General features: G+C 39.8%; 1 protein-coding gene across 1 annotated transcript; it reads right to left on the reverse strand.

Moving 5' to 3' along the window:
- Positions 1–11,080: 11,080 nt before the first annotated feature.
- LOC143997950 (serine/threonine-protein kinase SBK1-like) lies at positions 11,081–34,097 on the reverse strand. The gene is made up of 4 exons (XM_077493765.1): positions 34,038–34,097; positions 13,021–13,189; positions 12,135–12,337; positions 11,081–11,848 (listed from the first exon to the last, which is right to left on the reverse strand). The coding sequence occupies exons 1-4, from the start codon at positions 34,095–34,097 to the stop codon at positions 11,081–11,083; spliced, it is 1,200 nt and encodes a 399-aa protein (XP_077349891.1).
- Positions 34,098–72,089: the final 37,992 nt, after the last annotated feature.

The following is a 72,089-nucleotide window of genomic DNA, read 5'->3' on the forward strand; positions in this document are numbered from 1 at the left end:
ACTGCTGCGGGGGGAGAACCGGATGTGATTCGCACAGCAAATCACATCCGATCTCCGTAGCGCTGCGAGTTCAGCCATACAGATAGTATGGCTGAACTCGCAGCGGTCCCGCAGCAAACTCGCACTGGACCCTTTTTTGGGTCCGCAACAGAATCGGATCGCATGGGGGTTCACACCATGCGATCCGATTCCTGTGCGAGTCGGCAGATCGCACTGCGATATGCCGACGGATCTGGGGGTGTCATTAACATAACATTGACACCCCCAGCCGTCCGCATAGGGCAGTGTGAACTGCCGGCGGGAGGTGTGCGATGCGGGAAAACGCCGCGGATTTGCGGCGTTCCCGCATCGCAGCAATGTGAACCCAGCCTTACTGTAAGAACAATCATGGTGGCTAATTAGCTGCCTGAACATTCTTACTGACAATGGGAGGGGACGTCCCGCCTCCTGCTAAAAAAGAGGACCTGTCATGCACCATTCCTATTATAAGGGATGTTTACATTCCTTGTATTAGGAATAAAAGTCATCAAAAAAAAAAAGGGAAAAAAAGTATAAAAATAAAAAAAATAAAATGAAATAAACAAAAAAATCCAAGCGCCTCCGCCCCTGCGAGCTTGCATGCAGAAGCAAACGCATAAATAGGTCGCGTCCGCACATGTAAACAATGATCAAACCACACGTGAGAAGGTGTCACCGTGAATGTTAGAGCGAGAGCAATAATTCTAGCACCAGACTTCCTCTGTAATCTGTAAAAAAATAATAATTGTAAATTGTCGCCTATGGAGATTTTTAACCACTTGCTTACTGGGCACTTAAACCCCCCTCAGTCCCAGACCAATTTTCAGCTTTCAGCGCTGATGCACTTTGAGTGACAATTACGCGGGCATACAACACTGTACCCAAATGAAATTTTTATCATTTTTTTCCCACAAATAGAGCTTTCTTTTGGTGGTATTTAGTTACAGCTCGGAGTTTTATTTTTTGCTAAACAAACAAAAAAAGATGCAAAAAAAAAAAAAATCATGTTTTAATAGTTTGTTATAAAATTTTGCAAACGGGTCATTTTTCTCCTTCATTGAAGTGCACTGATAAGGCGGCACTGATAGGCTGCATTGGTGGGCACTGATGGGCTGCATTGGTGGGCACTGATAGGCTGCATTGGTGGGCACTGATAGGCTGCATTGGTGGGCACTGATAGGCTGCACTGGTGGGCACTGATAGGCATAGTTAAGGCGGCACTAATAGGCACAGATAAGGCGGCACCGATGGGCACAGATAAGGCGGCACTGATGGGCAAAGATGGGCACAGATAAGATGGCACGGATGGGTGGCACGGATAAGTGGCACGGATGGGTGGCACGGATGGGCACTGATAGGTACCACAGATAGATGGGACTGATGGGCACTGATAGGTGGCACTGATAGGTGGCTCTGATAGGTGGCACTGCTGGGCACTGATGGGCGGCACTGCTGGGCACTGATGGGCGGCACTGCTGGGCGGCACTGGGGTGCAGCACCTTTGAGGCAGATTGGGTGGCACTGTGGGTGGCACTGTGGGTGGCACTGTGGGTGGCACTGTGGGGTGGCACTGTGGGCACAGACGGGGGGCACTTTTACTTTTAGTTATACTTCAGGATGGCACTGCGGGAGGCAGGTGGGCACTGGCAGGTGGCATGTGGTGCCTTGCATTGCTGGCCGTGATCGGGACTGATGTCCCGATCACGGCCGCCGGTGATCGGCTTTTTTTTTTTTCTCCTCGCGCTGTCAGCGCGAGGAGGAATAATAGCCGATTACCGGCTCCGTTCTATCACATGATCAGCTGTCATTGGCTGACAGCTGATCACGTGATAAGGGGTCGGGATCGACCCCTTGCACGGATCGGTGATCAGGCGAGTCTCATAGACTCGCCGATCACAGAGCGCGCCGCGCGCGCCCCTCAGGGGGCGCGCAGGCCGCTCGTAACCGGGACGACGTCAATAGACGTAGTCCCGGAAATCTAGGTCCGCGCTAATGCCGTCATTCGGCAATAGCGCGGTACCCAAGTGGTTAAGTACTGAAGATCGGCGCCAAACCACGAGTGTGCACAATTTTAAAGTGTGACACATGATGTTACTCTGAGTAAATAGATACCTCACATGTCACATTATACAAAAAAAGTTATGATTTTGTTTTTTTTCTTATTCATGAAAATGTTTTTGTTTTTTTTTCTCTAATAAAATTGCGTTTGAAAAATGACTATGCAAATACCGTGTGACATAAAAAGCTCCAATAACCGCCATTTTATTCCCTAAGGTATCTGCTAAAAAAATATATATAATGTTTGGGGGTTCTGAGTAATTTTCTAGCAAAAAATTATGATTTTTATATGTAGGAGAGGAGTGCTAGAATTTGAGCGATATTAAAAATGATCATATGTACAAGAAGGGAGATGCAATTCCTCATTATAGGAGTGTCCCAATGCACAATGCAATTCAGCTTTTATTAAACATGACTAATGCAGCCACCACATTAGAAAGATTGGTATAATGATTTAAATTTTTTTTTTTACACTTTTGTTTTTGGGTTTAAAATCATGTTAACCACTTCACCCCCGGAAGGTTTTACCACCTTTAATGACCAGGCCATTGTTTGCGATACGGCACTGCGTTACTTTAACTGACAATTGCGCGCGTGCGACACTGTACCCAAATAACATTTATGTCCCTTTTTTTCCCCACAAAGTTTTGTTGTCTGAAAAATTTGAGAACCTGCTCTAAAGCATTTGTGTGCAGAAATTCCGACAGCAAATGTTCGATGGAGCATACACACCGTCGGATTTTCCAGCAACAAGCTCGCAGCGAACTTTTCCCATCGGAAAATCTGACCATTGTGTACGCGGCATAAGAAAGTAAACTGATTATACTAAATACATTTCATTAGCGTTGGTGGTGTATTGGGGGGTCTGCTTTATATTTTCCAAGAGTCCAACTTTATTCACAAAGTGGTCTATTTTTAAAGGATGTCATCCACACAGCCTTGCACCGGTCCATCTGTATTTTACTGCATTTATTTATTTTATTATATTATATTTCAATGTGAAGAAGGACACATTGGTTTGTTACTGAAATCGTATAAAAATGTAGAAGATGGATTTTTCCCCCTTTTTCCAACAAGATTCACTCATGTGGTAAATTTTCCAAGAGAGTGAATCCTCTGATAATGAATGCCATATAACAATACAGACGAATGAATGACCATCAAAACTTAACAAATCCTTTATAAATAGACACTTAAAAAGAAAAAGTTGATATTTTATCACAATTTATTTTGTTAGTAAAATTCTAAATAACTTAACAAAAAGTTAAACTGAAGAAAAAATATCTTAAACTCAATTAAATTTGTTTAATCGCTTGCCGACCAGAGCACGATGATGTACGTCGGCACAATGGCACGGCTGCGCAAATGGGTGTACAGGTACGTCCCCTTTAAGAAGTGGCATTGTGGGTGCGCGTGCTCCGTGACCATGCGACCCTTGGACTCGATGTCCGCCGGAGTCCTGCGATCATGTCACGGAGTGGCAGAACGGGTGGTGATGCCAATGTAAACAAGGCATTTCCCCGTTCTGCCTAGTGACATGACAGAGATCTACTTCTGCCTGTGATCGGGAGCAGTGATCGCTGTCATGTCCTAGGTAGCCCACCCCCCCACAGTTAGAATCACTCACTAGGACACACTTAACCCCTTTGTTCGCCCCTAATGTTTAACCCCCTTCCCTGCCAGTGTCGTTTACACAGTAATCCGTGCATTTTTATAGCACTGATCACACTGTATTTTACTGCATTTATTTTCAAAGAGGATTCCCCCATGTGTAATGTGGCAATTGGGTGAATCTTGTTGGAATTTAAATGTGATGGGTGAATCTTTTATGTTCCTGGAATCTCTCTATTATGTTGTACGCACAGCAGAGGAGTTAATCTTGATTGGAAATGATGGTGATGCCTTTTTGTTGGATGACGAAGGTAAATCCTACTTAAATTTCATTGTGAAGAAGGACACATTGGTTCGTTACTGAAATCTTAAAAAAATTGTATGTAGAATATTTTCCATTTTTCAAAACAAGATTCGCTCATGTGGTAAATTTTCCAAGAGCGTGAATCCTCTGAAAATGAATGCCATATAATACAGACAAATGAACGTCCGGCAAATAAACTTAACAACAAATCCTTTATAAATAGACACTTAAAAAGAAAAAAAAGTTCATATTTTATCAAATTTTATTTTTGTTAGTAAAATTCTAAATAACGTAACAAAAAGTTAAACTGAAGAAAAACAAAATATCTATTATCAATTAAACAAATTTAATTGTGTTTCAAAGTCTACATGGTGACATTGCATTGTAGGCATGCATACACAGTTTCCTTCAGTTTCCTTTAGAATTGTTGACAAAAATCTAAAAACTGGGAGGTATTTGATATATTCCGCTATATATAGCCAACATCCCAAAGTTAGAGATTATCCAAAGTTTTCAAGAGGGCGGGGCTTTATAGGCATGAACTGTTAGACTTACAAATAATTGTAAAAAAATATAAAGTATTTTTATTTTAACAATGTATCAAAAAAATAAATATTTAAAACAAAGTTTTTTTTTCTTTCATACATTCATATCTTTTTTAAATAGTATGTACATATTATCTTTCTGAAGGCATAGTGTTCTCGAACTGAATCGTAGTAAAGAAATGCATTCAAAAATACATATATGAAACAGATAGATAAATTTGCTTTGTGCATTCGATGTAGCCTACGCGTTATTGTACTCCTTCTTCAGGGATAATTTGTTATGCACATTTGTTTTTGAAAGCGCAATCTAAAATATAAGAAAGAGATACATGTATACACATTACCAATGCAGAAGAAAAAAAAAGGGGGGGGGGAGGAAGAGGAGCCATTCTTGCATTGAAAATATACTCACATGCACATCCGAAGCACCAGATTTGACCATGCAGAGAGCTGGCCGATGACAAACAAAATAAATAATTGTGTCAGCAAGTGCATGTCCATGTCGTTTCAACAATTTTAGAACATTACAGTGTTGGGGAATGTAGAAGAGCGCTAGTTAAGGTGTTGAGTGGACATGTGCAGGTGAAAGTGCTCCCCACCACCATTGCAAGGAAAGCTCATCTGCGCATACCTGAAATTGCTCCCCACCACCATTGCTAGGAAAATCAGAGTTACTTACCGGTAACGTCTTTTCCAAGAGTCTTTCAGGACAGCACCTTTGAGAGACCTTGGCTACTCCCTTCTCAGGAAACACAGACTTCACCAGAGCTTTAAACCACACCTTCCCCTCCAGCCAGAAGAACACATCATATTACCAACCTTCATTTTCCTGATGTTATTTTGGTGTGTCTTCACGGAAAAGATGGAGTCCATGCAAAATCTTCTGCAGTCGATTGAGACTCAGGATACAAAAAATAAAAAATAAAAGAAAACAAGATGTCCATGACTGTACAAATTCGAGACATCCCTTAGATCGGAGGGATATGGCATCTACACCTGTTGCGCCTATCTTTCTCCTTTTTCCAAATCACCCAGCCTCAAATACGACCAAAATATCTCACATACTGACAACTACATAAGTGACATTGGATCACTGTCTTCCAATACACATATGAATATAGTAAACTTATCTTCACACAATTTAACGGAATTCGAAACAGATGTTCTCATGAAGGGATTGGGCTTCTGTCCCAATGAAAATCTTAACAAATTCGACTTGGTGAGGGATCTCAATCTCTTTGCGAGAAAACTTATGTTGAAAAGTGTGTACAGTAAGACCTTTGACCCCCAGTACATGCCCAGCGGCTGAGCTTCTTGTTCCCCCTTGGTGATTGACATATGCCACAGCCGTGGCGTTGTCTGACTGGATCCTGATCGGACGCCCTTGCAGTCTCATCGACCATATGGAGAGGCACAGCCTGTTCACTCTCAATTCAAACAGATTGATATGCAACTATCATGTCCTATCAAACCGTGTAGGTTTAGGAGATATTTCTTGGACCTACAGGTAAGCCTTAAAGTGGTTGTAAACCCTTACAACCAACTTTGATCTACAGGTAAGCCTAGATTAAACCTGTAGGTCCAAGAAATATCTCCTAAACCTATACGGTTTAGATATTTACCCGTGCCATAGACAGCGTTGCGCAGGCGCACTGGGCAGGCCGCAGGTCGCGGCGATATGCCGCTCTGTGTGCATGCGCGAGAGTGACATCATCGCGGCTCCAGCGAATCGCGACGCGGGAGCAGCGAGACCCGGAAGTCGCTCCGGGATACATGGCAGCAGCGAAGAGGAAGATGGTGGACCGCTTCAGGGGCTTCGTTCTCAGGTAAGTTATTCATAATGCCTATGCCTTACAGGGTGTGCTTTTTAAAAAATAAAAAATAAATGTTGCCTTTACTTCCTCTTTAATCTAGGCTTACCTATAGGTCAAAGTGGTTTGTAAGGGTTTACAACCATTTTAAAGTCATCACAAACAATGAGATGTCCCTTCTGTATTTTTTTTTTTTTTTCTTAATCACCTTTCTGAATAAAGTGGTGAGGGATTTTGTTGGGGGCGTAGATATTGAAAATTGTGTATATTGCATTGTAATGAGGCTACCAAAATTATGAATTTTCCTTGGGCATCTGTTTTGATATAAATTTGTTGAAAATGGACGATATCTTTTATAGCTGTAATAACTCCTTTTTTTTGGTGTTGCTAGAGGTGAATATCTGTGTAAATTTATGGTGTTTAAATGTGGGTGGGTTATCCTTAGCAAAGTTAGATTTTTGGATACAAACAACGTCACTTCCAAATTTAATAGCGTCCGACCAGAGAGCTCTCTATTTAAATGCCCTTCACATTATCATTATGCTTTTTTAACACAATGAAGAGGTCAATGACATATCATTTGCTGGTTCGAGCAACAGTTTTCCTTAGTAGATGACAGCGCAGCTTCAGCACTTTCTGTATATCATAGAGACCGGATCTAAAGGGTCTGCTATGAATGGGGGAGACCCCATGTGTTTTTGTGGGGCTCCCCATTAACATCTCAATCCTCATAGGGTCTGGTATAGATGACTGGAATCCCCAGTTGTTTTATTACTTCACCTGGGTTTGCGTCATATGACTTGGGGACTTGAAGTGGCGATATCTGAATGATGGGTGTAGCTGCAGGCCTCATCCAGATATTCTTTTTAGCAGGTGATTCCCTGCACAATAGAAGCACCCATAGCAGCTGTTTGCCACTTTGTTTTTTTACAGGAGGCGGGAGGGGACAAACCCCGCCGCCTTCTGGTGCTTCTCTGTTTCACCTGTGTGATCGACGAACCAGAGAATGAACCCGCCAGCGGCGGAAGTTTACCATAGAGCTGACCAAGGACCACATGGTGCTCAGTCATCTCTATGACTCTCAGGGGCCAGAAGCGATGTCATGGCGCCGGCAGATGTAATCATTTCCTTTTTTGTTAAAAAAGCCTGGAGATTTTTTTTTTTTCCCCTATAGACCCCACATATCTCCATAAAGAGGACCAGTCGTGCACTATTCCTTACAAAGGATGTTTACTATCCTTGTAATAAAAATAAAAATGATCAAAAATTAGGGAAAGTGTAAAAAATATAAACAAAAAGAAAAAACACCCCCCCCCCCCCATCCCTGCATGCTCGCACACAGAAGCAAACAAATACATAGGTTGCACCCGTAAATGTAAACTACATTCAAACCTCACATACGAGATATCGCCACAAACATTAGAATGAGAGCGATATTTGTAGCTCTATACCTTCTCTGGAACCCTAGACTGGTAAGCTGTAAAATATATTAAAGCGTAACTGATGGAGATTTTTAAGTAACGCAGTTTGGTGCCATTCCAGGAGTGTGCACAATCTTAAATGTTGGCATGTTAGATAGTTAACATAACTAGATACCTATTTACTTGGCCTGGCATTATCTTTCACTTTATACAAAAAAAAAAAAAAACGGGCTAACTTTCGTTTTTTTTTTTAATTCATAAAACAGTTTTTTTTCCCACAAAACATGGGTTGAAAAATTGAAGCACAAATACAGTGTGACATAAAAAGTTGCAACAACTGCCATTTTATTCTCTAGGGTCTCTGCTAAAAAATTTTATATATATATATATATATATATATATATATATATATATATATATATATATATATAATAGTTTGGGGATCATGAGTAAGTTTGTAGCAACAAAAAAAATATGATTTTTAAATGTAGGAGAAGTGTTAGAATTGGCCCGGGTACAATGTGGTTGAAAACAGAACAAAGCTGCTGGGAGCGATCATTTTGCTGCAATTAAAATGAGCTTTCTTTGTGTAAATGTCGGTATTCCTGTAGTAGGTTGCATACATTGTACAGATACACCACTTCACAAGCAGGTTCAGGGTCAGGTCAGACATGATGTTTAATGGGGGTTTGCATTTTTAATGTTTAAATAAGCTTTTACTAAAGCTCTCCCCAACCAAATTAAATGTTTAGATTTTATTTCTTTGCTATATGTCCCTAAGGGCAGTGCCCAGTTCTGCAATAAATGGAATGTAAAGCGCCTGAAAAATGCCTCATCTGCAGTCCCAGTGTGAAAGCCCGAGTACTTTCACAATGGGGCACTGCGCTGGCAGGGCGTTAAAGTCCTGCTAGCAGCATCTTTGGGGCGCTTTGGGAGCGGCGTATACACCACTCCTAAAGCGCCCCTGCCCATTGAAATTCATGGGCAGTGCCGCTGCAACACTTTTAAACTTTTATTTGGCCACTAGCAGGGATTAAAAGCTCCCCGCTAGTGACCGAAAAGCTCCTCTAAAACTATGGTAAAGCGCCACTTTACCACTAATGAGCCCGCGCTGTCAGTGTGAAAGGGCGCTAAAGGAAAGAGAAAAGGGAGAAAAGAAACACAATACCTTCTCAATGTACTTTAAAAAAAATAATAATAATAATTACACCCACTCCTCCAGACTGACATCCACCCATCAAGACATTTTCCTAATTGCATAACCCCTCCAGTGTTGTCAGTTCAAACAGGAATTTGGGAGCTCACTGGATTTCTGACAGGATCAGCTGGTATTTTTCTGCATGGCGAAAATCCAAGAGCCCCACCCAGTGCACAGGAGGAGTAACTACTTATGTACAAGTTACAGTCCCCCATGTACCAGGCAGGGGTCTTGTTCAACCCCCTGGAAATAGTCCAGACTTGTCACCTAAAAGATATTGTTGGAGTAAAATAAAGAAAATTATCTGTCAACAGCAAACATGAATATAGAATTAGTAATAAAAAACTGCACATGGTCAGTTCTAAAAGATTTCTTCATTATAGATTGACTGAATATCCTGCAGTAAATAATGATATATGAAATGCTAAACATTTATAAGGTTACAGACACTGACTACATAGGTATTTTGTGTAAATTAGAAAACAGCCCTAGAATAGCTAATCTTAGTTAATAAGACAATAAACAACGGAATAAAGACCTAAATCATCCAAAAAGAAACCCTCCTTTACTGGTTCTACTCTTTTGATTTATACAAACCGAACTCAAGTTCCTATGAATTACTGCACCAAATATGTAAACATTGTTCTTGGCAATGTCATATTGAAATTAATCAGTAAATATTTTAAAATAATTAATCACAAAATGATAAGAAAATACCCAACAAGGGTCCTGCTATTACCATTGTAAGCTTGAAGACCTTTCATATCAACCTCCTTCATTTTAGTTTATATAGGAGAAACATACATTATTGGTAGTTTAATAGTACATTTCTTTGGAGATCTGTACAGCAGAAGAGGGACAACTGAGGAGTACAGAGGGATTTATTTCCAAAAAAAGAAGTAATCTCGCTATATGCTTTGGATGAAGATTCCATGCCTTTAGTAACAGGAATATTAGTGGTGGATATACAGTAGATAAGAAATCAAGATGAAGAACTGCTAGTGTGACATGGCCCTATAAAAGTTGGAGCGGACTACAACATACCGTATTTGCCGGCGTATAAGACGACTGGGCATATAAGACGACCCCCTATTTTTCAAGTGAAAACATAGGTTTTGGGCAATACTCGCGGTATAAGACTACCCCCCTTCTGAGGCAACACCATTTTAAAAAAACATTAGAACGATTAAAAAAAACAAAGCAAGAATGCCAACTACTCATCCGCCATGCTGTGTTATGTCATAAAGTAAATCAAACAATAATAACACAAACAGAGATCTATTGAATGCCACAACTCTGGAAAGTAGAATTTTTCACTAACCAAACCTATACCACTTTTGGGTTACATTCTATGGGAATTGTCCACCAAAATGCATTTAATAACCCCCCCTGTCATATGTCCCAGATTTACCTGTCCCTCTTGGGTGCCTGGGACCTCAAAGGCAAATAGCAGGATGTATAGTAGTAGGAGATCAGTGAATGGATTTACCCAGGGAAGTATGGTGAGCGGTGTATTATTTTAATGAATACAACGCCTGCTTGGATTGGCAGAGGCTGTAGCATCATCAGCCCTTGCCTCTCTCTCTCTCTCTCTCAAAGCCAATCCGAGCAGGCTACTCTATGTAGCCTGCTCGGATTGGCAGAGGTTGTTACTCCAATCCAAGCAGGCTCTGTATTCATTTATAGAATACATCGCTCGCCGGGATTGAATGAATGAATGAATTAAATATTTGTATAGCGCACAATGCGAACTGAATCGCCTCTAGGCACTGTGGCGAGCTTTGATCATCTGCTAAAAGAGGAAGGTCTTGAGTTTTTTCCTAAAAGCCAGGCTCAACGGCATATACTGTTTGCAGCTGAAGCCACATACAGTATTAGCTGACATTTGTGGGCTGACATCCATCGGGCAGCATTGTATACCTGTATACCCGGCGTAAAAGAGGACCCCCGATTTTTGTGCATTTTTTTTAAGTGTAAAAGGTAGTCTTATACGCCAGCAAATACAGTACATATAGAATGTTATGATCAAATTATTTCCCCAAGAAATTCACATACCTGAGAAAAGTAGAACATATGTGATGATGTTTCAGACGAGCCATCACCAATATTCCTCATCAAACATAAATCGGTGACTCTGACATGTGGTCCTTCTGTGGCTCTGGAATCATCTCAGACTGAGATACATGAGGGTCGGTGGTCAGAAGGTAAGACAAGGTGCCGATACTTGATAAGATGGAGACAGTGCTCTGTGATGTGTTCACGTGGGAAGCCAATGTTACTTCGGACTGGACTGAAGAAATCCTTTCAATGGAATCATCTTCCTCTTGTATTAAAGTCGACTCTGGAGTTTCTTCTTTCCAGCTTTCACTCAGGTATTTCAAGACTTCCGAAGTTTTACTTCTTTTGGTGTGGTCAATTGCCAAAAGAGCAATAAACATTCTTTGTATCCCAGCAGGAACCTTTTCCCATGCTTCCGGAGGATTAACCTCCTGGAAATCATTTTGCCAGTCAACATACTGTTTATATGCTTCATCTTCAAGCATGGCCATCCGCCATGGAAACTCTCCTGTGATTAGGCAGTAAATGACGACACCAAACGCCCACACATCAAGGCCGCCATCTACAGCCAGTCCATCTGAAATAGCCAGGTTAAACATCTCTGGGGCCATGTACGATTTGCTTCCACATCTTGCTCTAATAACTGTCCCTGTTACCTTAGTGAGTCCAAAGTCTGTGATCTTAACACAATGGCAGTCCTGGTCAAACACCAGAACATTTCCTGGCTTGAAGTCCATGTGTACAAGACCTTTCTCAGATATGAATTCCAGAGCACTGGACATCTGTACAGCACACCTCTTTGCTGCGTCTTCTGGAATTCCCACCTAGAAAAAGTTCAAAAACATAATAGATGTTAAATACAGTAGGGGAGAATAGGGATAAAGAGTCAGTTAAAAGCATACATGTATGGCCACAGTTTTTTATTTATTTTAGGCTAGGGATGGATTTTATAGTTGAACGTGTCACCCCCCAGGGAAATTTGCTTTGTCTTAATTACAGTGGTCACCAAGACATTTAGAAAAAAGTGATGGGAATCTCAAATTATTTGTTTTAACCTTTTTTTAATGATTTAATAAAGAATCGGCCATTCCTACAACTTAATGTACTTACATGTGGAAAGATCATGGAGAACAGATCTCCAACAGGTGCCAGTTCCTGGGCAAAGACGAAGTAGTCAATGGTGGAGAAGAAGAAGCCAAAACATCCGATGATATTTTGATGAGAAGACAGTAAGAATGAAATACTGAATTCATGGAGGAAAGACCGCTGACTGATTTTGTCCTTATCCATAACCTTCATTGCCATTCTTTGACCTGTGAAAAAATGAAATAACTTGGATCAAGAACTAGAAATGTTCAATTGGTAATTTCTATATGTTTAATTTTAAAATATTTAATATTTTAAGAAGATCTGCTCCTGCCAGATTGAGACTGTATTATGCTTTACTGGAAGCTAAACTACAGCTTTACCAGCACTCATCTGTACAGGAACCTCTCCAGATAGAGCCCACCTCAATTCTTGACTAGAGAACATCCAACATCATATCATCTCCAGCCTGACTGTTCCTAACCCCTTATTTTAATTCATTGGACTCCACATCACATGTGATCATAATCTATGGTGTTCTACATACAAATATAGTTCATCTAGGGAAGCCCACTCTTCCAGACAGATATGTACCCATCAATACATTTTGATATTTGCATAACTCCTCCCAAGAAACAGCCCAATAATCAGGTCTCTAAATCATTTTTTCCAACATGAATATTTGCAAAAAATTCTATTCATAACGATGTAATAAATTCACGTAATGGGCCATATTTGCTCTACCTGCTATTCTTTATTACAAGCTTTGCACAGTGATTATACTTTACTGTCCCTTTTATTTTAGACGAAGTCTACAACTAGTGACCTCTTGGAAAAAGCCTGTATCTTGCAGAATGAATTTGCATCCCTATACATAGAGGATACTGAAATAGCAGCTAGATTCACTAACCTGTTTGCTCGTCCTTCACCAAGAATACATTTCCATATCCGCCTTTTCCAAGCTCCTCCTCAATGAGGAAGTACTTTTCAAAGTCGATCTGCTGTAGTCCTTGTGCATAGAAGGAGACCATTCTATCCAAAAGACCTTCCACATTATGGTCAACAGAGGCCATAGTTTCCTGCGGAGCAAAACATTAAAACTTGTTACATTAATAAGCAAAAAAAGTACATTTGAAAAGAAACTTTAGAAATGTGCCAAATATAAATACTGTTACCTGCCGTTATAAACCTATAAAAACAAAATGCCTAATAGACCCCCATATCTACATGTACAGGGTGGACATTAAATATGGAGATTGAACACAACCAAAATATATTTAGTACAGCTAAAGGACATTGAGCAAGTACCAAAAACAAAAGGAATCCCCAAGACATATAATACACAAATAGCAGGATATAGCCAATAGTTTCCAATAGTTTCCAGTTTGCGCGCGCGCGTGTGAGAGTGGGGGAAGGGGCTCTCTAGAACTGGGTCAAAAGACTCATTTTATCTTGAAGTGTCCTTCAGGAAAGGAACGTAACAAACCTGATGTATCTGCTGCCAGAAGCAGCTTGGTGACCCTCATATTTCTGGCAGATCCCGTCATTAAAAGACTAAACATTCCATAAGGATGACCTACAAAAGATATTCTGCTTTCTTGTTGCCAACCAGCTATGCCGAGTTTCAGTTTCATTACATAAAGTCGGGAGGATGAACACCGAGCTTAGCCAGATAAGAAGCGTAATTTTAATCAGAACTATCATGTAAAATATGGAATTGGTTTCTGCACCGTTTGTAATCAATAGACAGCAGAGACCATGCTAAAGGCCATCAGAAGATATTACTGAAACTTCCTTAAATCATTCTCCCCAAAATGTCAAAGTCCTAGAATGACCCACGATAACCAAACACTCAATTTCCACATCCCTTTTCAGCCACCCTTAATCATTTTCAAGGTATTTTTTGTACAGATTGGAATATACTTGTAAGAAGAGCCTTAGATAAATTATACATGACTTGGCCACCAAAACTCATCTATTTCCCTTTGTATTACATCACACAAATTACAGCCTCAATTTTTTTTACACATCCCGTATTACTAAAACCTTTTTCATCAGGGTGATCATGGCAAGCCTCCAATGTCTATCCTGTCTTCTGTATACATTGTATTACATGTTATCCTGTCCTGAACCTCAACCCATTGCCCAATTTCTCAGTTATTCATATATACATTTTTATATATTTATTACATACACCTCATACATCTCTGGAGAATTACTATCAAAATGTTCATTAAATAATAAAGATCTAATGATTGGTTCGATTAAAGTTCCTTACCTTAATGTGGTGAGTTTTCAGCGGTGATGAAGTCAGATTAGTTTTCCTGAATATTCCTGTTCCTCTGCAGTTCAACACTGGACAACGTCACCAAATCTCCAGCTAGGCTGTAATAGATGAGTATACCGGGATCTCTGGAAGTAGAATCACTGATCAGAGGAGGGAAAGTTCCACTTTATACAAGGGAGATGGGCGGGGAAAGCAGAGAATGAAGTGTTCCATTGGCTGACTTCTAATGAAAATGTTGTGTAAATAACCCTGTACTGTTCTTGCCAATTTGCATATAAACAGGTTTTCTACAGAACAGGCTATGAGATTAAACACTCTAAAACCCACATTTTTTAAAACTTTACTGAGTTTTAAATTTAAACTTTCTACCATATTAACTAAAAAATGGCAATTTTTGTATATATATATATATATATATATATATATATTTTTTTTTTAACTCTAATTCTAGTTTGAGTAACTAATACATGATGGAGTACTAACCAGATAATTAATGAGAAAAAAAAGTGTAACATTGGCTGTAGGTTCTTGTGGGTTATTTTATACCATTATGTTTTATTTCTTAATATTGAACACCAAAGGGTTTAGTTAAAAGGGGACTTTATTGAAAAAAATAAAATGACTATGACATGAAATTCATATAAAAATATCTTTATGAAGATTAAAAGGACCTGTCAGGATTGGACTATTGGAGCTGCCATGTCTGTTTTTTTCTAGAGATTCATCTCGAAACACCCTGATCATGTCTTCATTACTTTGGTGAGTCATTGACCAAAAACAATCATGTGTATATCAAGTAATAGAAAATATCATACCGACATGATATTCTGGGTGAAGGACAAATTAAGTATTGAGACAAGGATAACAAAAATCGGTAGCTATCACTTTCAAAAGCGACAACCTTTTAAAAATGCTGCTGCTTCTGAATACCCATTAAAAAAAGAAAGTGGTTTATACATAACTATTCTAACCATTAACACAACAGTAGAGTTTGCCATGGCATTAAGGAGGCCTTAAATCATAGTTTCACTACAGAATGGACTCATTGGCAAAAACGATTAATTTCTTTAACTGCTGGAAATTCAGTTCCCGTGATTAGAGAAATAGTCTAGATCATCTTTTCACGTCCAGGGTTCCATGTATCTATAAGGTTCCTCCAGAGGTTGCTAAGGGTTCCTTGACCAAAAAGTAATTTCTACCTTGTCTATAAGTAGCAACCAACACCATTGATCTTTGTAGATATCTGTAAGGAAGATTCTTCTGACTGACCACAAATTTAGGAAACATTCTTTCCACTGACCATCACACTAATGTACACAGAGCTTTGGATATAATAGTCATTAGAAGGGGATCTCTGAGATTTGAAAAGTAATTGCAGTGGTTCCTCCATTTTGAAGAGTTTGAGAAAGGATGGTTTGGACAATCCAAAAAATTAGATTTATATAGGAGAAACATACATTATATGTGATCAGTTTAAAATAAAGCTAAACATAAGGGACCACAGGGCTCTTGCTATAATGTAACACATCACGTGAGCACGTTCGTTATTTTTGCGCATTATAGCAAAAATATGTCCATGCTTCACCTAGTCACTCTATTGCCACCTTCTTCCAGTCTTTTGGGTCCAGAGACTTTAGCTTTATTTATTTGGCAGCCAGGTTTGATGTAACTTTGTTTTGGCACCTATTCCTGCTATGCAGAGATCTCATGTTGAGTTGTTCTGTATGACAGTCAATGTACAATTCAGAAAATAAATCTAGTAGACATGAAAAGAGCTTCCATGACACAAGAGCCATATGGTGTCTCTTCTGCCATTAAAATCTACCTGCTAGCATTTATTTTCAACAAAGGTGTTGAGCTTTGCTTCAAGTAGAAAAAATAATGTTTATGTTTACAAAAAAGGGAAACATTTTTTGTTTTACTTCCCCTCATCTCAAAGTTTTATCAGGCTGAATAGAATGTATAAAAGCAATACACATGCTATGTAGCTTCCCCTTTATGTCATCTGTTGTGCATCAGAAATGTCTACTGCATGGAGATGACCACTAAAAGAAGAACCTAAAAATTTAAAATTTAGTGAAAATATAATTATCCAAATGTTTAACTGGTCACTGGTTTATAACAAATACAACTGAGATCGTGTTATTCACTTAAAATGTACTTTTAGTTTTGCTAAAAATATTTGACAACTATCTACAGAATACAGAGGGAACTTTCACACCCAGGACATAACTGAACTCATTGGCGATGGGCATGTGAATTGATATGTTAAAGAGGAGGTAGAATGCCTGGGTGAGGTGTGACTGTTGATACTGTTTCCATCACAATGACCATGCTTATGGAAGCCAACCTCCATTGTTGGGACTTCATTGTTGGGACTGGTGGGGTCCAACTGTGATCCTCAGGGAATGCCAAATTTGCATGATAATCTCAGGATAGGAAGGGGCCTCCATAGTCCATATCTTTTTTTTTTTAATCTCATTATATAGCCCATCACTTGCTCTGAATATAAGAAGTCTATAATAAGAATTAATGGATCTTTATTCAGAACAGTACAATATTAAAATTCATAATTCTGATAGGATAATGCTGTGCCATCTTCATGAACATCTTTCCATGGTGATTTTATTATAGTAAAGCAAATTCAGTAGAGGCCTTTGAACAAGATTTCTTGCCTTTCTGAAATTATACTTCAAAAGGGTGATCACAGATTTCCTAAGAAGTATGTTTAAGACATAGGAATTTAAAGATATGCATCACTTTGAATGCAGAGCATTGTGAATGTTTGATGAAAAGATTGATAAGGAATTGTAGACACCGAGTTTTTTTAAAACATTTAGATTTATAAATTTGAAAATGCTCAGCTGAAAGTGGAACTAAATATAAGGGCCTCCAGTCCATAATGGGAAAGTATGCACATCATATTAGCACATTATGGTGGACTTACCTCGCACAATGCCCATTTTCTACCTAGTTGTTCCAAAGTCAGGAGGATGAACACCGAGCTCAGCCAGATAGGAAGTGTAATTTTAATCAATCATGTAAAATATGGAAATAGTTTCTGCACCGTTTGTAATCAATACAAGACAGCAGAGACCATGCTAAAGGCCATCAGAAGATAATACTGACACTTCTTTAAATCATTCTCCTTAAAACATAAGTCCTAGAATGACCCACGATAACCAAACACTTAATTTCCACATCCCTTTTCAGGCACCCTTAATCATTTTCAAGGTATTTTTTGTACAGATTGGAATATACTTGTAAGAAGAGCCTTAGATAAATTATACACGACTTGGCCACCAAAACTCATCTGTTTCCCTTTGTATTACATCACACAAATTACAGCCTCATTTTTTTTTTTATTTTTTTACATATCCCATATTACTAACAACTTTTTCATCGGGGTGATCATGGCAAGCCTTCCATGTCTATCCTATCTTCTGTATACATTGTATTACATGTTATCCTGTCCTGAACTTCAACCCATTGCCCATTTTCTCAGTTATTTATATATAGTTTTTTAGATATTACATACACCTCATACATCTCTGCAGAATTACTATACAAATGTTCATTAAATAATAAAGATCCAATGATTGGTTAGATGAAAGTTCCTTACCTTAATGTGGTGTGGATTCAGCGGTGATGAAGTCAGATTAGTTTTTTGGAATATTCCTGTTCCTCTGCAGTTCAACTCCGGACAACGTCACCAAATCTCCAGCTAGGCTGTAATAGATGAGTATACCGGGATCTCTGGAAGTAGAATCACTGATCAGAGGAGGGAAAGTTCCACTTTATACAAGGGAGATGGGCAGGGAAGGCAGAGAATGAAAGAGTTCCATTGGCTGACTTCTAATGGAAATGTTGTGTAAATAGCCCCACATTGTTCTTGCCAATTTGCAAATAAACAGGTTTTCTACAGAACAGGTGATGAGATTAAACACTCTGAAACCCACATTTTTTTAAACTTTACTGAGTTTTAAATTTAAACTTGCCACCATATTAACTAGAAATTATATATATATAACCAAAAATTGCCATTTTCTAGTTAATATGGTGGCAAGTTTAAATTTAAAACTCAGTAAAATATATATATATATATATATATATATATATATATATATATATATATATATATATATATATATATATATATTTTTTTTTTTTTAACTCTAATTCTAGTTTGAGTAACTAATACATGATGGAGTACTAACCAGATAATTGAGAAAAAAATGTAACATTGGCTGTAGGTTCTTGTGGGTTATTTTATACCATTATGTTTTATTTCTTAATATTGAACACCAAAGGGTTTAGTTAAAAGGGGACTTTATTGAAAAAAAGAAAATTACTATAACATGAAATCCATATAAAAATATCTTTATGAAGATTAAAAGGACCTGTCAGGATTGGACTATTGGAGCTGCCATGTCTGGGCTTTTTTCTAGAGATTCATCTCCAAACACCCTGATCATGTCTTCATTACTTTGGTGAGTCATTGACCAAAAACAATCATGTGTATATCAAGTAATAGAAAATATCATACCGACATAATATTCTGGGTGAATGACATATTAAGTATTGAGACAAGGATAACAAAAATCGGTAGCTATCGCTTTCAAAAGCGACAAACTTTTTAAAATGCTGCTGCTTCTGAATACCCATTAAAAAAAAGAAAGAAAGTGGTTTATACATAACTATTCTAACCATTAACACAACAGTAGAGTTTTCCATGGCATTAAGGGAGCCTTAAATCATAGTTTCACTACACAATAGACTCTTTGGCAAAAACTATTAATTTCTTTAACTGCTGGAAATTCAGTTCCCGTGATTAGAGAAATGGTCTAGCTCAGCTTTTCACGTCCAGGGTTCCATGTATCTATAAGGTTCGTCCAGAGGTTGCTAAGGGTTCCGTGACCAAAAAGTAATTTCTACCTTGTCGATAAGTAGCAACCAACACCATTGATCTATCTAAATATCTGTAAGGAAGATTCTTCTCACTGACCACAAATTTAGGGAACATTCTTTCCACTGACCATCACACTAATGTACACAGAGCTTTGGATATAATAGTCATTAGAAGGGGATCTCTGAGATTTGAAAAGTAATTGCCGTGGTTCCTCCATTTTGAAGAGTTTGAGAAAGGATGGTTTGGACAATCCAAAAAAAAGGAGATTTATATAGGAGAAACATACATTATATGTGATCAGTTTAAAATAAAGCTAAACATAAGGGATCACAGGGCTCTTGCTATAATGTAACACATCACGTGAGCACGTTCGTTATTTTTGCGCATTATAGCAAAAATATGTCAATGATTCACCTAGTCACTCTATTGCCACCTTCTTCCAGTCTTTTGGGTCCAGAGACTTTAGCTTTATTTATTTGGCAGCCAGGTTTGGTGTAACTTTGTTTTGGCACCTATTCCTGCTATGCAGAGATCTCATGTTGAGTTGTTCTGTATGACAAAAGGAAAAAAGAGGATAAAACTGCGCTACGGGAAAAGCAAATAGTATTGAACGGAAGCTGCAATTCAAATGTACACCAAAAATACACCAAACAGAAATAGAAAGAAAAAAGAACTGCGCTAACCACAAATACCCAATACGATTAGGGTATATAGAAGTGCCAGACCCACACTGTGGGTCTTAGTATCTGATGTCTCTAAGGCCACCTCCAAAGTGTAGTGTAAACCATATACGGATAAATGCAATTGAATACAAAAACAAACCATAAATACGTGTCAAATAATGTGAATTCCCCAAACACAGTATAAGTATATCAAACTCTGTGTATGGACCCCTAAACCATAAAAATGAGAATATGAAAAAAATATTTGCTATTAAGCATAAATGGGCTAACAAAAGAATATATATTTGTGTTTAGAGACACTCTATATAATGTCCATATAGTCATGTGTCAAAAATAATAATAATGGAATGTCCATATAGTGAACAAACACCAGTGAAGCAAAAATTCAAATGAAGTACGGCAGTGAAGAAAAGTTCCAAACAGCTGAATTACAGATACACGAATTGAAAATCTTCTCCAAAGATGTGGTGTGCTTATCCCATCACCGAATAAATGAATTGGCTCCTTACCAGATCCAAGCGACCCCCCGTTACAGAGGGTCACCACAAGCAGCAGCAGTCAAAGGGTATCCGGATAACACTTCCTCCTCAGGTGATCACGAATCTTCCACGCGATAGGGTTATGGCTGTCACTCACTCCCAACTCGACGTGGTATCACATAAGGAAAAACATAGGCATCTGATTGGCTGGAGGGAGCGGGCGGTTAGCGCGCCCAGGCCGAGCGGCGCCATTTTGTAGGTGGTTCCTGGAGGAGGGAGTGCGACCCGACATAGCGCTCTCCAGTGGTAAAATCGGAGACTACACCCCCAGCTTCTTCCACACCTCTATCGGAGAACTAGAGCCTATGTTTTTCCTTATGTGATACCACGTCGAGTTGGGAGTGAGTGACAGCCATAACCCTATCGCGTGGAAGATTCGTGATCACCTGAGGAGGAAGTGTTATCCGGATACCCTTTGACTGCTGCTGCTTGTGGTGACCCTCTGTAACGGGGGGTCGCTTGGATCTGGTAAGGAGCCAATTCATTTATTCGGTGATGGGATAAGCACACCACATCTTTGGAGAAGATTTTCAATTCGTGTATCTGTAATTCAGCTGTTTGGAACTTTTCTTCACTGCCGTACTTCATTTGAATTTTTGCTTCACTGGTGTTTGTTCACTATATGGACATTCCATTATTATTATTTTTGACACATGACTATATGGACATTATATAGAGTGTCTCTAAACACAAATATATATTCTTTTGTTAGCCCATTTATGCTTAATAGCAAATATTTTTTTCATATTCTCATTTTTATGGTTTAGGGGTCCATACACAGAGTTTGATATACTTATACTGTGTTTGGGGAATTCACATTATTTGACACGTATTTATGGTTTGTTTTTGTATTCAATTGCATTTATCCGTATATGGTTTACACTACACTTTGGAGGTGGCCTTAGAGACATCAGATACTAAGACCCACAGTGTGGGTCTGGCACTTCTATATACCCTAATCGTATTGGGTATTTGTGGTTAGCGCAGTTCTTTTTTCTTTCTGTTCTGTATGACAGTCAATGTACAATTCAGAAAATAAATCTAGTAGACATGAAAAGAGCTTCCATGACACAAGAGCCATATGGTGTCTCTTCTGCCATTAAAATCTACCTGCTAGCATTTATTTTTCAAACAAAGGTGTTGAGCTTTGCTTCAAGTAGAAAAATGCTTATATTTACAAAAAAGGGAAACATTTTTTTTGTTTTACTTCCCCTCATCTCAATAAAGTTTTATCAGTCTGAATAGAATGTATAAAAGCAATTCACGTGCTATGTAGCTTCCTCTTTATGTCATCTGTTGTTCATCAGAAATGTCTACTGCATGGAGATGACCACTAAAAAGAGAACCTAAAAATCTAAAATTTAGAGAAAATATAATTATCCAAATGTTTAACTGGTCACTGGTTTATAAGAAATACAAATGAGATTGTGTTATTCACTTAAAATGTACTTTTAGTTTTGCTAAAAATATTTGACAACTATCTACAGAATACAGAGGGAACTTTCACACCCAGGACATAACTGAACTCATTGGCGATGGGCATTTGAATTGATATGTTAAAGAGGATGTAGAATGCCTGGCTGAGGTGTGACTGTTGATACTGTTTCCATCACAATGACCATGCTTATGGAAGCCAACCTCCATTGTTGGGACTTCATTGTTGGGACTGGTGGGGTCCAACTGGGATCCTCAGGGAATGCCAAATTTGCATGATAATCTCAGGATAGGAAGGGGCCTCCATAGTCCATATCTTTTTTTTATCTCATTATATAGCCCATCACTTGCTCTGGATATAAGAAGTCTATAATAAGAATTCATGGATCTTGATTCAAAACAGTACAATATTAAAATTCATAATTCTGATAGGTTAATGCTGTGCCATCTTCATGAACATCTTTCCATGGTGATTTTATTATAGTAAAGCAAATTCAGTAGAGGCCTTTGAACAAGATTTCTTGCCTTTCTGAAATTATACTTTAGAAGGGTGATCACAGATTTCCTAAGAAGTATGTTTAAGACATAAGAATTTAAAGATATGCATCACTTTGAATGCAGAGCATTGTGAATGTTTGATGAAAAGATTGATAAGGAATTGTAGACACCGAGTTTTTTTAAAACATTTAGATTTATAAATTTGAAAATGCTCAGCTGAAAGTGGAACTAAATATAAGGGTCTCCAGTCCATAATGGGAAAGTATGCACATCATATTAGCCCATTATGGTGGACTTATCTCACACAATGCCCATTTTCCACCTAGTTGTTCCATTGGCACCTTCTTTTGGTTTTCTGGGTCCAGAGGCTTAAGCTCTCTCTATTGGCTGGCCAGGTATGATATAACGTTGTTCCAGCACTTACTCATGTCATGTAGAGTTTGCATGTGAAGTTGCTTTGTGTGACTGTCTGTGTACAATTCAGAAATAAAGAAAATAGTAGGCATGGAAAGAGCTTCCACCATATGGAGTCTCTCCTGCCATAACAAACTACCAAAAAAAAATGTTGTTATGCTTTAACTACTTCCATACTGCAGGCCGTCATATCCCTTCCTGGGCTTTCAGTGGGGATATCTGAATAGCGCCTGCAGCTGCAGGCATCGTCCAGATATCGTTTTTTTTCAGCCGGTGATTCCCTTTACTGTAAGTACAATCATGGTGGCTAATTAGCTGCTTGAATATTCTTACTGACAATGGGAGGGGACGTCCCGCCTCCTGCTTAAAGAGGACCTGTCATGCACCATTCCTATTATAAGGGATGTTTATATTCCTTGTATTAGGAATAAAAGTCATCAAAAACAAAAAAAAAAAAAAGGGAAAAAGTGTAAAAATAAAAAAAATTAAATTAAATTAACAAAAAAATTCAAGTGCCTCTGCCCCTGCGAGCTCACATGCAGAAGCAAACGCATAAATAGGTCGCGTCCGCACATGTAAACAACGATCAAACCACACATGTGAGGAGGTGTCATCATGAATGTTAGAGTGAGAGCAATAATTCTAGCACCAGACTTCCTCTGTAACTCTAAACATGTAACCTGTAAAAAAATATAATAAAATTGAAAGTGTCGCCTATGGAGATTTTTAAGTACTGAAGATCGGCGCCAAACCACGAGTGTGCGCAATTTTAAAAGTGTGACACATGATGTTACGCTGAGTAAATAGATACCTCACATGTCACATTATACAAAAAAAAGTTATGATTTTGTTTTTTTTCTTATTCATGAAAATGCTTTTGTTTTTTCTCAAATAAAATTGCGTTTGAAAAATTACTGTGCAAATACTGTGTGACATAAAAAGCTCAAATGACCACCATTTTATTCCCTAAGGTATCTGATAAAAAAATATATATATAATATTTGGGGGTTCTCAGTAATTTTCTAGCAAAAAAATTATGATTTTTATATGTAGGAGAGGAGTGCTGGAATTTGAGCGATATAAAAAATGATCATATGTACAAGAAGGGAGATGCAATTCCTCATTATAATATTATATATATAAAGTTTGAGGCAAAACCAAAATGTATTTTTAGTAATTAATCCAATCCCAGTTGGATTGAGGTGAACTAAAGCAACATCGATAAGATGGAATACAAAAATATTCTATATAAATAATCAGATTCCATCTAATCGATGTTGCTTTAGCTGACCTCAACTGGGATTAGATTAATTACTAAAAATATATTTTGGTTTTGACTCAAACTTTGACAATGACTCTATATTCTGCAACTAGATGCAAATGTTATGCCCAGGACAGAACTGATCATCTTTATGGTGATTGGATTGTGAATTGATATGGTAAAGAAGAAGTAGAATACCTGGCTGAGGTGTGACGGCCGATACAGTTTCCATCACAATGGCCATGTTTATGGAAGCCAACCTCCATTGTTGGGACTGGTGGTGTCAAGCTGTGGCCCTCAGGTGATGCCAAATTTACATGATTATCTCAGTATTGGAAGGGACACGGCTACTTATTGCATCTTTTAGCATTAAAGGGAAAAACCTTCCCAATTGATTGTAGTCTTGTGGGGGGAGGGGTTTTAGTTCATTATAAAATATTTGCTTTTGGGGTGTAGGGTGTCTCAATGCACAATGAAATTCAGCTTTTATTAAACATGACTAATGCAGCCACCACATTAGAAAGATTGGTATAATCATTTTTTTTTTTACACTTTTTCAGCCCCGGAAGGTTTTACCACCTTTAATGACCAGGCCACTGTTTGCGATACGGCACTGTGTTACTTTAACTGACAATTGCACGCGTGAGACATTGTACCCGAATAACATTTATGTTCCCTTTTTTTCCCCCACAAATAGAGCTTTCTTTTGGTGGTATTTGATCACCTCTGCAGTTTTTATGTTTTGTGCTATAAACAAAAAAAGGAGCAACAAATTTTGAAAAAAAATAAGTTTTTTTTTTTTTGGATATGTATTATAGCAAAAAGTAAGTCCAGTTTAGTCCAATATGTATTTTCCTATATACTTTTTATATATATTTTTTAAGTGTATATTGATTGGTTTGCACAAAAAGTTATAGTGTATACAAAATAGGGGATACATTTATGGCATTTTTATTATTATTTTGTACTAGTAATGGCGGTGATCAGTGCTTTTTAGTGGGGCTGCGACATTGCAGCAGACAGATCGGACACTGTTTAGGGACCAGTGACAGTTTTACAGCAATCAGTGCTAAAAAATATGCACTGATCACTGTATAAATGACATTGGCAGGGAAGGTATAAACACCAGGGGTGATCAAAGGTTTATGTGTGTCCTGGGAGGTGTTTCTTACTGTGGGGGGGGGGGGACTGACTGTACAGAAAGAGCGCTGTTCCCGATCACTATGAACAGACAATGTCTCTGTACTCCCTTGTCAGAAAGGGGATCTGCTTTGATTACATAGGCAAATCCCCGTTCTACCTCTCTGTGGAGCGATCGCAGGTGGCCAGCGGATATTGTGGCCGCCGGACCAGTGCATCGGCTCCCTCCGCCACGCACCGCGCATGCACGGCCTGCAGTGTGTCAAGCATGAAACAATGTACAGGTATGTTGTTTCATGCAAAAAACGCCGCCCTGCCGCAGGGCAGTCCTTAAGTGGTTAAAGAAAATCAAATTCGGCACAAATTGTAGGATTTCATATAACTAGCAGACCAAGTCTGTCCATCTATATTTTTAGTAATAGTAATTGTCTTATTAGTTAGAATTAATAACATTAATCTCAATCAACCCATGAATGTTTTATAAAAAAAAACAAAAAAAAAAAACGTCATTGATGTACTGGCAACAGGGAACCTGGAAGAGGAAGCCGTCCACCAATGATATATATATTTTTAAAAGGCGGTGTGGGAGAAGTCCCATGGGCAGATGAACCAGTGGTAGAGTGTTAGACCAATACAGAAGAAGCGGTTACTATAATGCCGTGTACAAATAATCCGATTTTCTGACAACAAAACAGTGGATTTTTTTTCCGAAGGATGTTGGCTCAGACTTGTCTTGCATACACACGGTCACACAAATGTTAGCCCAAAATTCAGAGAGAACGCGGTGTGTACAACACGTACGACGAGCCGAAAAGAAGGAAGTTCAATAGCCAGTACGGCTCCTTCTTCTTGATTCAGAGCATGCGTGGAATTTTCTGCGTCAAACTTGTGTACACGCGGTCAGACTTTCCGACAACAAGTTTTGTTGTCTGAAAAATTTGAGAACCTGCTCTCAAACATTTGTGTGCAGAAATTCCGACAGCAAATGTTCGATGGAGCATACACACCGTCGGACTTCCCAGCAACAAGCTCGCAGCGAACTTTTCCCATTGGAAAATCTGACCATTGTGTACGCGACATAAGAAAGTAAAATGAATATACTAAATACATTTCATTAGCGTTGGTGGTGTATTGGGGGGTCTGCTTTATATTTTCCAAGAGTCCAACTTTATTCACAAAGTGGTCTATTTATAAAGGATGTCATCCACACAGCAAATGTTTCCAGGGCACCGGTCCATCTGTATTTTACTGCATTTATTTATTTTATTGTATTTCAATGTGAAGAAGGACACACTGGTTTGTTACTGAAATCGTATAAAAATGTAAAAGATGGATTTTTCCCCTTTTTCCAACAAGATTCGCTCATGTGGTAAATTTTCCAAGAGAGTGAATCCTCTGATAATGAATGCCATATAATAATACAGACGAATGAATGACCATCAAAACTTAACAAATCCTTTATAAATAAACACTTAAAAAGAAAAAGTTGATATTTTATCACAATTTATTTTGTTAGTAAAATTCTAAATAACTTAACAAAAAGTTAAAGTGAAGAAAAAATATCTGAAACTCAATTAAAATTTGTTTAATCGCTTGCTGACCAGCGCACGATGATGTACGTCTGCACAATGGCACGGCTACGCAAACGGGTGTACAGGTACGTTCCCTTTAAGAAGTGACATTGTGGGCATGCACGCTCCGTGACCATGAGACTCTTGGACTCGATGTCCGCCGGAGTCCCGCGATCATGTCACGGAGTGGCAGAACGGGTGGTGATGCCAATGTAAACAAGGCATTTCCCCATTCTGCCTAGTGACATGACACAGATCTACTGCTCCCTGTGATCGGGAGCATTGATCACTGTCATGTCCTAGGTAGCCCTCCCCCCCACAGTTAGAATCACTCCCTAGGACACACTTAACCTCTTTGTTCGCCCCTAACGTTTAACCCCCTTCCCTGCCAGTGTCATTTACACAGTAATCCTTGCATTTTTATAGCACTGATCACACTGTATTTTACTGCATTTATTTTCAAAGAGGATTCCCCCATGTGTAATGTGGCAATTGGGTGAATCTTGTTGGAATTTAAATATGATGGATGAATCTTGTATGTTCCTGGAATCTCTCTATTATGTTGTACGCACTGCAGAGGAGTTAATCTTGATTGGAAATGATGGTGATGCCTTTTTTTTTTGATGACGAAGGTAAATCCTACTTAAATTTCAATGTGAAGGAGGACACATTGGTTCGTTACTGAAATCTTATAAATTGTATGTAGAAGATTTTCCCTTTTTCAAAACAAGATTCGTTATTGTGGTAAATTTTCCAAGAGCGTGAATCCTCTGAAAATGAATGCCATATAATACAGACAAATGAATGCCATATAATACAGACAAATGAACGTCCGGCAAATAAACTTAACAACAAATCCTTCATAAATAGACACTTAAAAAGAAAAAAAAGTTCATATTTTATCAAATTTGATTTTTGTTAGTAAAATTCTAAATAACTTAAAAAGTTAAAATGAAGAAAAAAAAATATCTATTATTAATTAAACTAATTTAATTGTATTTCAAAGTCTACATGGTGACATTGCATTGTAGGCATGCATACAGTTTCCTTCAGTTTCCTTTAGAATTGTTGACAAAAATCTAAAAACTGGAGGTATTTGATATATACCTCTATATATAGCCAACATCCCAAAGTTAGAGATTATCCAAAGTTTTCAAGAGGACGGGGCTTTATAGGCATGGCCTGTTATGCCGCGTACACACGAGCAGACTGTATGACGTACTTAGTCTGGTGGAAAAGTACGCCAGACTGTCCGTCAGACTTTCCGAACGGGCTACTTGCCCACACACACCACTTTTTCAGCGGACTAATACGGCGTACTAAGTCCGCCATACTATCCGCCCTACTTTTGAAATGAACAGACTCGCCCACACACGCGGAGGAAAGTCCGCTCATTTCGAGCGCGTCTTCAGGTAGGCGGGGCCCGCGAAGGAGACGTCGCTGACCCCGCCGCCTGGTATGGACTTAAAGGGGAACCCCAACACCAAAATCGGCGTGGGGGTCCCCCCCAAGTTCACAACAGACCCTTGTCCGAGCACGCTACCCGGCCGGCCAGGAAAGGGGGGCGAGCGAGCGCCCCCCCCTCCTGAGCCGTACCAGGCCACGTGCCCTCAACATGGGGTGGGTGCCTTGAGGAAGGGGGGGCTGCGCAGCCCCCCCACCCCAAAAGCACCTTGTCCCCATGTTGATGAGGACAAGGGCCTCTTCCCGACAACCCTGGCCGTTGGTTGTCGGGGTCTGCGGGCGGGGGGGCTTATTGGAATCCGGGAGCCCCCTTTAATAAGGGGGCCCCCAGATACCGGCCCCCCACCCTATGTGAATGAGTATGGGGTACAATGTACCCCTACCCATTCACCTGTAAAATAAAAGTACAAAAAAAAAAAACACAACACACGAGATAAAATACTTTATTGCACAGCTCCGGGGGTCTTCCGTCTTCGGGGGTCTTCTCGCCGGACTCCTATGTTGAAAAGTATGTAGAGGTAAGACCTTTGACACCCAGTACATGCTCAGCGGCTGAGCTTCTTGTTCCCCCTTGGTGATTGACATATGCCACAGCCGTGGCGTTGTCTGACTGGATCCTGATCGGACGCCCTTGCAGTCTCATCGACCATATGGAGAGGCACAGCCTGTTCACTCTCAATTCAAATAGATTGATATGCAACTATCATGTCCTATCAAACCGTATAGGTTTAGAAGATATTTCTTGGACCTACGGGTAAGCCTTAAAGTGGTTGTAAACCCTTACAACCAACTTTGACCTACAGGTAAGCCTAGATTAAACCTGTAGGTCCAAGAAATAACTCCTAAACATATATGGTTTAGATATTTACCCATAGACAGCCACCCCTGTCTATGGTGCATGTGCAAAAAAATTGCCTTTACTTCCTCTTTAATCTAGGCTTACCTGTAGGTCAAAGTGGTTGTAAGGGTTTACAACCACTTTAAGGCTTACCCATGATCACCTTTCTGAATAAAGTGGTGGGGGATTTTGTTGGGGGCATAGATATTCACAATTGTGTATATTGCATTGTCTAATGAGGCTACCAAAATTATGAATTTTCCTTGGGCATCTGTTTTTATATAAATTTGTTGAAAATAGACGATATCTTTTATAGCCGTAATAACTCCTTTTTTTATTTGGTGTTGCTAGAGGTGAATATCTGTGTAAATTGATGGTGTTTAAATGTGGGTGGGTTATCCTTAGCAAAGTTAGATTTTTGGATACAAACAACGTCACTTCCAAATTTAATAGCGTCCGACTGGAGAGCTCTCGATTTAAATGCCCTTCACGTTATCATTATGCTTTTTTAACACAATGAAGAGGTCAATGACATGTCATTTGCTGGTTCGAGCAACAGTTTTCCTTAGTAGATGACAGCGCCGCTTCAGCACTTTCTGTATATCATAGAGACCGGATCTAAAGGGTCTGCTATGAATGGGGGAGACCCCATGTGTTTTTTGTGGGGCTCCCCATTAACATCTCAATCCTCATATGGTCTGGTACAGATGAATGGAATCTCCAGTTGTTTAATTACCTCACCTGGGTTTGCGTCATATGACTTGGGGACTTGAAGTGGCGATATCTGAATGATGGGTGTAGCTGCAGGCCTCATCCAGATATTATTTTCAGCTGGTGATTCCCTGCACAATAGAAGCACCCATAGCAGCTGTTTGCCACTTGTTTTTTTTTTTTGTATTTTTTTTTTACAGGAGACGGGAGGGGACATCCCCTCCCCCTCCCACCGCCTTCTGGTGCTTCTCCGTCTCGCCTGTGTGATCGACGAACCAGAGAATGAACCAGCCAGCGGCGGAAGTTTACCATAGAGCTGACCAAGGACCACATGGTGCCCGGGTCATCTCTATGACTCTCAGGGGCCAGAAGCGATGTCATGATGTCACTTCCGGTGCCGGCAGATGTAAGCACTTGCTTTTTTGTTAAAAGAGCCTGGAGATCTTTTTTTTTTCCCTATAAACCCCACATCTCTCCATAAAGAGGACCAGTCATGCACTATTCCTTACAAAGGATGTTTACTATCCTTGTAATAAAAATAAATGTGATCAAAAATTAAAGGGAAAGTGTAAAAATATAAACAAAAAGAAACCCCCCCCCCCCCCATCCCTGCATGCTCGCACACAGAAGCAAACAAATACATAGGTTGCACCCATAAATATAAACTACATTCAAACTTCACATCTGAGATATCGCCACAAACATTAGAATGAGAGAAATATTTGTAGTTCTAGACCTTCTCTGGAACCCTAGACTGGTAAGCTGTAAAATATATTAAAGCGTAGCTGATGGAGATTTTTAAGTAACACTGTTTGGTGCCATTCAAGGTGTGTGCACAATCTTAAATGTTGACATGTTAGGTATCTAGCTAGGTATCTTTTTATACAAAAAAAAAAAACAGGCTAACTTTTTTTTTTTAAATTCATAAAATTGTTTCCCCCCCCCCAAAAAAAAATGGGTTGAAAAATTGAAGCACAAATACAATGTGACATACAAAGTTGCAACAACTGCCATTTTATTCTCTAGGGTCTCTGCTAAAAAAAAAAAAAAACAAAAAAAAAAAAAATATATATATATATATATATATATATACCGTATATACTCGAGTATAAGCCGAGATTTTCAGCCTCTTTTTTGAGGCTGAAAGTGCCCCCCTCGGCTTATACTCGAGTCATCGCCGTCTGACTGCTCGATCAGCGTATCGAGCAGACAGACGGCGGACATACTACAATTTGAAAGCCGCGCCTCCTTCTCCGCCTCCGCCTGTGATAGGCGGAACACTGAATTTCCCAGCAGCCTGTGTTCCGCCTATCACGGACATCGTCTCATCCTCGTCCGTAGTACGAGGATGAGACGATATCGGTGATAGGCGGAACACAGGCTGCTGGGAAATTCAGTGTTCCGCCTATCACAGGCGGAGGCGGGGCTTTTGAATTTTAGAATGGCCGCCGAGGCGATCCTGGCAAGGCACGGGACGGAGGCAAGGCAAGGCACGGCACGGGACGGGACGGAGGCAAGGCACGACACGACGCGGGACGGAGGCAAGGAGGCAAGGCACGGCACGGGACGGAGGCAAGGAGGCAAGGCACGGCACGGGACGGAGGCAAGGAGGCAAGGCACGGGACGGAGGCTCGGGACACAGGTAGGCTGGACACACACACACACACACACACACACATGGACACACACACACAGGGATGGATGGATGGAGACACACACACACAGGGATGGATGGATGGATGGAGACACACACACACAGGGATGGATGGATGGATGGAGACACACACACACAGGGATGGATGGATGGATGGACACACACACACAGGGATGGATGGATGGATGGACACACACACACACAGGGATGGATGGATGGATGGACACACACACACACAGGGATGGATGGATGGATGGACACACACACACACAGGGATGGATGGATGGATGGACACACACACACACAGGGATGGACGGACACACAGGGACGGACACACACACAGGGATGGACAGGCATATCTCACCCTCGGCTTATACACGAGTCAATAAGTTTGCCAGTTTTTTTGGGGGTAAATTGGGGGCCTCGGCTTATATTCGGTCGGCCTATACTCGAGTATATACGGTATATATATATATATATAGAGAGAGAGAGAGAGAGAGAGAGAGAGATAGATATATAGTTTGGGGATCTTGAGTAATTTTGTAGCAACAAAAAATTATGCTTTTTAAATGTAGGAGAAGTGTTAGATTTGGCCCGGGTACAACGTGGTTGAAAACAGAACAAAGCTGCTGGGAGCGATCATTTTGCTGCAATTTAAATGAGCTTTCTTTGTGGAAATGTCGGTGTTCCTGTAGTAGGTTGCATACATTGTACAGATACACCACTTCACAAGCAGGGTCAGGTCAGACATGATGTTTAATGGGGGTTTGCATTTTTGATGTTTAAATAAGCTTTTACTAAAGCTCAAATTAAATTTTTTGATTTTTTTCTTTGCTATATGTCCCTAAGGGCAGTGCCCAGTTCTGCAATAAATGGAATGTAAAGTGCCTGAAAAATGCCTCATCTGCAGTCCCAGTGTGAAAGCAATTCACACTGGGGCGCTGCGCTGGCAGGACGTCAAAAAAGTCCTGCTAGCAGCATCTTTGGGGCACTTTTGGAGCAGTGTATACATGGCTCCTAGAGTGTCTCTGCCCATTGAAATCCATGGGCAGTGCCGCTGCAACGCTTTTAAACCTTTATTCGGGCACTAGCGGGGATTAAAAGCGCCTCGCTAGTGGCCGAAAAGCTCCTCTAAAACTATGGTAAAGCGCCACTTTACCACTAATGAGCCCGCGCTGTCAGTGTGAAAGGGCTCTAGAGAAAAGGGAGAAAAGAAACACAATACCTTCTCAATGTACTTTAAAAAAAATAAAAATAATAATTACACCCACTCTTCCAGACTGACATCCACCCATCAAGACATTTTCCTAATTGCATAACCCCTCCAGTGTTGTCAGTTCAAACAGGAATTTGGGAGCTAACTGGATTTCTGGCAGGATCAGCGGATATTTTTCTGCATGGCGAAAATCCAAGAGCCCCACCCAGTGCACAGGAGGAGTAACTACTTATGTACAAGTTACATTCCCCCATGTACCAGGCAGGGGTCTTGTTCAACCCCTGGAAATAATCCAGACTTGTCATCTAAAAGATATTGTTGGAGTAAAATAAAGAAAATTATCTGTCAACAGCAAACATGAATATCGAATTAGTAATAAAAAACTCCACATAGTCAGTTCTAAATTTCTTCATTATAGATTGACTGAATATCCTGCAGTAAATAATAATATATGAGATGCTAAACATTGATAAGGTTACAGACACTGACTACATAGGTGTTTTATGTAAATTAGAAAACAGCCTTAGAATAGCTAATCTTAGTTAATAAGACAGTAGACAATAAACAACGGAATAAAGACCTAAATCATCCAAAAAGAAACCCTCCTTTACTGGTTCTACTCTTTTGATTTATACAAACCAAACTCAAGTTCTTATGAATTACTGCACCAAATATGTAAACATTTTTCTTGGCAATGTCATATTGAAATTAATCAGTAAATATTTTAAAATAATTAATCACAAAATGATAAGAAAATACCCAACAAGGGTCCTGCTATTACCATTGTAAGCTTGAAGACCTTTCATATCAACCTTCATTTTAGTTTTGCTTTAATAATCATAACTGCAAGGCCGAGCCCCACCACTCTGAGAATGGCTAACAAAAGTTATATGTGCCATTGGCATACATCCCAACTTCCTCAGATGAAAGGGAAGGACACATAACACAAAGTATGTACACATAAAATGTGCCAGTCCCGCGTTCGCATTAGTTTAATCGCTGGATGAAAGATTTACTCCACCACAACATTATTGGTAGTGAAATAGTACATTTCTTTGGAGATCTGTACAGCAGAAGAGGGACAACTGAGGAGTACGGAGGGATTTATTTCCAAAAAAAGAAGTAATCTCGCTATATGCTTTGGATGAAGATTCCATGCCTTTAGTAACACAGGAATATTAGTGGTGGATATAGATAAGAAATCAAGATGAAGAACTGCAAGTGTGACATGGCCCTAAAAGTTGGAGTGGCCTACAACATACATATAGAATGTTATGATCAAATTATTTCCCCAAGAAATTCACATACCTGAGAAAAGTAGAACATATGTGATGATGTTTCAGACGACTCATCACCAATATTCCTCATCAAACATAAATCGGTGACTCTGACATGTGGTCCTTCTGTGGCTCTGGAATCATCTCAGACTGAGATCTAGAAGGGTCTGTGGTCAGAAGGTAAGACAAGGTGCAGATACTTGATGAGATGGAGACAGTGCTCTGTGATGTGTTCACGTGGGAAGCCAATGTTACCTCGGACTGGACTGAAGAAATCCTTTCAATGGAATCATCTTCCTTTTGTATTAATGTTGACTCTGGAGTTTCTTCTTTCCAGCTTTCACTCAGGTATTTCAAGACTTCCGAAGTTTTACTTCTTTTGGTGTGGTCAATTGCCAAAAGAGCAATAAACATTCTTTGTATCCCAGCAGGAACCTTTTCCCATGCTTCTGGAGGATTAACCTCCTGGAAATCATTTTGCCAGTCAACATACTGTTTATATGCTTCATCTTCAAGCATGGCCACCCGCCATGGAAACTCTCCTGTGATTAGGCAGTAAATGACGACACCAAACGCCCACACATCAAGGCTGCCATCTACAGCCAGTCCATCTGAAATAGCCAGGTTAAACATCTCTGGGGCCATGTACGATTTGCTTCCACATCTTGCTCTAATAACTGTCCCTGTTACCTTAGTGAGTCCAAAGTCTGTGATCTTAACACAATGGCAGTCCTGGTCAAACACCAGAACATTTCCTGGCTTGAAGTCCATGTGTACAAGACCTTTCTCAGATATGAATTCCAGAGCACTGGACATCTGCACAGCACACCTCTTTGCTGCGTCTTCTGGAATTCCCATCTAGAAAAAGTTCAAAAATATAATAGATGTTAAATACAGTAGGGGAGAATATGAGGATAAATGAAGAGTCAGTTAAAAGCATACATGTATGGCCACAGTTTTTTATTTATTTTAGGCTAGGGATGGATTTTATAGTTGAACGTGTCACCCCCCAGGGAAATTTGCTTTGTCTTAATTACAGTGGTCACCAAGACATTTAGAAAAAAGTGATGGGAATCTCAAATTATTTGTTTTAACCTTTTTTTAATGATTTAATAAAGAATTGTCCATTCCTACAACTTAATGTACTTACATGTGGAAAGATCATGGAGAACAGATCTCCAACAGGTGCCAGTTCCTGGGCAAAGACGAAGTAGTCAATGGTGGAGAAGAAGAAGCCAAAACATCTGATGATATTTTGATGAGAAGACAGTAAGAATGAAATACTGAATTCATGGAGGAAAGACCGCTGACTGATTTTGTCCTTATCCATAACCTTCATTGCCATTCTTTGACCTATGAAAAAATGAAATAACTTGGATCAAGAACTAGAAATGTTCAATTGGTAATTTCTATATGTTTAATTTGAAAATATTCAATATTTTAAGAAAATTTGCTCCTGCCAGATTGAAACTGTATTATGCTTCACTGGAAGCTAAACTACAGCTTTACCAGCACTCAGCTTTACAGGAACCTCTCCAGATAGAGCCCATCTCAATTCTGGACTAGAGAACATCCAGTATCATATCATCTCCAGCCTGACTGTTCCTAACCCCTTTATTTTATTCATTGGACTCCACATCACATGTGATCATAATCTATGGTGTTCTACATACAAATATAGTTCATCTAGGAAAGCCCACTCTTCCAGACAGATATGTACCCATCAATACATTTTGATATTTGCATAACTCCTCCCAAGAAACAGCCCAATAATCGGGTCTCTAAATAATTTTTTCCAACATGAATATTTGAAAAAAATTCTATTCATAGAGATGTAATAAATTCACGTAATGGGACATATTTGCTCTACCTGCTATTCTTTATTACGAGTTTTGCACAGTGATTATACTTTACTGTCCCTTTTATTTTAGACTAAGTCTACAACTAGTGACCTCTTGGAAAAAGCCTGTATCTTGCAGATTGAATTTACATCCCTATACATAGAGGATACTGAAATAGTGTCTAGATTAATTCTCTCACCTGTTTGCTCGTCCTTCACCAAGAATACATTTCCATATCCGCCTTTTCCAAGCTCCTCCTCAATGAGGAAGTACTGTTCAAAGTCGATCTGCTGTAGTTCTTGTGAATAGAAAGAGACCATTCTATCCAAAAGACCTTCCACATTATGGTCAACGGAGGCCATAGTGTCCTGCAGAGTAAAACATTAAAACTTTTACATTAATAAGCAAAAAACGTACCTTTGAAAATAAACTTTAGAAATTTGCCAAAATATAAATATTATTACCTGCCATTATAAACCTATAAAAACAAAATGCCTAAGGGCCGGTTCACACTGCGGGCGATGCGAGGCGACACGACTTGCCTCGCCGGGATCTGACAAGTCGCCCCCGTTCTGTACAATGGAACCGTTCTGAGAGGAGCGACTCGAGTCGCTCCGACTCAGAAAAAAGGTTCCTGTACTACTTTTGGGCGACCTCGGGGCGACTTGCATTGACTTCTATACAGAAGTCATTTGCAAGTCGCCGCTGAGGTCGCGGCAGGTCGCGGCGAGGCAAGTCGGTGTCGCCTCGCATCGCCCGCAGTGTGAACCGGCCCTAATAGTCCTCCATATCTACATGTACAATATTTGGGAATAAAAGGTGGACATTAAAGATAGAGATTGAACACAACCAAAATATATTTAGTACAGCTAAAGGACATTGAGCAAGTACCAAAAACAAAAGGAAGCCCCAAGACATATAATACACAAATAGCAGGATATATCCAATAGTTTCCAGTTCAAGTGTGTGTGTGTGTGTGTGTGTGGGGGGGGAGGGGCTCTCTAGAACTGGGTCAAAAGACTAATTTTATCTTGAAGTGTCCTTCAGGAAAGGAATGTAACAAATTTGATGTATCTGCTGCCGGAAGCAGCTTGGTGACCCTCATATTTCTGGCAGATCCTGTCATTAAAAGACTAAACATACCATAAGGATGACCTACAAAAGATACTAGGCTTTCTTGTTGCTAACCAGCTATGCCGAGTTTCAGTTTCATTACATAAAGTCAGGAGGATGAACACCGAGCTCAGCCAGATAAGGCCGCTTACACACGGGCGGACTGTTCGCCCAACCTTGTCCGCTGAACAGTGTTTGGGCGGACAGTCCGCTCGTGTGTGGGCTTTCAGCGGACAGTTTCAGCGAATTTCCGGTCGGGACCCCCGTGAGTCTGGTCGCGGGTCCCGCGGACTCGATCACCGCGGGCATACCCGCGATCGTCTCGCGGGACGGCTGAATGGAGGAAATGCCGTGTAAACAGCATTTCTCCATTCTGCCTAGCAACTAGTGACGCTGATCTCTGCTCCATGTGATTGGAGCAGAGATCACTGTTCACTAAATGAAAGCCCAATCCCCCCACAGTTAGTAACACACCCCTAGGAACACTTAACCCCTACACTGCCACCCACTAGTTAACCCCTTCACTGCCAGTGTCATTTACACAGGAATCACTGCATTTATATAGCAGTGATTACTTTCCGAAAGACCTTGTCCGTCCAACTGTCCGCTGAAACCTTGTTTGAGCGAACAGTCCGCCCGTGTGTAGGCCACTTTCGAAATGAGCAAACTGTTCCCGCTCGGAGGAAAGTCCGCCCATTTCGAGCGCGTGTGAAGGTAGGCGGGGCCCGCGAAGGAGACGTCGCGGGCTCCGCCACCTGGAATGGACTTAAAGGGGAACCCCAACGCCGAAAAAAATCGGCGTGGGGGTCCCCCCCAAGTCCACAACAGACCCTTGTCCGAGCACGCTACCCGGCCGGCCAGGAAAGGGGGGCGAGCGAGCGCGCCCCCCCTCCTGAGCCGTACCAGGCCGCGTGCCCTCAACATGGGGGGTGCCTTGGGGAAGGGGGGGCCGCGCGGCCCCCCCACCCCAAAGCACCTTGTCCCCATGTTGATGAGGACAAGGGCCTCTTCCCGACAACCCTGGCCGTTGGTTGTCGGGGTCTGCGGGCGGGGGGCTTATCGGAATCCGGGAGCCCCCTTTAAGAAGGGGGCCCCCGGATACCGGCCCCCCACCCTATGTGAATGAGTATGGGGTACAATGTACCCCTACCCATTCACCTGTAAAATAAAAGTACCCAAAAAAAAAACACAACACACGAGAAAAAATATTTTATTGCACAGCTCCGGGGGTCTTCCGTCTTCGGGGGTCTTGTCCCCCTCTTCGGTTCTTCTGCCGGGCCACCGCGCCTTCTTATAGCTCTTTTACAGGCGGTGGCCCGGTCTTCTGTCGCCGCTGCCTTCCGTTCTTCTGTCGCCGCCTTCGGTTCTTCTGCCGGGCCACCGCGCCTTCTTGTAGCTCTTTTACAGGCGGTGGCCCGGTCTTCTGTCGCCGCTGTCGCTGTCGCCGTCGCCGCCTTCCGTTCTTGTTCTTCTTCTTCTCCAGGAGATGTTGACACGTCGCTCTCTCCGGCCGGAATGCCAGAGCCGCGCTGTGCGGTCACTTATGTAGTGACAATGGGGCGGTGTCACATGGTATATGTCACATAGGTTGGTCACATGGTGACCCCGCCCCCTTACGATATCATAGTCCCCATGTGACCAACCCATGTGACATATACCATGTGACACCGCCCCATTGTCACTATATAAGTGGCAGCGCAGGGCGGCTCTGGCATTCCGGCCAGAGGGAGCGACGTGTCAACATCTCCTGGAGAAGAAGAAGAACAACAAGAAGAAGAACAAGAACGGAAGGCGGCGACGGCGACAGCGACAGCGGCGACAGAAGACCGGGCCACCGCCTGTAAAAGAGCTACAAGAAGGCGCGGTGGCCCAGCAGAAGAACCGAAGGCGGCGACAGAAGAACGGAAGGCAGCGGCGACAGAAGACCGGGCCACCGCCTGTAAAAGAGCTATAAGAAGGCGCGGTGGCCCGGCAGAAGAACCGAAGGGGGGGACAAGACCCCCGAAGACGGAAGACCCCCGGAGCTGTGCAATAAAATATTTTTTCTCGTGTGTTGTGTTTTTTTTTTTGGGTACTTTTATTTTACAGGTGAATGGGTAGGGGTACATTGTACCCCATACTCATTCACATAGGGTGGGGGGCCGGTATCCGGGGGCCCCCTTCTTAAAGGGGGCTCCCGGATTCCAATAAGCCCCCCGCCCGCAGACCCCGACAACCAACGGCCAGGGTTGTCGGGAAGAGGCCCTTGTCCTCATCAACATGGGGACAAGGTGCTTTGGGGTGGGGGGGCCGCGCGGCCCCCCCTTCCCCAAGGCACCCCCCATGTTGAGGGCACGCGGCCTGGTACGGCTCAGGAGGGGGGGCGCGCTCGCTCGCCCCCCTTTCCTGGCCGGCCGGGTAGCGTGCTCGGACAAGGGTCTGTTGTGGACTTGGGGGGGACCCCCACGCCGATTTTTTTCGGCGTTGGGGTTCCCCTTTAAGTCCATTCCAGGCGGCGGAGCCCGCGACGTCTCCTTCGCGGGCCCCGCCTACCTGTACACGCGCTCGAAATGGGCGGACTTGCCTCCGCCTTACGTGGGCGAGTCCGTTCATTTCAAAAGTTGAGCGAACTGTTTGGCAAACAGTTCGCTGAAACAGTCCGCTCAAAAAGTGCCGTGTGTGGCCATGTCCGTCCATGCTAATTTTGAGCAGACTGTTTGCCGAAACTGTTTGACGAACAAAGTTGGGCGAACAGTCCGCCCGTGTGTACGCGGCCTAAGAAGTGTAATTTTAATCAGAACTATCATGTAAAATATGGAAATGGTTTCTGCACCGTTTGTAATCAATAGAAGACAGCAGAGACCATGCTAAAGGCCATCAGAATATATTACTGACACTTCCTTAAATCATTCTCCCCAAACCGTAAGTCCTAGAATGACCCACGATAACTAAACACTCAATTTCCACATCCCTTTTAAGGCACCCTTAATCATTTTCAAGGCATTTTTTGTACAGATTGGAATATACTTGTAAGACAAGCCTTAGATAAATTATACATGACTTTGCCACCAAAACTCATCACACAAATTACAGCCTCATTTTTTTTTACATATCCCGTATTACTAACAACTTTTTCATCGGGGTGATCATGGCAATCCTCCCATGTCTATCCTGTCTTCTTTATACATTGTATTACATATTATCTTGTCCTGAACCTTAACCCATTGCCCATTTTCTCAGTTATTTATATATAGTTTTTTAGATATTATATACACCTCATACATCTCTGGAGAATTACTATCAAAATGTTCATTAAATAATAAAGATCTAATGATTGGTTAGATGAAAGTTCCTTACTTTAATGTGGTGAGTATTCAGCGGTGATGAAGTCGGATTAGTTTTTCTAAATATTCCTGTTCCTCTGCAGTTCAACACCAAATCTCCAGCTAGGCTGTAATAGATGAGTATACCGGGATCTCTGGAAGTAGAATCACTGATCAGAGGAGGGAAAGTTCCACTTTATACAAGGGAGATGGGCGGGGAAGGCAGAGAATGAAGGTGTTCCATTGGCTGACTTCTAATGGAAATGTTGTGTAAATAGCCCCACATTGTTCTTGCCAATTTGCATATAAACAGGTTTTCTACAGAACAGGTGATGAGATTAAACACTCTGAAACCCACATTTTTTAAAACTTTACTGAGTTTTAAATTTAAACTTGCCCCCATATTAACTAGAAAATGGCAATTTTTGGTCATATATATATATATATATATATATATATATATATATATATATATATATATATATATATATTTGTTTTAACTCTAATTCTAGTTTGAGTAACTAATACATGATGGAGTACTAACCAGATAATTATTGAGAAAAAAAATGTAACATTGGCTGTAGGTTCTTGTGGGTTATTTTATACCATTATGTTTTATTTCTTAATATTGAACACCAAAGGGTTTAGTTAAAAGGGGACTTTATTGAAAAAAAGAAAATTACTATGACATGAAATTCATATAAAAATATCTTTATGAAGATTAAAAGGACCTGTCAGGATTGGACTATTGGAGCTGCCATGTCTGGGCTTTTTTCTAAAGATTTATAATCAAAACACCCAGATCATGTCTTCATTACTTTGGCGAGTCATTGACCGAAAACAATCATGTGTATATCAAGTAATAGAAAATATCATGCTGACATAATATTCTGGGTGAATTACAAATTAAGTATTGAGACAAGGATAACAAAAATCAGTAGCTATCGCTTTCAGAAGCGACAACCTTTTAAAAATGCTGCTGCTTCTGAATACCCATAAAAAAAAAAAGAAGGTGGTTTATACATAACTATTCTAACCATTAACACAACAGTAGAGTTTGCCATGGCATTAAGGAAGCCTTAAATCATAGTTTCACTACAGAATGGACTCATTGGCAAAAACTATTAATTTATTTAACTGCTGGAAATTCAGTTCCCGTGATTAGAGAAATAGTCTAGATCAGCTTTTCACGTCCAGGGTTCCATGTATCTATAAGGTTCCTCCAGAGGTTGCTAAGGGTTCCGTGACCAAAAGGTAATTTCTACCTTGTCGATAAGTAGCAACCAACACCATTGATCTATCTAGATATCTGTAAGGAAGATTCTTCTCACTGAGCACAAATTTAGGGAACATTCTTTCCACTGACCATCACACTAATGTACACAGAGCTTTGGATATAATAGTCATTAGAAGGGGATCTCTGAGATTTGAGAAGTAATTGCAGGGGTTCCTCCATTTTGAAGAGTTTGAGAAAGGATGGTTTGGACAATCCAAAAAATGAGATTTATATAGGAGAAACATACATTATATGTGCTCAGTTTAAAATAAAGCTAAACATAAGGGACCACAGGGCTCTTGCTATAATGTAACACATCACGTGAGCACGTTCGTTATTTTTGCGCATTATAGCAAAAATATGTCCATGCTTCACCTAGTCACTCTATTGCCACCTTCTTCCAGTCTTTTGGGTCCAGAGACTTTAGCTTTATTTATTTGGTGGCCAGGTTTGATGTAACTTTGTTTTGGCACCTATTCCTGCTATGCAGAGATTGCATGTTGAGTTGTTCTGTATGACAGTCAATGTACAATTCAGAAAATAAATCTGGTAGACATGAAAAGAGCTTCCATGACACAAGAGCCATATGGTGTCTCTTCTGCCATTAAAATCTACCTGCTAGCATTTATTTTTCAAACAAAGGTGTTGAGCTTTGCTTAAAGTAGAAAAAAAATGCTTATATTTACAAAAAAGGGAAACTTTTTTTGTTTTACTTCCCCTCATCTCAATAAAGTTTTATCAGTCTGAATCGAATGTATAAAAGCAATACACTTGCTATGTAGCTTCCTCTTTATGTCATCTGTTGTGCATCAGAAATGTCTACTGCATGGAGATGACCACTAAAAGGAGAACCTAAAATCTAAAATTTAGAGAAAATATAATTATCCAAATGTTTAGCTGGTCACTGGTTTATAACAAATACAACTGAGATCATGTTATTCACTTAAAATGTACTTTTAGTTTTGCTAAAAATATTTGACAACTATCTACAGAGAGAACTTTCACACCCAGGAGACATAACTGATCAATCAATTGGTGATTGGATTGTGAATTGATATGGTAAAGAGGAGGCAGAATTCCTGGCTGAGGTGTGACTGCCGCTATTGTTTCCATCACAATGACCATGTTTGTGGAAGCCAACCTCCATTGTTGGGACTGGTGGTGTGAAGGCCAAATTTACATGATTATCTCAGTATTGGAAGGGGCACAGCTACTTATTGCACCTTTTAGCATTAAGGGAAAACCCTTCCCAATCGATTGTAGCCTTGTGGGGGGAGGGGTTTAGTTCATTATAAAAATATTTGTTTTTGTGGTGTAGGTTGTCTCAATGCACAATGAAATTCAGCTTTTATTAAACATTACTAACGCAGCCAACATATTAGAAAGATTGGTATAATATATATATATATTTTTTTACACGTTTGTGTTTAAAATCATTTTAACCACTTGAGCCCCGGAAGGTTTTACCCCCTCAATGACCAGGCCATTGTTTGCAATACGGCACTGCGTTACTTTAACTGATAATTGTGTGGGCAATACACTTGCTATGCAGCTTCCTCTTTGTGCCATCTGTTGTGCATCAGAAATGTCTACTGCATGGAGATGACCACTAAAAGAAGAATCAAAAAATCAAAAATTTTGAGAAAATATAATTATCCAAAATGTTTAGCTGGTCACTGGTTTATAACAAATACAAATGAGATTGTGTTATTCACTTAAAATGTACTTTTAGTTTTGCTAAAAATATTTGACAATTATCTACAGAGAGAACTTTCACACCCAGGACATAACTGAACTCATTGGTGATAGATTTGTGAATTGATATGTAAGACCCCCTTCACACCAGGGCGTTTTGCAGGCGCTATAGCGTTAGAAATAGCGCCTGCAAAACGCCCTAAAGAAGTTGCACCATTGTGTGTAGTGTGAAAGCCCCGAGGGCTTTCAAACTACAGCGGTGCGCTGGCAGGACGTCAGAAAAAAGTCCTGCCAGCAGCTTCTTTGGAGCGGTGAAGGAGCGGTGTGTTTACCGTTCCTCCACCGCTGCTGCCCATTGACATCAATGGGGCAGCGCTGTAATGCCGTCGGCAAAACGCCGCTATTGCAGCGTATTGCCGGCGGTTTTAACCCTTTCGCGGCCGCTAGCGGGGGGTAAAAGCGCCCCGCTAGCGTCCGAAATGCGCCGCAAATCCGACGGTAAAACGCCGCTAAATATAGCTGCGTTTTACCGCCAACGCAAGGTGCGGTGTGGTGTAAAGAGGAGGTAGAATGCCTGGCTGAGGTGTGACTGTTGATACTGTTTCCATCACAATGACCATGTTTATGGAAGCCAACCTCCATTGTTGGGACTTCATTGTTGGGACTGGTGGGGTCCAACTGTGATCCTCAGGGAATGCCAAATTTGCATTATAATCTCAGGATAGGAAGGAGCCTCCATAGTCCATATCTTTATTTTTTATCTCATTATATAGCCCATCACTTGCCATGGATATAAGAAGTCTATTATAAGAATTAATGGATCTTGATTCAGAACAGTACAATATTACAATTCATAATTCTGATATGATAATGCTGTGCCATCTTCATGAACATCTTTCCATGGTGATTTTATTATAGTAAAGCAAATTCAGTAGAGGCCTTTAAACAAGATTGCCCGGCTTTCTGAAATTATACTTTAGAAGGGTGATCACAGATTTCCTAAGAAGTATGTATTTATGTATTCTGTATGTATTCTTTATGTAAGATGTATTTATGTATTCTGTTTATTCTGTTGAACTTTGAAGTGTTTTTTACTCACGCCCCAGAAGAAGCGTTTTCCCTAACAACGCGAAACATGTCGGGCAAGTTCTGTGGATCCTACATCAGCTCTTCACCATAGCACCCATATACATCAATCTATATGCTCTACTGTTGGGTGACTAGTTCTCCTGTATAGATCTTGAATTTTTGTATTTTCTGGATTGCAATGTGTATCTGATGTAGATCTTCATATGTGTGGACATATCCCTTGTGTCAAAAAATCTTTTTAACCCTTCCTATCATGTATGTTTTTCTATTTTTGAATACATTTATATATAAAGAATACTAACTGATTACATTTCTAATCTTTTGAACCTATACTGGTGCCTCTAAAATCCCAAAGTCCCTACCTACTTTTGTTGTAATCTCTATTTATTAAGGATGATGGCACCTTTTTTATATCGATGCACTTGAGATATCCACTATTTAGCCACAAAGTGTTTTCTGATATCTCGTATCTTTTTTCCCCCCCTTTTTAGTGATTTAGGGTGGTAGCACCCGGGCAATTTTTGGGTACTCCCTTTGGAGATCTCCCAACGATTTTCTCTAGTGGCTGTTAATACATACTGATTTCATTTTTTATTCTTTGTTACAATATAGTATATCTTCATACCCTCTGGACAGTAATTTCTTTTTTGTTCTGTGTTTTGTTCTGTTTTTGTTCTGTTTTTATGGTTTGGTCTTCCCCTGTCCTTTTTCTTCCTTCCCCCCTGCGCCCCCCCCCTCTTTGTTGTTCTATATACAGTTTACTATGCCATTGTATACATTTGTTTTACTGTTTATGAACATAGATAGTTTGAGAATAAGCAGTATGGAATTTACGGGGGCTGCATGGGCAGGATATATGTCTGATATTCATACCACCTGTAATGTGGATGCCGAGCAGGATATTGGCATCAATCAATTCACCTCCAAACTTAAACGTCTCCTGAAGAAAAAAACAAAATTATACTGGCATATTGAATTTGTTGGAAAATACGTTGAAGAAAAAATTGCCCCTATAGGTCTACGTATACAAACCTTTCCATCGATTCACAACTTGACTCCAGAATTTAAAGTAGCATGGGAACAAAATATAACTATTTGTAGTATCAATTTAATGAAACAACTTATTGTACAGTATAAAAATGAGCTCGAAGCTCTTGACAATGAGATTTCAACTTTACAATCCAATAGTGAATCTCTAAAAACACATGCGGCTTATGATAGACGCCTCCAAGACCTTAAGGAGTATATTACACGTATTGCTAAAGATATTATTTTCAAAAAACACAGCAAACTCTCAAAAGATAGAACAGCATTCAGTGAGGGATTTGCTTACCATTGGCAATCTCCTCCTCGGCAACACTACAAATCTAATGTTCGTAATTTTAAAAATAATACTGGTAATTATTCCACTACTGATGATGGAACTGAATCAGACTCTACTTTTCGTCGTTCACAGCGGTCTTCTCGTAGAGGTGGTGGTTCTTCCTATTCTTCACACCCTGGAACATGTAAACGGGATCTTGGTGGTGGGTTCCACACTCCATACACGAAGAAACGTCCCCCTACACACGACACTACCCTTACTCTATACAAATCATTGCATGACACGACTCCTTTGCTAGACACCAACACTTTGTCTCAAGGAAAATATCTGGGCAACACCGCTCTCCAAGCTATTCACCTTCTTAATTCACAACAACCCAAAAAGATATTATCCAATGTTAATTCTGGTGGACCTTCCAATATGAACACCTCTATAGCCAATAATACACAGGATACTAACACTCTACCAGCACTCCCTATCTTTACCTCTTGCCACCAAACTCCAAATGTTCACTAGACAAAGCACTCTAGATGCACACGTATCCCCCTCTGGAAATTTTCAACTATCCCTACACCCCTCGACAATGTCCTGACCCACCATTTGGAAATCATTAATCTTACCCCCTACAATTTCTCTCAGGAAGATTTAGAGGTTTTACGTTTAGGCCTAAATTTTTGTCCATCATCTGATTTAGACAAATACGAAGTGATAAAAGACCTTTATTTATTTGTACAAAATCTTATGTACAAATATCTTTTTGATGGGGATCGCCTCCGCTCGGAACAGGACAAACAAATTTCAGAGATCATTAAAAATTATACTATGGAGGATTTCAGAACACTCCGAGATCTGATCCTCCTTTTGGAGGAAAGCTCAACGGAGCAACTTTCTGATAGTACAAATATACAATCTACCAGTCATACATCACTGAATATCCCTTATTTTAAATCAAAATCTCAACGTTTTCCAGACTTAATGTCAAATCCAAACATATGGGCCTTTTTGAAAAGCACCGTCAATGCAATAAAACAACTACAATTGACGCCTCTACCTAACAACCTAACTACTTCTCAGTTTAAATCTATTTCCCGTATCAAAAACCATCCAGATCTGGAAATAAAACCCGCCAACAAGGGCGAAAACATCGTCCTTCTGACAAAAGATTTCTATGCCAACATGGCATTAAAAGTTCTGAATAATAGAGAATGGTATAAACCCATCTCATCCACATTTATTCAGACTTCAAAAACGGAATATCTACACCTCATTGGATGTGCCTATCAGAAAGCATTGATCAATAAAGATATTTACGAGTTTCTATTAAGTTTCCTAGACTTGCCACATTCTACGTACTCCCCAAGATCCATAGACATCCTCAAAACCCTCCTGGCAGGCCCATCATATCAGGCATAGGCTCCCTTACGGAGAATGCAAGTAGATTGGTGGACTCTGTATTAAGTCCACATGTACATGCACTACCCTCTTATATTAAAGACACCATGGATTTTTTAAAACACATTGAGGGAATGGTCGTGCCTCCCGACGCCCTGCTCGTGACCCTCGATGTGGAGGCATTATACTCCAGCATCCCTCACGGGCAGGGCGTCGCGACAGCACGCACATTCCTTCAGGAGCAAACAAACCACAATTGGGACTTCTGCAAGTTCATACTAGATTTGTTATGGTTTATTCTTACTCACAATTCTTTTGTCTTTGGAGATTCCCACTTCCTCCAGGTACAGGGCGTAGCTATGGGGACTGTGTCTGCCCTGGCATACGCTAACCTGTACCGGGGGGGTGGGAACGAGACATTTTTTCCAGCAAGGCCTTGTCGATGTATACGAGCCAGGCCCTCTGCTGGCTCCGATACATCGATGACGTTTTTGTTGTTTGGACTGGAACCCAAAGTGACCTCTTATCCTTTGTTGCAAAATTAAATTCAAATAATTTTAATTTAAAATTTACCTTTTCAAGTCATCCATCTCAAATTACCTTTCTCGATCTGACTATCAAAAAAGATGAGAGTGGCTACATTGCCTCCAGTCTCTATTGCAAAGAGACGGCGGGCAATACCCTTTTGCACGCTACCAGTGCACACCCAGACCCCTTGCTGCGGAGCATCCCTTATGCTCAATATATTCGGCTACGACGTAATTGCACATATACCTCTGACTTTGAGATTCAAGCCAAAATTACTTCAAAAACGTCTAAAAGCCAGGGGTTACAGTAAATCAACACTGCGTAAAGCATATAATAGGGCCAAACGCCAGTCTCGTGCTACTCTTTTATACAAATCACAAGACAAGTCGAAACAGATAAATAGGGTACGTTTCATAACTAAGTTTTCCAATCATCATTCAACACTACGTGACACTCTGGATACCTTCTGGCCTCTCCTCACAGAGGACCCTATTGTAGCCAAATATATAGAAAAGAAACCTCAAATTACGTTCCGCAGAGCTAAATCCCTACGTGACATCCTTACTACTAGTCATTTTAATTTGAATCCCCGGAGCCGCCCATCCCATGGTATTTTTAGATGTGGAAAATTTCCATTTTGCCCCCTGATCAGAACTGGCCAATCCTTTGTTCTGCCTAACCGAGAAACTTTTACCCCAAAATTTTTTTGCGGATTGCGATACACGAGGCGTCATCTATTTGATGACGTGTGAATGTTCAGCTTTTTATATAGGTAAAACGATTAGACAATTTAGGGCACGAATAATAAGGGATCATGTCTACTCCTCATCAGGGGGCAAGATGGTAACATCCATCAGCAGACACCTGGATCTTTACCATAAGTTCAATACATCAGTGATATCGTTTATCGCATTGGATGTGATACCACCCAGTCCCCGCGGGGAAGATTGGGATAAATCCATCTCGAGAAGGGAGACGTTGTGGATAGAAAAACTCAATGCGACTTTTCCCCCTGGAATAAACGAATCGCATTCTTACAAACCCTTTTTATAAAAACTTATTTTCCTGTTTTTCTCATTACAATACTCCTTGCTTCTTTAAAACTGATGCTTGCATAACTAATCCATTTAGCAAACATCTCTCCCTTCAATACATTCTATAATAATGACCTTACTCTATGCGATTTTTCACACATCTCTCCTTCCTCTTGTCTATTTAATTTATGTTCCCTCCCCTCTTTTTCTGTCTTTAATATATCACTTATCTATGCTTGTGTCTGTTTGTTTCTTTCTCCATGTCCAGTGGGATTACATGCCTGTACCCATTTACATTAAATTTATTGTTTTGGTTAATTTATTATATGCTTTCTCTATGTTTATTACAGTCTTGTCATTTCGGGACTTTGCGGTGGGGGGAGCTGTGCCGGCCGTTCGCACACTGTGCGGCCGGTAAGCGCCATTGGCATCCTATGCTCTCTGGCGCACTAGGAGTCAGGACGTGGGCCGTATCTACACTCACATGACCCTATTTTCCTGACTCCGTCCCCGGGCGTTGCATATCCCTGCGTCCCACCCCCCCCCGCGCCTGGGCATGACGCAGTCACGTGCGGGGGGTGTGGGCGTCTCGAGGGGGTGTGGCACGCCCGGAGGCATCGGCCGGCCCACTACACTCTAAGGACTGGCATTTCGGCCAGTCAGACAGCGGTGGGTGGGGCATGCACGTACATAGGGAGACGCAATCACCAGCGTCTCCCTCAGATGCCTTTTCGCCCTGCTGAGTTGGACATGTGTATGGCGGATGTCCCACGCCAGTACAAATATGAGGTAAGCGTTCCCTCAGCACATGATAACCCATTTCCTGTGTTCATACTTCCACCCTCTTTCCCCCTTCCCCCCCCTCCCCCCTTGTTCGTGGGACAGACTCACTATTAGCATCTATATTGTATCCCTACAGACTTGGCTTGTGCAGCTCTACCCCACTGCATAAATAACATATAATTAAAAAAGGACATCAGTATTCTCCGTATCTTTCTGGCTGGCATAGATTGTACCTGTCGAACGTGGCGAGTGCCTGTATAACTACACCCTGTATTTGTACATGCATCTATGGAAACTCTCTCTCCATACTGATGACATTTCTACTTCCAGCAATACCTATATGAATCAGCTACTACAATAGTACACAATAAAGATGGTATTGTTTATATATCAGCGCCATCTACAGAAAGTTTTGGGGTAGGACATCCAATATTTGAATTACTTGTATATATATATTTTGATGCATTACTCCATTTAATTCATTTTCCTAATTCATTTATCCTTTATTAATATTTACACTCATATTTAACGTATATGCCCCCACAATGCCCTATATATGTCCGGCGCACATGGCCCCCAATTTCGCGTGGTCCCCCTTGAACAGTACTTTTCTTTAATTTTATAAACATTTTTGTTATTTATACATCTCTGAGCAATATACATGCAGCAACACATATGTTTTTATTTAAAGCTTTGTCATTTATCTGCAAGATGTATTTATGTATTCTGTTTCTTCTTTTGAACTTTGAAGTGTTTTTTACTCACGCCCCAGAAGAAGCGTTTTCCCTAACAACGCGAAACATGTCGGGCAAGTTTTGTGGATCCTACATCAGCTCTTCACCATAGCACCCCATATAAATCAATCTATATACTCTACTGTTGGGTGACTAGTTCTCCTGTATAGATCCTGAATTTTTGTATTTTCTGGATTGCGATGTGTATCTGATGTAGATCTTCATATGTGTGGACACATCCCTTGTGTCAAAAAATCTTTTTAACCCTTCCTATTATGTATGTTTTTCTATTTTTGAATAAATTTATATATAAAGAATACTAACTGATTACATTTCTAATCTTTTGAACCTATACTGGTGCCTCTAAAATCCCAAAGTCCCTACCTACTTTTGTTGTAATCTCTATTCCTAAGAAGTATGTTTAAGACATAAGAATTTAAAGATATGCATCACTTTGAATGCAGAGCATTGTGAATGTTTGATGAAAAGATTGATAAGGAATTGTAGACACCGAGTCTTTTTAAAACATTTAGATTTATATTTGAAAATGCTCAGCTGAAAGTGAAATTAAATATAAGGGCCTCCAGTCCATAATGGGAAAGTATGCACATCATATTAGCACATTATGGTGGACTTACCTCACACAATGCCCATTTTCTACCTAGTTGTTCCATTGGCACCTTCTTCTGGTTTTCTGGGTCCAGAGGCTTAAGCTCTCTCTATTGGCTGGCCAGGTATGATATAACGTTGTTCCAGCACTTACTCATGTCATGTAGAGTTTGCATGTGAAGCTGCTTTGTGTGACTGTCTGTGTACAATTCAGAAAAAAAGAAAATAGTAGGCATGGAAAGAGCTTCCACCATATGGAGTCTCTCCTGCCATAACAACCTACCAAAAAAAAAAGTGTTGTTATGCTTTAACCACTTCCATACTACAGGCCGTCATATCAGGACCTGGGCTTTCAGTGGGGATATCTGAATAATGCCTGCAGCTGCAGGCATCATCCAGATATCGTTTTTTTCAGCCGGTGATTCCCTTTAGTCCTTGTACACACGGTCGGAGATTCCGAGGGAATGTGTCCAATCGGACCGTTTTGTTGGATAATCCGACTGTGTGTGGTCTCCATTGGACTTTTTCCGTCGGAGTATCCGTCGGACCAAGTTTTCCAACTTGTCGGTAAAATTTTCCGACAACATGATCCGATCGGACTTTGTCCGATCATGTGTAGAGAAATCCGATCGGACAAAGTGCCACGCATGCTCAGATCAAATTCCTACACCAAAGCTATTGGCTACTAGCGTGAACGTAGTCCCGTCGTAACGAAATAACGTCACCGCGATCGGATTTTCCGACAACTTTGTCCGACCGTGTGTATGCAACAGTTTCAGACAAAATCCTTCGGACAAAATCAGACGGATTTGGTTGTCGGAATGTCCGACCGTGTGTACAAGGGCTTACTGTAAGAACAATCATGGTGGCTAATTAGATGCTTGAACATTCTTACTGACAATGGGAGGGGACGTCCCGCCTCCTGCTTAAAAAGAGGACCTGTCAGGCACCATACCTACTACAAGGGATGTTTACATTAAGGGAAAAAGTGTAAAAATAAAAAAATATATAATGAAATAAACAAAAAAATTCAAGTGCAACCGTCCCCGCGAGCTCGCATGCAGAAGCAAATTCATAAATAGGTTGCGTCCGCACATGTAAACACTGATCAAACCACACAGGTGAGGAGGGGTCATCATGAATGTTAGAGCGAGAGCAATAATTCTAGCACCAGACTTCCTCTGTAACTCTAAACATGTAACCTGTAAAAAAAATTAAATAAGATTGAAAGTGTCGCCTATGGAGATTTTTAAGTACTGAAGATTGGCGCCAAACCACGAGTGTGCACAATTTTAAAGTGTGACACATGATGTTACGCTGAGTAAATAGATACCTCACATGTCACATTATACAAAAAAAGTTATGATTTTTTTTTTCTTATTCATGAAATTTTTTTTTTCTCAAATAAAATTGCGTTTGAAAATTACTGTGCAAATACCGTGTGACCTAATGAGAAGATCAGGTTGTTCTAAAAAAGCTAGATTTGTTCTTTACTTGTTCTTTACTTGTCTTTTTACTTGTTTTTCAGAAATTAATGTTTGATGCAATATGGGAGTAGTTATGGCATCCGCCCCCCATCCGCCCCATGGGTCACATCGACCTGATCACTTGTGTAACCAAGTATTACCTTATATGGAAATCGTATGATAACTGTTATCTTGCTGACCTGTCTTTGTGTATAAATACGGCTGAATAAAGCCCCAAATTTTTGGCACGGGCATCATTTTTGCTCAAGAGCTGATATACAGAGAATGGTTTCTGTGTCTTATTTCTAAGATAAGAGCATAATAATTAGGAAACAGCAATATAAACTCATTAATGTGACCCATTGATAGTCACACTCCACATTTTCTGGCGCCCGGACAGGGACCACCAGAGACTACAAGAGGTGGACCAATGAGGATGACGGAACGAAAGGATTAGGCATTCCGGGAACCACAGATAAAAACCTGCGCAGGTAAGAAAAAGCTTTATTTTTCTTATATTCTGTGCTCCCCTGATTTGTGCCTATCCGTTCTGTCAGTTACGGTTCTCCAGGTATAATACCAGCCTCTGTAGTGGTGAGTCTAGAATTACTGTATATTTGGTTTATATTGCTGGAATTATTTGTTGATTGTTGTTTGTCTGTCTGTTTGTCTGTCTTGTTGGGAAAGTGAATGAACCTTGCTAAGGTTGGTATGAATTGAAAGGATATCATCCCAATGAGCAACGGAATGCGCCCTTACCTCGCAAGAGTACTTTGGGGGTCTGACGCTTAAGTTTGATATTCAATTTAATTCATAAACCATAAGGCGGGTTGAGAGTATAAGCCCTGTCTGCTCCATAAAGCAGGGATAAGAGTGTACGAGAGGGATACCCCAGGTACGGGGGGGAAATAAGGTCTCCACAAAGTCCGGAGATCTAGTCAGATACCTGGCCACCAAAAGGAATGCTTGTATATGTTGTAGCCGTCAGTCTGGTCATAATATTTGTCAGTTGGCTAGCATATAAAGTAATTCGGTTTCAGAAATCTCATCTAGGAGAGGTTTTTAGTATTCTGACACCCTAGGAAGAAGGCAACGAGACACTAGTGTAACTTGGTTAAGTGTTTTATATTGTACACTAAGTGTCCACACGCTACCTAGGCAGGACTGTCAGAATGGGCCAGCAGAGTACGAAGCCCCGTCAGGGAATTGTGGCGCATTACACTGTACCACAGATAATTAAGAACATTTATGGGAAGGATGAGGCTCGAGATATTGGGAAGGTTCTCCGTAAATTTAAAGTAAAAGGAGCAGCAGGCTTAGACCCAGAGGTATGGAGTGAAATAAGAAGGGACAGACAAGGAGAGGTGTTGGAGAAACAATGGGTGTATCAGGACCAATGTTTAATTAAGGCCTCGAATAGGGCAAAAGAGGAAGGATGGAAATATGATCCCGATTTTAATGGTTGGGATATGAAAGATAGAAGAAAGGATTCAAGTGATAAAGGGAATGTTACCCCCACGAAATTTCAAACGATTGCGTATGTTTTTAGGTATGGTGTCATATTGTAGACAATGGATACCACACGCTAGCTCTTTGATGCAGCCATTATACGATTGTTTGAAAATTGTGCCATATATGCTTACGGAAGTAGCTTATGAGTCGTTTGTCACTCTGAAAGTTGTTGATTTCTGCACCGGCTATCGGTATACCAGATTACACCAAGACATTTCATCTGTACATTGCTGAGATCACTGGACACGCCACAGGGGTTTTGACACAGTTACATATAAAACAAAGACCCGTTGCATACTTCTCAGCAGCACTAGATCCTGTGTCCAGAGGTTCACCGTCCTGTGTACGGGCGGTAGCTGCAGTGTCAATTATCATAGATAAGTCATCAGAAATTGTTTTAGACAATCCAGTAGTAGTGCACACCACACACGATATACATGCAATCTTGTCTCAGGTACAGCCCAGACATATTTCCATGGCTCGACAACTAAGGTTACAGTGTACTTTACTCTTGCCTCCAAATGTCACGTTTCAGCGCTGTACAACTTTAAATTTGGCCACCTTTTTGCCTCTTCAGTCACCAGATTTGGCAAGGGGGAATAATGGAGCTAATGGAGCTAATAAGGAAGGTAATGAGGAAACTGACACTCTTTTGTTTCAGGAGATAGATGAACACGATTGTTTTCAGCTCATGGCACAAGAGACAATGGGGTTCCCACATGTCACAGATACACCAATTTTAAATGCTGAGCACACCTTGTATATAGATGGTAGCAGGTTTGCTGATAAGGGGAGATATCACACAGGATATGCTGTAGTAACTGACACACAGGTAATTGAAGCACGGTCCTTACCAGTCCACATGTCCGCACAAGAAGCGGAATTAACAGCTTTGGAAAAGGCCCTAGAATACTTAGAAGGACAAGAAGGGAATATTTACACTGACTCTGCCTACGCTTATGGTGTAGTGCACGATTATGGCCATATATGGAAAGCTAGAGGTTACCTAACAGCAGCAGGTACACCTGTAAAACATGGAGAAGGGATTAAGAGAGTCCTGAACAATCTTCAAAAGGTTAAACGAGTGGCCATCATGAAGATAGCGGCACACACGAGCGCAAAAACAATTGAGGCAAAAGGAAATGCATTTGCAGATTTGACTGCAAAACAGGCAGCTCTAGGGGAAGGAGGCCCTGAGACCTTAGCAGCCATAGAGGTAAGTATCCCAGACCCAACATGGCAGCAGCTGAGCAAATTGCAGGAACAAGCAGGGGAGAGCGAGAAGGATAGGTGGGTCAGGATGGGAGCTGCACCAGGCCTTGACAATGTATGGAGGGAAGGGGGCAAAGTATGCCTACCTGCCTCTCTATATCCAGCAATGGCGGCGGCAGTTCACCTACCCACACACGTCAGTTCCAATTCAATGTATAGGATTGTGAACCAAGGATGGCTCGCCCCTGGATTCAGTAGTACTGCGAGAAACTACTGTGCAGCCTGCCAAATCTGTCTCCTGAATAACCCAGGGCAGAAAGTAAAAACCCCACGAAAACACCAGGTCCGGGCCCAATACCCCTTCCAGAGACTGCAAATTGATTATATACAAATGCCTAAGAGCGGCCCTTTTGAATTTGTTCTCGTGTGCATCGGCTTATTTTCAGGCTGGCCTGAAAGTTATGCGCTAAAATCAGCTACCGCAAAAGCCACAGCCAAGAAACTGATCACTGAGCTAATACCTAGGGTCGGTCTTCCTGAAACCGTAGAATCAGATAGGGGGACACACTTTACAGGAGAAATCATGCAGAATGTAATGGCTATGTTAGGGATTCAACAGAGTTTTCACACCCCTTACCACCCACAGAGTTCAGGATCAGTAGAAAGAGTGAATGGGACAATAAAGCTAAAAATACAAAAAGCCATGCAAGAGTTAAATAAACCATGGCCTGAGTGCCTACCCTTAGCTTTGTTCTCTATAAGGTACACCCCAACAGGGAAAACGGGGTTATCTCCGTATGAAATACTTTTTGGGAGTGCACCTAGACTAGGTTTATACTTTCCCCAGAGTATGCAATTGCAATGTGATAGTTTGACTGCATATGTGATACAATTACAACAACGTCTAACTAAGATCCACAAAAGTGTGTATTCTTCTCTTCCAGACCCTAACTCAATAGCAGGAACACACACACTGCAACCAGGAGATTATGTATATGTAAAGAAACACACCAGGAAAACCCTAGAACCCCGTTTTGAAGGACCATTCCAAGTATTGTTAACCACTCCTACTTCAGTGAAATTGGAGGGAAAACCCACCTGGATACACGCCTCACATTGCAAGAAGGAACCTGGGAAAACAACATTATGAGATACCTACTTGTTTACTGTTTGTTTAAGCTTGCTATTTTACAGGGATATGCCTGGACTCCTGGTATTAATGTGACTGAATCTTACGACACAGCAGGGATACTTTGGGTTGTAGATGATCAAAAGGTAGCCAATGATTCAGGCTATGGATGAATATATCACGGTAGGGAATTTCACGGTTGAGGGACACAAAGGACCATTGCACATAGATCAAAACATAGTATGGATAAGGGCAGAACCACCGGCAGGAAAAAAATATAACATTCCAGCTAAACACAAGCATGGGATGGCCTTTTAATAACACTAAGAAGCATAGATGTCATCAGTTAGGACCCTCACATACATGGAAACAGGCACAGAAACGAATTTGGGAACAGATGCATAACGTTCTGGTAACAATATCCGAGGGAGGGAACATGTCAACTGACATGTTCACCCTAACAGATATTGTAGCAATTAATCAGTCCAGTACTTTTCTCTGTGCCTCCTGGTGGAGAGAGGAAAGAATAGATGGGTGGTATTGGAATGCACAGTCCTACGGGTTTAATATACAGATCAGGGAGGAAGTGGTCCCTGTATTTGAGTCGTCCATGCTATCACCAGTACCTAGCACTTGTATCAATGTTTCAGTATCACAACAGAAAACCAAGATTAAGTTTAACATAACCTTTCCAGAAACACCAAAATGTAGATACAAACGTGCCTGGTATGACACTGTATTGGGATTAGCAGGCACTGGAATGGGGGTCTTGAACTCAGTAGAAATAGAAGAGATGAATAACAGATGGAGACATGTAGCTGATAGCCTGATGATTACAAGTAAGTGGTTACCGACCACCTTTGAGACACAACTCCAGGAAATACCCCTGTTACGATATATAGGTGAATTAATAAATCATACGGTAATAACAGATAACATATTGTGGAATCAGAGTCAACAGTTCATAAATTTCATCCAGTGTTCCCTAGATACCTTATCATATCATATACAGATAAACAGAGCTAGAGTGGAGTTGCAGTTAGGAAATTATCATACTTGGATGAAATATTTTAAAGGGTTGAATGATGGTGGCATATGGTTCGAGGTAAAAGGGAACGAGATAGAATGTGAACAAAGGTGGTGTACGGGCAAGTTTGAGGCCTATAAAACAGAAGAGATAGTGAAAATGTGTAAAATGGTGGTAATGCCTCTTATTATAAAAAATGAATTTTGGTATCCTGAAATATATGGGAAATATGTGGACAATAAGAATAGAATACACGACCTTAGTTTATGTGAAAAGACAAATAAAGGAATAGTATGTGGGAGAAGTTCCCCTGTATATGAACCTTGTCTGCTGAAACATCAGACTAGTATATGTAAGTTTCAGAGGTCACCTGTTAATGAAAGTAATAGATTCATGGAAATAGGACCTCAACATATATGTATAATCACAAACAATAGTAACACCATGATAGCATTGAATAGATCTGCCCCTTTTTCGGGATGTGTTAAAGGCATACAAATATTAAAATGGGGTAATGATACATATCTTTTTGAACCAGATGCAGAAAAGATATTTTCTTCTGTCTATCAAATATCTAATCTTACCGATACTACACCCTTCATCATTTCCCTAGATCCACTAAGGCAGATTTTGGAACAGTCAGAGCTGCTCAGACAATACATAGAAACACTAGAACACACTTTACAAAATAATCTTATATCTGCAGTAATAGACAAAGGCAGACTTGTGCATTTATCTTCACAGATACAACAGGATACTTCTCCACATTGGTATGATATTTTTAATGGTATGTCTTCCACGGCAACTAGCATATTCAATTGGTTATTTAGTCCTATGCTAATTGTAATTTCTTTACTAGTAGTACTCACAATTTTAAATATATGTGTATATAGGAAAATTCAGAAGAAGGTAAAGCGGATAGAGAGAAGGTACTAAACTGTTAGATTGACATCACCCTTCTCCCACAAACTCCTCTTCAGAATTTAAGATGTTGGTAATACCTGGGGGGATGGGAGCCATACCCCTCTGACAACCCGCGGTCAGGGAGAGTACCCTAGGGAAAAACTAACTAGAACTTGTTCATGAGGACCCAGGGGGAGAGAGAGGGGTGATGTCAAAGGGGGAACTGAGAAGATCAGGTTGTTCTAAAAAAGCTAGATTTGTTCTTTACTTGTTCTTTACTTGTTTTTTTACTTGTTTTTCAGAAATTAATGTTTGATGCAATATGGGAGTAGTTATGGCATCCGCCCCCCATCCGCCCCATGGGTCACATCGACCTGATCACTTGTGTAACCAAGTATTACCTTATATGGAAATCGTATGATAACTGTTATCTTGCTGACCTGTCTTTATTTGTGTATAAATACGGCTGAATAAAGCCCCAAATTTTTGGCACGGGCATCATTTTTGCTCAAGAGCTGATATACAGAGAATGGTTTCTGTGTCTTATTTCTAAGATAAGAGCATAATAATTAGGAAACAGCAATATAAACTCATTAATGTGACCCATTGATAGTCACACTCCACACTAAAAAGCTCCAATGACCGCCATTTTATTCCCTAAGGTATCAGTAATTTTCTAGCAAAAAAAATATGATTTTTATATGTAGGAGAGGAGTGCTGGAATTTGAGCGATATAAAAAATGATCATATGTACAAGAAGGTGCAATTCCTCATTATAATATTATATAAAGTTTGAGGCAAAACCAAAATGTATTTTTAGTAATTAATCCAATCCCAGTTGGATTGAGGTGAGCTAAAGCAACATCGATAAGATGAAATACAAAAATATTATATATAAATAATCAGATTCCATCTAATCGATGTTGCTTTAGCTCACCTCAACTGGAATTGGATTAATTACTAAAAATACATTTTGGTTTTGCCTCAAACTTTGACAATGACTCTATTTTACTATTTTGCAACTAGATGCAAATGTTATGCCCAGGATCTTTATGGTGATTGGATTGTGAATTGATATGGTAAAGAAGAAGTAGAATTCCTGGCTGAGGTGTGACGGCCAACACAGTTTCCATCACAATGGCCATGTTTATGGAAGCCAACCTCCATTGTTGGGACTGGTGGTGTCAAGCTGTGGCCCTCAGGTGATGCCAAATTTACATGATTATCTCAGTATTGGAAGGGACACGGCTTCTTATTGCATCTTTTAGCATTAAAGGGAAAATCCTTCCCAATTGATTGTAGTCTTGTGGGGGGAGGGGTTTTAGTTCATTATAAAATATTTGCTTTTGGGGTGTAGGGTGTCCCAATGCACAATGAAATTCAGCTTTTATTAAACATGACTAACGCAGCCACCACATTAGAAAGATTGGTATAATTAATTTTTTTTTACACTTTTGTTTTTGGGTTTAAAATCATTTTAACCACTTCAGCCCCGGAAGGTTTTACCACCTTTAATGACCAGGCCATTGTTTGCAATACGTAACTGGGTTACTTTAACTGACAATTGTGCGCGTGCGACACTGTACCCAAATAACATTTATGTCCCTTTTTTCCCCACAAATAGAGCTTTCTTTTGGTGGTATTTGATCACCTCTGCAGTTTTTATTTTTTGTGCTATGAACAAAAAAATTAGCAACAATTTTGGAAAAAAAAAATATTTTTTTTTGGGATATGTATTATAGCAACAAGTAAATGTATTCATTAGTTTAGGCCAATATGTATTTTTCTATATATTATATATATATATATATATATATATATATATTTTATATATATATATATATATATATATATATATATATATATATATATATATATATATATATATATATATATATATATATATATATATATATTTTTTTTTTTTTTTTAAGTGTATATTGATTGGTTTGCACAAAAAGTTTCGCTCATGTGGTAAATTTTCCAAGAGCGCGAATCCTCTGAAAATGAATGCCATATAATACAGACAAATGAACGTCCGGCAAATAAACTTAACAACAAATCCTTTAAAATAGACACTTAAAAAGAAAAAAAAAGTTCATATTTTATCAAATTTTATTTTTGTTACTAAAATTCTAAATAACGTAAGAAAAAGTTAAACTGAAGAACATATCTATTAGCAATTAAACAAATTTAATTGTGTTTCAAAGTCTACATGGTGACATTGCATTGTAGGCATGCACACACAGTTTCCTTTAGAATTGTTGGCAAAAATCTAAAAACTGGAGGTATTTGATATATTCCACTATATATATAGCCAACATTCCAAAGTTAGAGATTATCCAAAGTTTTCAAGAGGGCGGGGCTTTATAGGCATGAACTGTTAGACTTACAAATAATTGTAAAAAAAATATAAAGTATTTTTATTTTAACAATGTATCAAAAAAATAAATATTTAAAACATAAAGTGTTGTTTCCTTCATACATTCATATCTTTTTTAAACAGTATGTACATATTATCTTTCTGAAGGCATAGTGTTCTCGAACTGAATCGTAGTAAAGAAATGAATTCAAAAATACATATATGAAACAGATAGATAAATGATGTGCATTCGATGTAGCCTACGCGTTATGGGGTAATATTGTACTCCTTCTTCAGGGATAATTTGTTATGCACATTTGTTTTTGAAAGAGCAATCTAAAATATAAGAAATAGATACATGTATACACATTACCAATGCGGAAGAAAAAAAAAGGGGGGGGGGGAAGAGGAGCCATTCTTGCATTGAAAATGTACATCTGAAGCACCAGATTTGACCATGCAGAGAGCCGGCCGATGACGTAAACAAAATAAATAATTGCAACTCAGGATACAAAAAATAAAAGAAAACAAGATGTCCATGACCGTACAAATTAGAGACCTGTTGCGCCTATCTTTCTCCTTTTTCCAAATCACCCAGCCTCAAATACGACCAAAATATCTCACATACCGACAACTACATAGGTGACATTGGATCACTGTCTTCCAATACACATATGAATATGGTAAACTTATCTTCACACAATTTAACGGAATTCGAAACAGATGTTCTCATGAAGGGATTGGGCTTCTGTCCCAATGAAAATCTTAACAAATTCGACTTGGTGAGGGATCTCAATCTCTTTGCGAGAAAACTTATGTTGAAAAGTATGTACAGTAAGACCTTTGACCCCCAGTACATGCCCAGCGGCTGAGCTTCTTGATCCCCCTTGGTGATTGACATATGCCACAGCCGTGGTGTTGTCCGGCTGGATTCTGATCGGACGCCCTTGCAATCTCATCGACCATATGGAGAGGCACAGCCTGTTCACTCTCAATTCAAACAGATTGATATGCAACTATCATGTCCTATCAAACCGTATAGGTTTAGGAGATATTTCTTGGACCTACAGGTAAGCCTTAAAATGGTTGTAAACCCTTACAACCAACTTTGACCTACAGGTAAGCCTAGATTAAACCTGTAGGTCCAAGAAATATCTCCTAAACCTATACGGTCTAGATATTTACCCGAAGACAGCCATCCCTGTCTACGGTGCATGTGCCGTAGACAGTGGTGCGCGGGCGCACTGGGCAGGCCGCAGATCGCGGCGATATGCCACTCCGTGCGCATGCGCGAGAGTGACATCATCGCGGCTCCAGTGAATCGCGACGCGGGAGCAGCGAGAACCGGAAGTCGCTCCGGGATACATGGTAGCGGCAAAGAGGAAGATGGTGGACCCTTCGTTCTCAGGTAAGTTATTCATAATGCCTTTGCCTTACAGGGTGTGCTTTTAAAAAAAAAAAAAAAGTTGCCTTTACTTCCTCTTTAATCTAGGCTTACCTGTAGGTCAAAGTGGTTTGTAAGGGTTTACAAACACTTTAAAGTCACCACAAACAATGAGATGCCCCTTCTGTATTTTTTTTTTTTCTTAATCACCTTTCTGAATAAAGTGGTGAGGGATTTTGTTGGGGGCGTAGATATTGAAAATTGTGTATATTGCATTGTAATGAGGCTACCAAAATTATGAATTTTCCTTGGGCATCTGTTTTGATATAAATTTGTTGAAAATAGACGATATCTTTTATAGCTGTAATAACGCCTTTTTTTTTTGGTGTTGCTAGAGGTGAATATCTGTGCAAATTTATGGTGTTTAAATGTGGGTGGGTTATCCTTAGCAAAGTGAGATTCTTCGATACAAACAACGTCCGACCGGAGAGCTCTCCATTTAAATGCCCTTCACATTATCATTATGCTTTTTTAACACAATGAAGAGGTCAATGACATATTATTTGCTGGTTCGAGCAACAGTTTTCCTTAGTAGATGACAGCGCCGCTTCAGCACTTTCTGTATATCATAGAGACCGGATCTAAAGGGTCTGCTATGAATGGGGGAGACCCTACGTGTTTTTGTGGGGCTCCCAATTAACATCTCAATCCTCATAGGGTCTGTTATAGATGACTGGAATCCCCAGTTGTTTAATTACTTCACCTGGGTTTGCATCATATGACTTGGGGACTTGAAGTGGCGATATCTGAATGATGGGTGTAGCTGCAGGCCTCATCCAGATATTCTTTTCAGCAGGTGATTCCCTGCACAATAGAAACACCCATAGCAGCTTCTCCGTCTCGCCTGTGTGATCGACGAACCAGAGAATGAACCGGCCAGCGGCGGAAGTTTACCATAGAGCTGACCGAGGACCACATGGTGCCCGGGTCATCTCTATGACTCTCAGGTCCCCGAAACGATGTCATGATGTCACTTCCGGTGCTGGCAGATATAAACACTTCCTTTTTTGTTATAAAAGCCTGGAGATCTCCCCCCCCCTCCTCCTATAGACCCCAGATCTCTCCATAAAGAGGACCAGTCATGCACTATTCCTTACAAAGGATGTTTACTATCCTTGTAATAAAAATAAAAGTGATCAAAAATTAAAGGGAAAGTGTAAAAATAAAAACAAAAAGAAAAAAACACCCCCCCCCCATCCATGCATGCTCGCACACAGAAGCAAACAAATACATAGGTTGCACCCATAAATGTAAACTACATTCAAACCTCACATCTGAGATATCGCCACAAACATTAGAATGAGAGAAATATTTCTAGCTCTAGACCTTCTCTGGAACCCTAGACTGGTAAGCTCTAAAATATATTAAAGCGTAACTGATGGAGATTTTTAAGTAACGCAGTTTGGTGCCATTCCAGGAGTGTGCACAATCTTAAATGTTGACATGTTAGGTATCTAGTTCTCTCCTAAACCTAACTTTAGCTTTTTTTATTCATAAAATTGTCTTTTTTCCCCAAAAAAATGGGTTGAAAAATTGAAGCACAAACACAGTGTGACATACAAAGTTGCAACAACTGCCATTTTATTCTCTAGGGTCTCTGCTAAAAAAAAAAAAAAAAAAAAAAAATATATATATATATATATATATATATATATATATATATATATATATATATATATATATATATATATATATAAATAATATTATTATTATTATTATTATTATAGTTTGGGGATCTTGAGTAATTTTGTAGCAACAAAAAATTTGGATTTTTAAATGTAGGAGAAGTGTTAGAATTGGCCCGGGTACAACGTGGTTGAAAACAGAACAAAGCTGCTGGGAGCGATCATTTTGCTGCAATTAAAATGAGCTTTCTTTGTGTAAATGTCGGTGTTCCTGTAGTAGGTTGCATACATTGTACAGATACACCACTTCATAAGCAGGGTCAGGTCACCCCCAGACATGATGTTTAATGGGGGTTTGTTTGCATTTTTAATGTTTAAATAAGCTTTTACTAAAGCTCTTCCCAACCAAATTCAATTTTTTGATTTTTTTTCTTTGCTATATGTCCCTAAGGGCAGTGCCCAGTTCTGCAATAAATGGAATGTAAAGCGCCTGTAAAAATGCCTCATCTGCAGTCCCAGTGTGAAAGCCCGAGTACTTTCACAATGGGGCGCTGCGCTGGCAGGACGGTAAAAAAAGTCCTGCATGCAGCATCTTTGGGGCACTTTTGGAGCAGCGTATACACCACTCCTAAAGTGCCCCTGCCCATTGAAATCCATGGGCAGTGCCGCTGCAATGCTTTTAAACTTTTATTCGGCCACTAGCAGGGATTAAAAGCTCCCCGCTAGTGACCGAAAAGCTCCTCTAAAACTATGGTAAAGCGCCACTTTACCACTAATGAGCCCGCGCTGTCAGTGTGAAAGGGCTCTAAAGGAAAGAGAAAAGGGAGAAAAGAAACACAATACCTTCTCAATGTACTTAAAAAAAAAAAAATAATAATAATAATTACACCCACTCCTCCAGACTGACATCCACCCATCAAGACATTTTCCTAATTGCATAACCCCTCCAGTGTTGTCAGTTCAAACAGGAATTTGGGAGCTCACTGGATTTCTGGCAGGATCAGCGGGTATTTTTCTGCATGGCGAAAATCCAAGAGCCCCACCCAGTGCACAGGAGGAGTAACTACTTATGTACAAGTTACATTCCCCCATGTACCAGGCAGGGGTCTTGTTCAACCCCTGGAAATAGTCCAGACTTCTTATCTAAAATATATTGTTGGAGTAAAATAAAGAAAATTATCTGTCAACAGCAAACATGAATATAGAATTAATAATAAAAAAACCTCACATGGTCAGTTCTAAAAGATTTCTTCCTTATAGATTGACTGAATATCCTGCAGTAAATAATGATATATGAAATGCTAAACATTTATAAGGTTACAGACACTGACTACATAGGTGTTTTGTGTAAATTAGAAAACAGCTTTAGAATAGCTCATCTTAGTTAATAAGACAATAAACAAAGGAATAGAGACCTAAATCATCCAAAAAGAAACCCTCCTTTACTGGTTCTACTCTTTTGATTTATACAAACCGAACTCAAGTTCTTATGAATTACTGCACCAAATATGTAAACATTTTTCTTGGCTATGTTAAAATAATTAATCACAAAATGATAAGAAAATACCCAACAAGGGTCCTGCTATTACCATTGTAAGCTTGAAGACCTTTCATATCAACCTACTTCATTTTAGTTTTGCTTTAATAATCATAACTGCAAGGCCGGGCCCCACCACTCTGAGAATGGCTAACAAAAGTTATATGTGCCATTGGCATACATCCCAACTTTCTGAGATGAAAGGGAAGGACACATAACACAAAGTATGTACACATAAAATGTGCCAGTCCCATGTTTGAAATAGTTTAATCGCTGGATGAAAGATTGACTCCACCACAGCATTATTGGTAGTGGGATAGTACATTTCATTGGAGATCTGTACAGCAAAAGAGTGAGAACTGAGTAGTACAGAGGGATTTATTCCCCCCCCCAAAAAAAGTAATCTTGATATATGCTTTATGCACAGGAATATTAGTGGTGGATATAGATAAGAAATCAAGATGAAGAACTGCTAGTGTGACATGGCCCTATAAAAGTTGGAGTGGACTACAACATACATATAGAATGTTATGATCAAATTATTTCCCCAAGAAATTCACATACCTGAGAAAAGTTGAACATATGTGATGATGTTTCAGACGAGCCATCACCGATATTCCTCATCAAACATAAATCGGTGCCTCTGACATGTTGTCCTTCTGTGGCTCTGGAATCATCTCAGACTGAGATACAGAAGGGTCTGTGGTCAGAAGGTAAGACAAGGTGCCGATACTTGATGAGATGGAGACCGTGCTCTGTGATGTGTTCACGTGGGAAGCCAATGTTACCTCGGACTGGACTGAAGAAATCCTTTCAATGGAATCATCTTCCTCTTGTATTAAAGTTGACTCTGGAGTTTCTTCTTTCCAGCTTTCACTTAGGTATTTCAAGACTTCCGAAGTTTTACTTCTTTTGGTGTGGTCAATTGCCCAAAGAGCAATAAACATTCTTTGTATCCCAGCAGGAACCTTTTCCCATGCTTCTGGAGGATTAACCTCCTGGAAATCATTTTGCCAGTCAACATACTGTTTATATGCTTCATCTTCAAGCATGGCCACCCGCCATGGGAACTCTCCTGTGATTAGGCAGTAAATGACGACACCAAACGCCCACACATCAAGGCCGCCATCTACAGCCAGTCCATCTGAAATAGCCAGGTTAAACATCTCTGGGGCCATGTACGATTTGCTTCCACATCTTGCTCTAATAACTGTCCCTGTTACCTTAGTGAGTCCAAAGTCTGTGATCTTAACACAATGGCAGTCCTGGTCAAACACCAGAACATTTCCTGGCTTGAAGTCCATGTGTACAAGACCTTTCTCAGATATGAATTCCAGAGCACTGGACATCTGTACAGCACACCTCTTTGCTGCGTCTTCTGGAATTCCCACCTAGAAAAAGTTCAAAAACATAATAGATGTTAAATACAGTAGGGGAGAATAGGGATAAATAGTCAGTTAAAAGCATACATGTATGGCCATACAGTTTTTTATTTATTTTAGGCTAGGGATGGATTTTATAGTTGAGCGTGTCACCCCCAGGGAAATTTGCTTTGTCTTAATTACAGTGGTCACCAAGACATTTAGAAAAAAAGTGATGGGAATCTCAAATTATTTGTTTTAACCTTTTTTTAATGATTTAATAAAGAATTGTCCATTGCTACAACTAATGTACTTACATGTGGAAAGATCATGGAGAACAGATCTCCAACAGGTGCCAGTTCCTGGGCAAAGACAAAGTAGTCAATGGTGGAGAAGAAGAAGCCAAAACATCCGATGATATTTTGATGAGAAGACAGTAAGAATGAAATACTGAATTCATGGAGGAAAGACCGCTGACTGATTTTGTCTTTATCCATAACCTTCATTGCCATTCTTTGACCTGTGAAAAAATGAAATAACTTGGATCAAGAACTAGAAATGTTCAATTGGTAATTTCTATATGTTTAATTTGAAAATATTCAATATTTTAAGAAGATCTGCTTCCAGATTGAGACTGTATTATGCTTCACTGGAAGCTAAACTACAGCCTCACCAGCACTCAGCTGTACAGGAACCTCTCCAGATAGAGCCCACCTCATTTCTTGACTAGAGAACATCCAGCATCATATCATCTCCAGCCTGACTGTTCCTAACCCCTTCATTTTATTCATTGGACTCCACATCACATGTGATCCTAATCTATGGTGTTCTACATACAAATATAGTTAATCTAGGAAAGACCACTCTTCCAGACAGATATGTATCCATCAATACATTTTGATATTTGCATAATTCCTCCCAAGAAACAGCCCAATTATCAGGTCTCAATCATTTTTCCAACATGAATATTTGAAAAATTTTCTATTCATAACAATGTAATAAATTCACGTAATGGGCCATATTTGCTCACTGCATTTACCTGCTATTCTTTATTACGAGTGTTGCACAGCGATTATACTTTACTGCTCTTTTTATTATAGACTACTGTAAGTCTACAACTAGTGATCTCTTGGAAAAAGCCTGTATCTTGCAGATTGAATTTACATCCCTATACATAGAGGATACTGAAATAGTGTCTAGATTAATTCTCTCACCTGTTTGCTCGTCCTTCACCAAGAATACATTTCCATATCCGCCTTTTCCAAGCTCCTCCTCAATGAGGAAGTACTTTTCAAAGTCGATCTGTTGTAGTTCTTGTGAATAGAAGGAGACCATTCTATCCAAAAGACCTTCCACGTTATGGTCAACGGAGGCCATAGTGTCCTGCAGAGCAAAACATTAAAACTTGTTACATTAATAAGCAAAAAACATACCTTTGAAAATAAATTTTAGAAATGTGCCAAATATAGATACTGTTACCTGAAGTTATAAACCTATAAAAACAAAATGCCTGCTCCCCCCCTTCTTACACTCCCTCCCCCCTTTGTACCCCATACTCGTTTTACCCCCTTGTCCTCCCTTCGCCCCTCTGCCCCTCCCTCCCCTAACGCTTCACCTATCCCCCCCCCCCCCCATACACTGGCAGTGGTATCGATAGAGATACCTAGTCAGTTTAAAAGAAACTGGGAAGTGGGACCACAGGACGAAGGGGAATCTCGAATCCACATACTGCTGTTTATCTTCTTGGCGATAATGCCCACGGATTTTTGATGTTGTTCTTCAGATATTGTTTCGCTATCTGTAAACTATGTGGAAAGTTTGTAATCTGTTGGTCTGTGTGGACCCATTTCCTGATATAAATAAAAAAAAAAAAAATAAAAAAAAATAAATGCCTAATAGACCTCCATATCTACATGTACAATATTTGGGAATAAAAGGTGGACATTAAATATGGAGATTGAACACAACCAAAATATATTTAGTACAGCTAAAGGACATTGAGCAAGTACCAAAAACAAAAGGAAACCCCAAGACATATAATACACAAATAGCAGGATATATCCAATAGTTTCCAGTTCAAGTGTGTGTGTGTGTGTGTGTGTGTGTGTGTGTGTGTGTGTGTGTGTGTGTGGGGGAGTGGGGGAAGGGGCTCTCTAGAACTGGGTCAAAAGACTCATTTTATCTTGAAGTGTCCTTCAGGAAAGGAACGCAACAAATGTGATGCCAGAAGCAGCTTGGTGACCCTCATATTTCTGGCAGATCCCGTCATTAAAAGACTAAACATACCATAAGGATGACCTACAAAATATACTCTGCTTTCTTGTTGCCAACCAGCTATGCCGAGTTTCAGTTTCATTACATAAATTCGGGAGGATGAACACAGAGCTCAGCCAGATAAGAAGTGTAATTTTAATCAGAACTATCATGTAAAATATGGAATTGGTTTCTGCACCGTTTGTAATCAATAGACAGCAGAGACCATGCTAAAGGCCATCAGAAGATATTACTGACACTTCCTTAAATCATTCTCCCCAAAATGTCAAAGTCCTAGAATGACCCACGATAACCAAACACTCAATTTACGCATCCCTTTTCAGCCACCCTTCATCATTTTCAAGGTATTTTTTGTACAGATTGGAATATACTTGTAAGAAGAGCCTTAGATAAATTATACATGAATTGACCACCAAAACACATCTGTTTCCATTTGTATTACATCACACAAATTACAGCCTCAATTTTTTTTACACATCCCGTATTACTAAAACCTTTTTCATCAGGTTGATCATGGCAAGCCTCCAATGTCTATCCTGTCTTCTGTATACATTGTATTACATGTTATCCTGTCCTGAACTTCAACCCATTGCCCAATTTCTCAGTTATTTATATATACATTTTTATATATTTATTACATACACCTCATACATCTCTGGAGAATTACTATCAAAATGTTCATTAAATAATAAAGATCCAATGATTGGTTAGATGAAAGTTCCTTACCTTAATGTGGTGAGTATTCAGCGGTGATGAAGTCGGATTAGTTTTCCTGAATATTCCTGTTCCTCTGCAGTTGAACACCGGACAATGTCACCAAATCTCCAGCTAGGCTGTAATAGATGAGAGTACCGGGATCTCTGGAAGTAGAATCACTGATCAGAGGAGGGAAACTTCCACTTTATACAAGGGAGATGGGCGGGGAAGGCAGAGAATGAAGGTGTTCCATTGGCTGACTTCTAATGAAAATGTTGTGTAAATAGCCCCACATTGTTCTTGCCAATTTGCATATAAACAGGTTTTCTACAGAACAGGTGATGAGATTAAACACTCTGAAACCCAAATTTTTTAAAACTTTACTGAGTTTTAAATTTAAACTTGCCACCATATTAACTAGAAAATGGCAATTTTTGGTTTTATATATATATATATATATATATATATATATATATATATATATATATATATATATATATATATATATATATATATATATATATATATATATATATATATTTTTTTTTTTTAACTCTAATTCTAGTTTGAGTAACTAATACATGATGGAGTATTAACCAGATAATTATTGAGAAAAAAAAATGTAACATTGGCTGTAGGTTCTTGTGGGTTATTTTATACCATTATGTTTTATTTCTTAATATTGAACACCAAAGGGTTTAGTTAAAAGGGGACTTTATTGAAAAAAAGAAAATTACTATAACATGAAATTCATATAAAAATATCTTTATGAAGATTAAAAGGACCTGTCAGGATTGGACTATTGGAGCTGCCATGTCTGGGCTTTTTTCTAAAGATTTATAATCGAAACACCCAGATCATGTCTTCATTACTTTGGTGAGTCATTGACCGAAAACAATCATGTGTATATCAAGTAATAGAAAATATCATGCCGACATAATATTCTGGGTGAATGACAAATTAAGTATTGAGACAAGGATAACAAAAATCGGTAGCTATCGCTTTCAGAAGCGACAACCTTTTAAAAATGCTGCTGCTTCTGAATACCCATAAAAAAAAAAAGAAGGTGGTTTATACATAACTATTCTAACCATTAACACAACAGTAGAGTTTGCCATGGCATTAAGGAAGCCTTAAATCATAGTTTCACTACAGAATAGACTCATTGGCAAAACGATTAATTTCTTTAACTGCTGGAAATTCAGTTCCCGTGATTAGAGAAATAGTCTAGATCAGCTTTTCACGTCCAGGGTTCCATGTATCTATAAGGTTCCTCCAGAGGTTGCTAAGGGTTCTGTGACCAAAAAGTAATTTCTACCTTGTCAATAAGTAGCAACCAACACCATTGATCTATCTAGATATCTGTAAGGAAGGTTCTTCTCACTGACCACAAATTAAGGGAACATTCTTTCCACTGACCATCACACTAATGTACACAGAGCTTTGGATATAATAGTCATTAGAAGGGGATCTCTGAGATTTGAGAAGTAATTGCAGTGGTTCCTCCATTTTGAAGAGTTTGAGAAAGGATGGTTTGGCCAATCCAAAAAAAGGAGATTTATATAGGAGAAACATACATTATATGTGATCAGTTTAAAATAAAGCTAAACATAAGGGACCACACGGCTCTTGCTATAATGTAACACATCACGTGAGCACGTTATTTTTGCGCATTATAGCAAAAATATGTCCATGCTTCACCTCGTCACTCTATTGCCACCTTCTTCCAGTCTTTTGGGTCCAGAGACTTTAGCTTTATTTATTTGGCAGCCAGGTTTGATGTAACTTTGTTTTCGCACCTATTCCTGCTATGCAGAGATCGCATGTTGAGTTGTTCTGTATGACAGTCAATGTACAATTCAGAAAATAAATCTAGTAGACATGAAAAGAGCTTCCATGGCACAAGAGCCATATGGTGTCTCTTCTGCCATTAAAATCTACCTGCTAGCATTTATTTTTCAAACAAAGGTGTTGAGCTTTGCTTCAAGTAGAAAAAAAATGCTTATATTTACAAAAAAGGGAAACTTTTTTTGTTTTACTTCCCCTCATCTCAATAAAGTTTTATCAGTCTGAATCGAATGTATAAAAGCAATACATGTGCTATGTAGCTTCCTCTTTATGTCATCTGTTGTGCATCAGAAATGTCTACTGCATGGAGATGACCACTAAAAGGAGAACCTAAAATCTAAAATTTAGAGAAAATATAATTATCCAAATGTTTAACTGGTCACTGGTTTATAACAAATACAACTGAGATCGTGTTATTCACTTAAAATGTACTTTTAGTTTTGCTAAAAATATTTGACAACTATCTACAGAGAGAACTTTCACACCCAGGAGACATAACTGATCAATCAATTGGTGATTGGATTGTGAATTGATATGGTAAAGAGGAGGCAGAATTCCTGGCTGAGGTGTGACTGCCGCTATTGTTTCCATCACAATGACCATGTTTGTGGAAGCCAACCTCCATTGTTGGGACTGGTGGTGTGAAGGTGTGACCCTCATGTAAGGCCAAACTTACATGATTATCTCAGTATTGGAAGGGGCACAGCTACTTATTGCACCTTTTAGCATTAAGGGAAAACCCTTCCCAATCGATTGTAGCCTTGTGGGGGGAGGGGTTTAGTTCATTATAAAAATATTTGTTTTTGTGGTGTAGGTTGTCTCAATGCACAATGAAATTCAGCTTTTATTAAACATTACTAACGCAGCCAACATATTAGAAAGATTGGTATAATATATATATATATATTTTTTTACACGTTTGTGTTTAAAATCATTTTAACCACTTGAGCCCCGGAAGGTTTTACCC

The sequence above is a fragment of the Lithobates pipiens genome, unplaced genomic scaffold, assembly GCF_037356315.1.
Source record: "Lithobates pipiens isolate NorthernLeopardFrog02 unplaced genomic scaffold, aLitPip1_a1.2 Scaffold_19, whole genome shotgun sequence".
Classification (NCBI taxonomy): domain Eukaryota; kingdom Metazoa; phylum Chordata; class Amphibia; order Anura; family Ranidae; genus Lithobates; species Lithobates pipiens.

Bases quoted from the DNA above. Each gene is read 5' to 3' on its own strand.
- LOC143997950 (XM_077493765.1), bottom strand. From the start codon at position 34,097: ATGAGGAATATTGGTGATGAGTCGTCTGAAACATCATCACATATGTTC. The intron at 13,190-34,037 runs GTATGTGAATTT...TTTGCTCCGCAG, and splicing joins ATATGTTCTACTTTTCTCAG to GAAACTATGGCCTCTGTTGA. The intron at 11,849-12,134 runs GTAAGTACATTA...AACTTTTTCTAG, and splicing joins TCTCCATGATCTTTCCACAT to GTGGGAATTCCAGAAGACGC.